At 38.1% G+C, this 72,089-nt stretch overlaps 1 protein-coding gene across 1 annotated transcript; it reads right to left on the minus strand.

Annotated features, from left to right (window-relative positions):
* Window positions 1–4,126: 4,126 nt before the first annotated feature.
* PLPP4 (phospholipid phosphatase 4) lies at window positions 4,127–54,615 on the minus strand. The gene is made up of 6 exons (XM_058189106.1): window positions 54,341–54,615; window positions 13,488–13,596; window positions 8,136–8,226; window positions 5,782–5,845; window positions 4,806–4,930; window positions 4,127–4,194 (listed from the first exon to the last, which is right to left on the minus strand). Exons 1-6 carry the CDS (start codon window positions 54,394–54,396, stop codon window positions 4,127–4,129), a joined length of 513 nt encoding a protein of 170 aa, XP_058045089.1. The 5' UTR covers window positions 54,397–54,615.
* Window positions 54,616–72,089: the final 17,474 nt, after the last annotated feature.

Below are 72,089 nucleotides of genomic sequence, written 5' to 3' on the forward strand. Positions count from 1 at the left end.
AGAAGTTCATCTACTTCCTCTGTTTGGTTGGGTGGCCTATAGTATAGACCTATGGCAATATCGTTTTCACCCTTTTATATTGACCCAAATACATTCAAGATGATTTTCATCATTGTTGTGCTCTATTTCTGTAGAGATGTAGTTATTTCTTATATATAGTGCAACTCCACCTCCTCTTTTATTTGGTCTATTTCTTTTAAATAATTTATATCCCTCTAGCTGTATGTTCCATTTGTCAGTTTCATCCCACCAAGTTTCCGTAATGGCAACAATATCATATCTACCCTCATTTACTTGGATTTCTAATTCACCCTGTTTATTCCTCATACTCTGTGCATTGGTGTATAGACATTTGAGTCCATTTGGATTGATCTTGTGTTTACTGTCTACATAACCTGTGTTGACTGCCCCTACTTTCATGCCACCTGTTGGTTTAGTGCACATGGTATGGCACTCACTGTTAAGTTGTTAATACTTGGAACACACTACCTGACTCTGTGGTCTCTTCCCAAAATCCCCAAAGCTTTAACCAAAAACTATCTACTATTGACCTCAGCCCATTCCTAAGAGGTCTGTAAGGGGCATGCATAAAAGGACAAGCGTGCCTACCGTTCCTGTCCTATTGTTTCCCTCCATTATATCCAATTAATATAGTTATTACATACTTATGCTTATATATATGCTTATATATTGTAGAGTTATTTCATGCTTATGCTTATATATTCTGTTGTGACAAAATAAAAAAAATAAAAAAAATAACAATCCTCATTAATAAAATGGAAGAAGAACACAATTTTTCAAGAAGTTTGGGTGATGTATGTCTGAAAATATCAAAAATAGCTGGACTATAAATCTGTATCAACTGTTCAGCAACTTTTACCCTAAAGAAGCAAGTTTTTTGTTCCTAAAAAATTTTTAGGCAGACATTACTCACTACCTTCTCCAAAAAGTAAAGAAGAGAAGGAAATGGAGGGATTCTATAATCATCTGTATTCAGTTAATAGATGTGTCTCTCAATCAACAAAAAGAAGAAAAAATTAATAATTCTGCCGGGTGAAGATGTATAAGTAAACAATCGAACTATTAATTACCCTATGTTGACAATGTATAATATTTGAGATAACTTAACCAGAAAAAAGGACTAAGGAGTTAAATACTATGCACTGTTTCACGAAAACTATCAAACATATTAGCAAACACCAAGTAGAAAATGCTGCTTCACACTGCAGCTACTTAACTGACAATGAACGCACAAAAGATGTATCCTTTCAATTCCTCTTCTTAAAAGTTTCCTTGACAGTACAAAAAAAAGACAATAGTTACGTATTAGATATTTCCTATGTTCCAACTTGAGAGAACAATAACCAAGCTTAAAACTGCAGCCGGCTGTTTTAACTCATTTAAGAAAATGGATCGTGAATGATAGCAACTTTTATTCTTTTGTAAGACATCTAACTGGATTTTTCTAATGCATTTTCTAAAGCAAGGAAAGGAAAAAACAACAGCAACAATGAACTGTTTTTTTAAAAAAAAATATTGCACAAAGGATATAGTATTCTTTAATTGAGAGGGACGTACAGTCCATGGGTTGCCTTTGGATGCAAAATGTCAAGTACAGTGCAGCTGTGCAGTTTTGAGGAGTCTCACGCTCTTTTAAACTGGCCAGATGATCGACATAATCAGGAATTATGTCAATTTTCCCCTACGGTAAAGTAGATGGCACAACTCCTCTGATTTTGCTAAGTACCTGATCTCATTAACAGCAATGGAAAATCACTGTCGATCTTGAGAAAGTCCAGTAAGAAGAAAGGTCGTTGCTTAAGGTCCATGACGGAGCAATGGGGAGGGAAGGGGAACTACGCTTGCAATGTCTTTCTCCAAATCTCTAGTTTAATGTAAAGAGGATTTGCAAATAGGGCTCCCTAAGATAATGTCACATTGCGCTTTTATACTTTGTCATAATATAATGCAGAGAGTTTATTTCTTCATTTGATTATTTACACACACACACACACACACACACACACACACACATCTCAACTATTGCAAAGCACTGAAAAAGAAATTCTATTGTGTTAATGTCTCATATGTGCATTTAGGATTGCAAAAAGAAGAATCAGACTCAGTTTTACACAACCTTGTAGGATGGTGATTTTTTTCTGTTGTTGTTAATCTGCCAATAGTTTGTTGGTGGGGAAAATCAGAACAAAGTGGACAGTGGCAGAGAAAGACAACTTGTTCTGAGAATTTAAAAGAATTTACCCAGAACCTTTGGTAAATCTGGATAGCAGCCATCTCAATAACAGTGATCCTGTTTTACTTCATTCTGAAAAGTGGATTATTACTCATTTATATGCAATACGCTTAGAAAACTGACTTTTTAAAAAAGCCGTACGGCATCACACATGCAGTACTGATATTCATTTGCATTTGTTTAGTTTATAATTTGTCATATACAGTAAACATAACCTAGGCATTTGCCTACAGCATTATCATGTGTTTGTGTGTGTGTGTTTGTGTGTACTGTACGTGTTTGTGCATAGATACATTCATAAATAGAATAATATACATATATTACTGTAGTTCTTACATATATCTTTTCCCGTCAAGAATAGCAGTGATCACATCTTTGACACATATTTTATGACTTCAGATAAAAACATTTAAATCAATTGAAATTAAACTGCAAGTACTAGACATAATTTTTTCCAATTATTTAATTAAACTCTTCTGTTACCTTAAAAATTATCCTTCAAACGCAGATTCTTTGGAATGGGGAGGAATTCTGGGAAAGTGTGCCCATATAATAAAAATCCTGCACAACCTGGGATACACTGTATTCATTGCAACTGACCAACAATGTTTAGCAACTTAAAAAGACTGAATAGCAAAAATGATACTAAACAAGGACTAGGTAAACATTTCAGCGTTAGAATCATTGCGTCGTATATTGTGCAGGTGTAATTTTTTTTGTTTATAGGCTGCCTGATTTCAAATGACTCAGGGCAACTTCCACTTGAAAATCAAGAAACAACAAATCACTGAGAAACAGCACACAGGATCAAAACAATTATAGGTAGTCCTCAATTACAACCACAATTGAGCCCAAAATTTCTGTTGCTAAGCGAGACATTTGTTAAGTGAGTTCTGCCCCATTTTACAATCTTTCTTGTCAGAGTTTTTAAGTGAATCACGGCAGTTGTTAAGTTAGTAATACAGTTGTTAAATGAATCTGGCTTCCCCATGGATTTTGCTTGTCAGAAAGTCACAGGAGGTGATCACATGACCTGGGACACTGCAACTGTCATAAAGATGAGCCACTAGCCAAGCATCTGAATTTTGATCACATGACCATGGGCATGGTGCAACAGTCATAATTGTGAAAAATGGTCATAAGTCACATTTTTTAGTGCCCTGTAACTTTGAACAGTCACCAAAAGGATTGTTGTAACTCACCTGTACCAATCATCTGAAGGGCTTTCTGATCTAGAAATAGATATAACTAGTACACTAGATGAATACGTGTGAAAGGCCTCTTGACCATGGCTGCTACCTAGTCTTCCAGAAAGGGCTATTATGTCTAATAAGTTCCTCAGAATGCATATCGATGTGTGGCTCCAGCCCCCCCCCCGGCCTGGCCCCCTGCCAGAGAGTGACTCAGAGAGTGAGGGGGAAGGGCCGTCAGGGCTCCCTTCTGCAGGGCCGGCTTTGCTGGCTCAGCTCCAGAAGCCAGAGGCAGGCCAGGTGGAAGAGGCGACGAGGCCTCTGTCTCCTGTATCTCCCCTCGCCCAGGAAATGCTTCCAGACCCAGCTGAGGACAATCAGTCCTAGTTAGATCCGAGGTTTCGTAGACAAGAGAGGCGGGAACAACAGAAGCAGGGGTGGGGCAGGCCTAGAAAGTGCTGAGTCACCAAGCCACACCCCACAGGGTATAAAAGCAGAAGGGGCTGCTATACTGCTTCGTGACGAACAAATCAAACTGCCTAGAGAGAACTTGAGCTGAAGTGCTGTTTATTCCTGACTTCCTGGTTGACACGCTGGCATCAAGAATGATAACAGAAAAACCTTGGCAGACACTTGCTGGGTTGCTGCCAGAGCTGATAGCTGCTGTGGACTCAATTGCCGGCTAACTGAGCCATTTCTCGTGACTCCCAGACTGAGGTGGGGGGACAGAACAATCGGTTTCATCCAACACTTAAAATGGAAAAGATCCCAGCAAGAGAACCAGTTCTGAGTTATTATTTCACAATATTTCTACTTTTCCTCTAAATCAGGGAGTAGATTTGTGGCCAAGCACTGATGCTTTTTCTTTCCTCCTTCAAATATCCCAAGTGTCTTTGACTTTTCTGGATTTAACTCACTTTTAAAAACAGCCACAGAATCATACCCAGCAGAGAGTTAGAAAAGTGTAAGCCAAGGGTGAAATCTACTTACCTTTCCTATCAGTTCGGAAGTGCCCCCTTCTGTGCATGTGCAGAGGGTAAAAAAACAGGTTACTTCCTGGTTAAAACCAGGAAGTAATGACAACTGGTGGGTGGGCGAAGCCTTGCACTGCCATTGCTACCAGTTCTCCAAACTACCCGCCACCATTGCTACCGGTTCAGCCGAACCGGTCCAAACAGGTAGCATTACACCCCTGGTGTAAGCCCTTCCACTCTGTGCCATTGCCCCATCCAGTGCTTCCAACGTTCAGTTTGGTGGCACTCTCTCTGTCTATCTCCTACATGTCTTCTCTTTCTTACATATATCCTCTTGGAAGCAGGAAGAATCACGGCAAAAAAACAACATCTGAAAAAAAAACTTACAGGACGAATGGATGCTGGGAAAACTTTTCCTCCCTTCTGACACAACATTTGCATCACCAGTGCAGTGCATCTCAGAGTTCATTATTCCATCCGGAAAGCAGCGGTAAAAGAAATCGGGACGCGGTCTGCAAGAAACCCCAGGACATTTGATATGGAAAAGCAGTCGTTAATAAAGCCTCCAAGTGATCATTATACTAAGCTGACTGTTTCTGCTGGGGAAGCTCTCTTCCGCTCCCCCCCACCACCACTTTCCACCGAGCAAAAAGTGCTGAAGGAAATTAATTAGTTATTTTCATCCAAAGCATTGTGACCATGAAAGCAGTTAAGAATTCTAACTGCCTAGAGTTAAACCAAGGGGCTTATATGAGAAGACCATTTTCAAAACTTAATTGGCTTTCTCAATCTCGTGGAAAAGACCATACGAGGCACTTTTAAAAGGTGAAGAAAACAGAGGATTCATACTGGTATCACACAATGAACTGATTTCAACCGAGCTGGGTTTATGGGAGCAGGCAATTAAAATTAATTCCTTCCACATTTTCCCATACAAGATTTCATTTCTCCAAGTAAAGCAAAAGGGAAGTTGCTTTAACCTAAACCACTTTTGTGTAATTTCCTGTTCTGCTCCCTATATACAGCGAGAAAATCCTGCGTATGTTTTTTTTTTTCCCCAATTACAATACCCATTAAGGTATTATAGACAGGGCTAGATTGTGTACCTGGGTGCTCCAAAGTGATCTAATCTGAAGCACTGCAAAATATATTCTAGATGTCTAAGCAATCTACAAAGCATTAATTTTACCACATTTTCATTTAATCGCCTATTAATTTCTCCACCTTTATAAGAATATGTACTATGACAGTATGTCTTTTAGGATATTTTGGGTATTCTCTAAAACAAGCTTTTTGTTTGTCATTTTCACCCAGAATCATTATGGCTACCTTGGTGTATATTGAATAGTTACTCAGGACTTACCTCCCCACTATTAATTTAATAGTATTCGTGCAGAGTCCATTTAGAGCAAGAGCCAAGGACACAGCTAAAAGCAAACAAAAAAACATATAAAACCAACAGATATGCTTTAAATTTTGCAATCCAAACTCAGAAATAGGCTGTTACAACATTTTCAGAAAACATAACTGATAATTTGATGAAATACGAAATGTTTCCAGTGGTGTTTTTTTCTATGATCTTTTGTCACAGTGAATTCTTATCTCATGTATTGGGAACCCACACATTCCTCTTCAGGATAAAGATCGTTTCATATTTGATCCCATTATATCAACAACCAATCAATAAACCATTCCTTCCTGCTCAATTTACTGCCAATGAGAAGGGTTATATAAATAGCTAACAAGGGTTGCTATACTCTACTCCAGGTGTGAAATGTAAAATTTGTTACTACCGATTCTGTGGGCATGGCTTTGGGGGGGGAGTAATGTGACTAGGTGCGCATGGCCAACTTTTTTTTTTTTTTTACTTTTAAAAGCATGTTAAAAAGCACTTTTAAGAGCATGTTAAAAGCTCTTCGGCCGGAGAGGTTGTAAAAAAAATACTTTTAAAAGGTTGTGGCGATCAGGCAACTCAGCTGGGATCGCCAGAGGAAAAAAAGCTTTTAAAGGGTTCTGACGATCCCAGCTGAGTTGCCTGATCGCCACAACCTTTTAAAAGCACTTTTTTTTACAACCTCTTTTGGCCAAAGAGCTTGTAGAAAACATGCTTTTAAAGGATTCTGACGATCCCAGCTGAACCACGCAATCATCAGAGGCTTTTTTTTTTTACTTTTAAAAGCATTTTTTTGGTGGAAGAAAAAATGCTTTTAAAAGTTAAAAAAAAATCCCTCTGATGATCATGTGGCCCAGCTGGGGCAGCAGGGATTTTTGCTACTGGTTCTCCCACCACCATCGCTACCGGATCGGGTGATCCGGTCCAAACCAGGAGCATTCACCCCTGCTCTACTCCATATAAACTAGTCCAAGTTTTTCCTCATTTACAATGGAGCTACCAAGATTTGCAGTCTTGCAATGGATTTATCATCTTTGGTGGGGAGGGGCAGGGGGTTATATGCTTTTTAGCTCTCTGTTTAGCAACTTTTTAATTCACTTTTGTGTGCATTGTGTGCCTTCTAGTGAATGTTGACTCCTGGAAACTGCCTGGATTATCTGGACTTTGCAGTTTTCTTAGCAATGTTTTTGGAAGTGGCCAAAGATGGGACCAGAGCTAACAGTCTCCCAGATTCTAGCCAGGTGTCTTAACCCCTACACTAATTCAATTCTCTATGAAGACACAAGGAAATGATTTCATCAGATTTAAAGAGCTGCTGGCTTTTCAAAAAAAACAGTAAGCCTTCCCTTAACAGAAGAAACCTTCAAAACTCTGTGGATTACAGAATATCAATACATAACTAGGAAATACTGCATTACTCAATAATTGCTTCAGATATTTCCAGAGGCTCAGAAAAACTGAAGTTCTTTCATCAATTGTTTTTTAAGACCATCATAAAATTTGTTGAAAATCCAAATAACCATATTTACCTGAAAGGAAGATGGGAGTTCCTCTTCTCAAAAAATAATTACCTTTGAAAGGGGAAACTTGAGTTTTAATCATTAAATAAAGGCAGACACTGTTGAAAGTAAGCGGAAAGTGGAAGCCTGTAGCCATAATAACAAGCTAGTGACTATAAGACTTTTCCTTCTGCCGAAGTGAGACTTGGAACAAAAAAAAATAATGAATGTTTTGAGCCCACTGATTGAAAGGACTTCATGCAGTTTGCCCAGTCAGTAAGGACTTAATCTCTACTTTTTAGAGTAGAGATTAATAAGAGACATTGAATTCTCCTAAACTGTTACAAGATTTCATAATGACAAATAGGATCAGAAGTCCAAAGTATTCTTGCTGGGAGAAAGGTTCCTGAACTCAGTAGAGCCACTTAATTACTACTATCTTTTTCCTTTTCTTCCCTACTATCTTCTTTTTCTTCTTCTTCTTTCCTTTCCCGTCTAGTTAATAGATAACTCAATTTATTTTCTTCCCAAGGGACAGAAGTCTTTAGTTGATTTCTATAGAACATATTGCTTGCATATTACTCTATCAATACATTGTGACAACTTTAGAAGAATCAGTGCAAAACAGAAGACCCTAGTAACTGTAAAAATGAGGGGAGGGAGAACCGAAGTCATAAGAGATTATGATATTGATAATATTTTTCAATTATTTACTAGTAAAGATACTAAAGTTTTGAAAGAAGTTTTTTTTTAATCTCCCACTACTTCTGGAAGAAAACAATTTTCCATCATTTAAAACAGAATTTAATATTATTCTTGGCATACCTAGCAAAGCTTCTTTAATTTCAGTCTTGTCTGTGCGTCGGATTATTTTCACCACAAAAATGACAGCCAGGGGTGTCAGGAATGAAATGGCCTACGACAGACACAACAACATATTAATTACAGATTAACAGAGTTGGAAGGGATCTTGTAGGTCATCTAGTCCAACCCCCCACCCAAGCAGGAGACCCTACACCATTTCTGACAAATGGCAGTCAGAATTGTTACTGCTGTGTCTCTCCATCAGAAATAGTAATTTCCAGTTTGCTTCATTTAGATTGGCTGATCATCCGTTATTAGTGATAACAAAGCTGTATGAACCCAAGAACAAAAAAATTATAATTAATTACTATTATTATGAAAGGAGAGACTAAATTCTGAAACTTAACTGATACAAACAAATTAGAGCTGTAATCTTAACAATGATCAGCTTTCAAAATGAAAACCAAACTCTGAAGAGGAAGCAATACATTACAAAACATCAGGACAAAGATTTTCCAGAAATACTCATGGCTTTAGTATATACTATATATTTTGTACATGAAACATATGCATGCAGAATGTTCTGATCTTTCAGAATCAAACTATTCTGTCCAATCCATTTTCTCCCCTGAAGGATTTATTTTCCAGAAAGTATACTTCACAATTCAATCCCTTCCGATTTTAAAAAGAATTTTACAGACCTTGTATGAGTCTGCAACTCATATGTGTCTCATTTTCCCCTCCTCTATTTTTAAGACTGCTACCCTAAACAAGTCTCTGAATGTTCCTTTAAAATTCACAAAAATGGTCTAGGAGATCCTCAAAGATGTGCTAAAATGCACAGTTGCCCATCTTATCTGAGAGAAATATACTAGAACTTCAATGGTCCAAATTCTCCTACATTCATGATATGGTTGCATGTGTAAGTTCCCTGCTATTTGGCATGAGGGCTCACCTAGCCTTCACGTTCAATAAACCCCAGGAGTCAAATATAGAAAGCTTTTAAAATAGGCAAGCAAGCAAGCAAGAATAACGTTGTGTTATGTTATGCATATGCACCAAGACAAATTCCTTGGGTGTTCCCTTGGTCAATAAAAAAATCATTTCTCCAAACCCTAAGAATTTTGTATGCACCAATTTTCTTGCATATTTACCCTAATAAACTGTACTGTACATATTTTACATAGTTTTTTTCTTCTATATGATCCTACTTTTTTTAAAAAAATAAGAGAAATATATCAAAATAAGAGAATATGTCATATTCCATTGTGGATTTCTCTGCTTTAGTGTACAGATTTGGGATATGCAAGCAGGGGAAGTTTATATAAATTTCAAGCTAAATTTCCCTACCATCTTTAAGAATGAATAATGCTACAAAATATGATTAAGATGAGGGCACATCTAGTGCTTGAACATATACCAACTTTTATTAAGAAAATATTTCAATAAATAGGATTAGGATAAAAATAAATGAATCCACAGAGGTGGGGGAATAGACCGGGATCCAAACAGCCAAGCACTATCTCCCTCAAGGACTAAGAGAATCTCAGTTTCTCATTAAAGGCCACAGAACAGTGGTGGGTTGCTCCCGGTTCTGTCCGGTTCTATACATCTGATTCAGAATCTTGTAGCTCTACATATAAACTTATGTGTAAAAAAACACAGCAAAAAAACATAGGTTTCCAATCAAAAAGTTCACTTCATAAACAGAAGCCATGAAAATGTTTGCCGAAAAATGAAAATATTGAACGAATCCATATCGTTAGCTGTCATACACTAAGGCTTGGCACAAAGTCTTCTGGTTCATATCTGTGGACAGATTTTCTGTCTTAGTGAAGCATTTATAACAAACCAAAACGAAAAATAGTTTTGCAAAACAATCATATGCTGTGTTTTTAACCAAGGCCTCTGGTGGCTCAGACTGCTAAGACAGTCTGTTATTAACACAGCTGCTTGCAATTACTGCAGGTTCAAGTCCCACCAGGCCCAAGGTTGACTCAGCCTTCCATCCTTTATAAGGTAGGTAAAATGAGGACCCAGATTGTTGGGGGCAATAAGTTGACTTTGTATATAATATACAAATGGATGAAGACTATTGCTTGACATAGTGTAAGCCGCCCTGAGTCTTCGGAGAAGGGCGGGATATAAATTCAAATTTTAAAAAAAAGGATTTGTGCTTATTAATTTTTTTTAAATTAAGGTATTATGGTTTCTAATTAAAGTGTTTGCTGAATTGGCCCTACTCCTATTCCAGCTTACAACAGCAACCAGGCAACAGGCTCATTTACAATCGAAAGGTCAGGTAAAATGGAAACATGTGGGGCTTTGTGTGCCATGAAATATGCAGTTCTCCACAAATTCTCCCGCAAGCTTCATAAGCTTCATTAGTGCTGGAATACTGATACCATTCATCATTTCAATTTGCTTGTGCTGCTTTCAAAGAAAGGACTGTCTCAGAGTTGCAGCAGGATCAAGCTATGAATTGCATAGCCAACTTCAAAAGGCCAGTTAGGCTTAATCTGGTTGAACAATACTTATGTTGCAAAAAGGAGTGGGGGGAACAGGCTACAAGGCTTTCCTTTCTTTGGAAAGCCTCCCCCTTTTGCTCTACTAGACATGAACAACATTATCATTCTGGAGTAACTACGTGCAACTTCAGTATTATGCTTCACCTGATTTTGGATATCTACACGTAATATGAAACACAAGGACCCACACAGATAGAGAAGTACAGGCAGATACTGTGTCCACATGTGTCCAATTGAGTCAGTTTTAAAATGTGCCTGTGAACAGTATACCCAATGCACATGTGAATCAATCAATTGATGAATATCAGTGTTTCCTAAATGAATTATATTTATTAAGCTCTGCTCAGTGGGAAGGAAAGTAAAATATATTCCCACTATGTTTCTCATAAGAAAAATGTATTGAAAATGTATATGAACTTTCACAAGTTTTTCTTTATCGTTTGTTTGTTTAACTTTTTTTGTATATTTATTGCAAATGCTCCAAAATTTGCAATAAATACATGGTAAATATAACAGAACTATGAAAAAAGCAAAGCAAAGCAAAGCAAATTTCTAAAAACAGACACTACTGCTGCCAGCTATAATTTATTTATTTATTGTTTATTTATTCATTTAATATATAGATTACCCAAGACTCTCAAAAATTCTGGCTGGCTTAGAATTAAATTAAAAATTAAACGATTAAAAGATTAAAAAAACAAAACAATGGGGAAGGGAAGGGAAGTGGGGAAGGGAAGGAAAGTGGGGGAAAGGAGATGGAGGGGAGGTCCAAGCTGGGAGTCAGGAACTCACACTTATGGAGTAGTATCCTTGTGAGTATAGCTAAAAAGTTTATATTGGCAGTGCCAAGAACAGTGACAGACATATTTTTATAAAATTACTCTTTCAGACAGTGAAAGAATAGAAAATAAACCATTTTTTGATCACCTTTGTTTAACATCTTGATTAGATGTTAAATCAATCTGGACTTGCTTCAAAGTTTTGAGAAATAGTCTAATGAACTCCATGTCCTTGGAGATTCATATTCTCTTCTCAACAGCTATTTCGCTGCTGCTAATGTTGTTGTTGTTATACTTTTGACAATAGACAGACAGACATTCTGACAGTTCAACATGAGGGGAGAAACAATTCATTAAGCACTGTAGTCAAAATACCATGCTTATGAAGTTGTGGCCAGGGTACTACCACCATTACAATTACAATCAGAATAGAGCTGGAAGGAAGTTTTCTAGTCCAGCCTCCTGCTCTGCATTATATTAATGTAAAAAGTAGAGAGGGGGCACTTCCTTTCAACACAACATACAACAAATGTTTGTGTGTACAATTATTTGTCCTAAAAATCGAGAACGTCATGTACTGTCACCCAATTGCCTCTTGAAAAGACACTAAGTCTTGCAAATCCTCCCAAAAAGTCATTTCAGAATTGTTCTTTCTTTGCTATAAGAAAATCCACTGATAAATCACATTTAATAGTTATGCTGAAAAATATTGTCTTTCACTTAGATATGCTTCAGCGTTGACAGCATATTTCATAACAGTCATAGTTTTTTCTGATGAACTGTGGCTGTTTTTTTTTCCTAGTGAATAACTAGACTACCTTGTTAGCAAATGAAAGAAAGCCCAATTTTCCTCCTTTGAAATATGAATAACATGTAGATATCCTACAACGTTTACCTTTTGATTAGTCACCTCTTTAAAAGCAATAGTTTGCCTTCGAATGGAGCACCCAATGTTGCTCTATTCTTCTCGAAAGTGTTTGGGTGAAAATCGCAGGTTTTCAGTGTATACCGAAAGATGAAAAGTCAGGAATCCTTCCCAAATTATTATTTTGTACAATTATAGGATATAAGCACCAAAACTGTCCAGATTTTCTTTCTTTTTTCTTTTCTTTCTTTCTTTCTTTCTTTCCATCTATTTATCCACCCACCCACCCATTCACCCAATTTCAAGGCATTTGTAGCATTATCTACACCCCAGAAATGTAAGAAATATAAAAGGGACCACTTTAAATTAAATGACTTAATGTTTATCATTTTGCTGAGCACAAAAAACAAAAGTCTGCATATCTGTTCAATATATCTACTAAAACAATTAGGCATTCCATATGGACCAACTAAAGAAGTCCTTATACCAACTGATTCTAAACGTAAAGAAGTCCTTATACCAACTGATCCTAAACGTAAAGAAGTCCTTATACTCCTTATTCAGCCAGCCTGACCACTGTGCCAAGGCAGACATAATTGACTTTCCAGTATCATCATTTATCCTGAGTGACTGTAATACTGTTTTGCTATCAGGTCCAAGAAAAGCCAGACAGCATCATGGCATGGATTCCATGAAAAGCCCTCTGGCACAGTTTGCTATGTGATTTATACAAGCTGCCTTGTGAACTGGGAAAAGAACTGAGATTCAGGCTATACCGATCATTAACTGCTGTGCAGGTGCCTTTCTAAGCATATGTGATCGTGATGAGGAGGAAAATATCAGCTATAATAGAAAGTAAAAAAAAATAGAAGTTAGGTAGCAAGCTGTAAGTGGCCTCTAAAACCTCAATTTGATTTAACTCTTTATGAATTCTTTATGAACCATGATACGGCCAGCAATTTATAAAAAGCTAACATAATTGTGATAAGACTGCTTAACTAGCTGTCATCATCTTTCATACCATATGCAAACAAATTATTTTACAGTGTTAAATTTACTACACAGTTAGGAATTGCATTAATGCATCTCCCTGCTTATCAATCTGTTATTTTAAAAACATACTTTTCCACTTTACATTCACTAACAGCCATAAAATGAGTCTCAGTCACCCACTGAATGATCATTAAATTCTAGTACTTACAAACATGAGACGCGTAGGTATGTTGTCAGATTCTACCAGTGGATTTTTATACAGCCAGATCTCTTCTGGCTGAATAATTCTCTGGAATGGGTCCAAAAACTCTGTAAAACTAAACAAACAATAGGAGAAAGTTTTACCATGTATTACAATGAATTTCAAAACACTCAAAAAGCATTTCAAAAAGAGATGTTGTCAAAATTGTCAAAGTTAAACTAAGAAAATTATTAATTTTGCCACATGTAATCAAATAGATGTATAGAAAGGGTCATTTGTTTTCCTTGCTCTCTTTCTCTATTTTGAGGGCCTAGGTGGCTCAGTGGCTAAGACGATGAACAACACACAGGAAAAAGGTTGGCGGTTCGAATCCCTAGTATAGGTCTCCTGCCTGAGCAGGGGGTTGGACTAGATGACCTCCAAGGTCCTTCCAACTCTGTTACTGGTGTGTGTGTGTGTGTGTGTGTGTGTGTGTGTGTGTGTTTGTATCAAATCAATCCAACAAACTGACATGACATCCTTCACCATAATAGAGAGCTTTTATTTACATCACTACTGCCCAAAACCTCATCTTTGAAAGCTGAGTATCAATTAACATTTCAGTATTCTAGAACCAAATTACATGTTGTTGTTGTTTTACAAAGTGAAAGCTAAGCAGTGAATAGGGTCTAGAAGAGCAGTCCCAAACTTCTGGCTCCACGAATCAGCGGCAGCAGGCGGAAGGGATGTTCTGCGCACATGCCTGCTACTTGCGCAAATGGGGTTCTGCATGCTTGCCCATCCCTTGCGTGGGCCGGTTCCCAATGGGCTGTGGACTAGTACCAGCCTGTGGACCAGGAGCTTGAGAATCCCTGGTCCAGAAGATAAGAGCTTTTTCAGTTATAGCTGTTTGAGTATTACATTTGACTACACTTGTAAATGGATCATAAGCTTCCTAACAGACAGGAAGAAACAGGTGAAGCTAGGCAAAAATCACATCTGATAGCGGTACAATTAGCACAGGAGCCTGCCAAGGACTGTGTGCTCTCTCCACTTCTCTTCTCTCTGTACACCAATGAATGCATCTCAAAAGATCCCTCTCTGTACTGAAGTTTGCAGATGATACAACAGTGATTGGTCTCATTCGAGACAATGACAAATCTGCAGACGGGATGCATACATATAACTAGCCTTGTGGTGCAACCGGAACAATCTTGAACTAAACGCACTCAAAACTGTAGAAATAGTGGTAGATTTTAGTAGAAACCCTTTTATACTATCACTTCTTACTGGTGATTCAGTTCTACAGAGGAATTATTGAGTCTGTCATCTGCACCTCTATAACTGTCTGGTTTAGCTCTGTAACCCAAGAAGGCAGACACAGACTTCTACAGATAATTAGAACTGCAGAAAAAACAATTGCTACCAACCTGCCTTTCATTGAGTACCTGTATACTGCATGAGTCAAAAAGAGGGCTGTGAAAATATCTACAGATCCCTCACATCCTGGATATAATTTGTTTCAATTTCTACCCTCAAAACGACACTATACGGCACTGCATACCAGAACGACTAGACACAAGGTTTTTTTAATGCCCTCACTCTGCTAAATAACTAATTCCCACAACACTGTCAAACTATTTACTAAGACTGTATTACTATTATTATTATTCTCATTCTTCCTATTGGAGGGATGTATCTCCTCCCACTTATGACTATAACCATGTTGCTTGTATTTTTATGATTTATATTGTTCTGTTTGTTTCCTAGTATGATTTGATTGTTTATTAGTAGCCTATGACTATCACTAAGTGAGGTATCTTATGATTCTTGATATGTGATTTTTTTTCTTTTTTTCTTTTTATGTACACTGAGAGCATATGCACCAAAGACAAATTCCTTGTGTGTCCAATCACACTTGGCCAATAAAGAATTATATTCTTCTATTATATTATATTCTACATAAAAACAGCAAAACCATAAAAACACAAAGATAGCTATAGCAATAGCAATAGCACTTAGACTTATATACTGCTTCACAGTGCTTTACAGCTGTCTCTAAGCTATATACAGAATCGGATATTTCTTGCAACAATCTGGGTCCTCATTTTACTGACCTCAGAAAGAGGGAAGGTTGAGTCAACCTTGAGTTGCTCAGAATCAAACTGCTGGCAGTTGGGCAAAATTAGACTGTAATACTGCATTATATTCTAGTTCGTCACCACGGCTCAATGTTGTGTAGCATAAAAATTTGGGGGAGAACACTGTGTGTATCTGGTTGTTTTAGAAAGTGTACTTAAATTGTCACTTATGTTCTGAATCTGTTGGGTTCCTATCCTCATTTATAGCAGGTCTGCATTAGGATTTCTGTCTTATTAGAAAATCAGTTTATCTTGCTTTTGCAATTTGTTCCATAAATGCTGCTTCCCATAAGCAAAAGTTTGTTCTGCTAGTATAGCAGAACATGTTTGAATACAGATAGTCCTTGATTTAAAACTGTTTGTTTAGTGAGTGTTCAACACTGAAAAAAGTGACTGATGATTGTTTTTCACTCTTACGACTGCTGCAGCATCCCCATGGTCAGCAGATTAAATTTCGGGCACTGACTCATATTTATGACAGTTACAGTGTCCCAAAATCATGTGATCATCTTTTGCCCAAGCAAAGTCAATGGAGAAACCAGATTCACTGCAGTGATTCACTTAACAACTGTGGGAAGAAATGTCCTAAAATGGGAAAAATTCACTTAAGAAATGTCTCGCTTAGCAACAGAAAGTAGTCATAAGTCAAGGACTACTGTATAAGGTTTTTTTTTAAGAAGCAAGCAAAAGCAGAAAAGCTTTTTTCCCCTTTTTTCTTGGCTGTGGAATTTTGGGAGTTGACATCCACACATCTTAAATGTATGGATTTCACATTCTTAAATGTTTGTTGAGAAACAGTGGTGTAAAGTAAAAGGAAAGATAAAGCAGACACCAAGAGTGAGAAACTATGCAGATCAGGGGTGTCAAACTCGTGGGCCAAATGCATCATGTGCTGGCCACGCCAATCCTCATTTTAGCGAAGGGGGAAAAAGTTGTGATACGTCACGTGATGACGTGTTGTTGCACATTTGACATCCCTGTTCCATCTGAAGGTACAGTATATTGTCATAAGCTAACCTCATATGAAGTTGCAACTGTGGCTTGCAATTGCAAGCTATTTTGATCTATCCCTGTACCAGTGACATCCATGGAAAGAGAAATGCCATTTCAATGCAGTGACCTTCAAACACTGAAGAATCTTTCTGCCTTATGTTCAAAGGCACAGTGTGTTCTTACTGAAGATAGCAGTACTAGCTAAAGGAGCTCAAATGTAGAATAGCCAGCACGCCAGTATTTAACAGTGTGCAATGTAATTGAAGATTGCCAGCATGGGCATATAGGGAAATACTGACAGTTTACCGTCTTTTGTTTTTGCAAAGAGAAACAGAAACATGTTTAGGTACAGATCTGGGCGAAGCATTCAGTTACTAGAAGCACTAATTGGCTCTCAGTTCTCTATGCTCGCTTACAGCCAGAAAGGGCAAACACTAATTGGCAGGCATTTTCCACAAGCTCTAAACTTGCGTATTTTGTGCCTGTAAGTGTCCTGGTGTCCTAACAAAGCAGAAATAGGGGGACAGCCCAGAACAATTTGTTTGTGCTTAAATTTGATTATTGAATTATTTATATTAAATTGAGCAAGTCTGAGATAAGAAAAGGCCGATCATCTGGAAGACCCAGATATATTTGAAATCCAACACCAGGAAGCCAGATATAATGGAATATGTGGGTGACCTTGAGAAAAGAAGGGAAGGGATGCTGCCTAGGAAATGATCAGATAAGAGATGCAGGAGCCACAATGGCTTAACAGTTAGAGAAAGAAACTTAGGAAGGACCCACCCTAATGGATCCCCTAATCTAATGGAACAAGCAGTTAAAAATGATGGCAGGAAATTTGTACTTTCAAATTTGCAAGATACCGTTAATACAACCTTACAAGAAAGTAGAATTAGTTCATTTAGTCATGTTTCCAGGCTGGTTTATCTGGAAGCCTGACATACACACACGCACGCACGCACGCACACACACACACACACACGCACACACACACACACACACACCATAGACAGTACAAAGTGATGCCGGAAATTAAGATTTGGCAATATCTGGAAAGTTCCGATTCCCTACCCTACAAAAACTACCAAGTGCTGTAATTCAACATACTTTCAATTGAACATGTAATGCTAATGCAATGCAACCAAATTCTCACTACTTCTAAAGCCAGGCCAAATGGCATGCTACAGTCTCATTCTCCCACATCTCCCTAACACTATCTCACTACCTCTTTCCTAATGGTGAGAGCAGCTGGGTGGAAAGACTTTCCCTGGACTTTCATTTGCTGATGCTTTCTCTGCTGCATTATAGTATGAACTTTGCTTCTTTTAATCAAATAATTAACCAAGGAGCTTCTCCCAGTGCCTAGAAGTGTCTCCCAGTGCCTAGAAGTGTTTTTCTAGAAGCCTAGAAGCTATAGGTACCTAGATTGGAATGCAGCAGGCTTTAATTCAAACCCCCTGGTTCCGGGGAAATAGCCATCTTTGCTTCTAGATGGGGTTACATTGCCTCAGACACAATTGGACCCACAACTCCTGTTTGAGATGGTAGACATGGCTAAAAGCATCTATGCACAGCTTTGCACCATGTCCAGTTGCACCTATTCCCAGACTGAGAAGCCCTCTCATAGTCATTCATGCCATTGGACTGTTGCAATATACTGTACATGGGGCTGCCCTTGAAGACCCTTAGAAGCTGCAGCTGGTATATAATGCATAAGGCCTTGAAGACTTGGCTCAGTGGGGCAGCTGGGGCCCCAGTATGTCTCCTGATTATATTGATTGCTGTGGGTTTAAAATTTGCATATGTTTTTATTATTTTAATTTAAGCCCCCAGAGTAATGTTTGAGATGGGATGCTATATAAATCTATAAATACATACATATAGATAGATACACACTTTGATTTGACAGTATGATATATTCTTTATTTCAACTGGAAAGGAAGACTTATTCTAGAGCAAATCCTAGCGCAAACCCTCATTCCAATAAATTGCAGACAATCTTTTCCCTTCCACTCAGCCTTGACCAGCCTTGACAGTTTGACAAGCAGTGAATATTTTTCCATTACAGGATGGCATCTTTAATAATGTAGCTGCAATGTAATAAGGCCAAGTTAAGATTATAGATATCAAAAATAACAATACAGTGTCACTAGATTATGTTTCCAATGCTGTAATCAAGCCCTGACAACCTTAGACTTCCTATTAGACTTGTCAGGGATATCTTTTCTTTGCTCTTATAGTTTTGGTGCAGCAAAACATGCCTCTGAGATCCTTTTTTTCTCATCTTTTAAGTACTCGTATACATCCCGTGTGTGTGTGTGTATATATATATATATATATATATATATATATATATATATATATATATATATATATATATATATATATAATTAACAGGTTTTTCCAGACAGAGCTCACAGCTTCGACTGTAAATCGAATTTCTTTCATTTTAGATTCTATAAGCAATTCGCACAATACACAGAATGAACATAGGCCTGGGGTGAATAGATATTTCATGCCATCTGAAGCGTCTTTAAAATTTAGTGTGCAGGTACGACATTTCAAAATATATTAGTCATATTCAAAGATATCAAAGTTCTATATCATGGTGACTACTTGTATTTAAATATATACCTAGGTACATTAGATAACCAAGATCTTGTAAACCAGCTAAATCACACAATATTTCTTGGTTCTCACATGAACTTTCTCAACATTTTTAAGAAAATGTTGGATAACCATCTGACTGAGATGGTATAGGGTTTCCTGCCTGGGCAGGGGGTTGGACTAGAAGGCCTCCAAGGTCCCTTCCAACTCTGATGTTATGTTATGTTATGTTATGTTAAGATGTTGGCAATTTTATATTTTAGGCTTTTATTGTCACATCAAAGTCTACCATGGGTATAAACCCTTTCGGTATAAACCCAAAAAAAGTGCATGCTAGATAGGTTTAAAATATTATCTCCTGAAAATTGAAGATTCAAGAAAAAGAACTTTTTTTTGAGAAATGCAAAACAAGACGTTTTGTTTCTATCCTGGAAGCTTCATCAGTTGTATTGGATGCAGTGGGAAATCCATCCAATACAACTTCTGAAGCTTCTAGGCAGGGGTGTTGTGACTCCAGCCCCCGAACCTGGCCCCATGCCTGAAAGTGACTCCGAGAGTGAGGGGGAAGGGCCGGTAAGGCTTACCTTGGGAGCACCGATTCCAGGAGCCAGAACCAGGCCAGTCAGAGGACGTAATGAGGCGTCATCCCCTGATTCCTCCCTTCCTCAGGCTACGCCTTCAGACCCAGCTGACAATAATAATAATCAAGCTTGGATTGACCTGCGCTTCAGAAGATTAGAGAGGCGGCATCATCAAAGGCTCCTGCCCCACCCCACAGGATATATAAGGAGCTTTGGGACTGCTCTCACTCCACGGAAAGCAAAAGTTTAGCTGAACCGTTTCAAAAAGAGCTGAAAGACTTGCTACGTGAATCATTTGTTTGAACTTTGGCAGGCAGCTGCGATTTCTCTGCCAGGACTGATAAGAGCCGTGAATCCACTGGCTGAAGGCCAGATCGTTAATCCGAAGTGGGGAAGGAGACAGAACATGGGGCGGGATTCAAAACCCGTTGCTTCCAATTTGCTCATGGGTGCATGCATGACGCTTCTGCACATGCACAGAAGGGTCTGGATGGATGAGTGGAGCCTCCAACACTGCTACCAGTTCACCCAAACTGGAGCAAACCGGTAGCAACCCACCACTGCTTCTAGGATAGGAAGAGAAAAGTCTTGTTTTTCTTCAAAAAAAAATATCAGTCCAGTTGCATTTTCAAAATAAAAACCAATGTTGATACAACTGTGATGACTGAGAATCTTTATAGACATTTCTAGAATCCGACTATACCTGAAACCCTAGCAATATTTTCAGAATAGTTATTTTGGGAAAACTGCTGAAAAACTCCTGGAGTGAACTTAATATTTCTGAGTTCCCCAATCAAACACTCAATTTCCTGGAAATGATATTTGAAACATATCCAGCACATAGTTTGGTTCTTAGTAGTTTTGTTGAGCTAAAGCAGGATATGGATATTTTCCTGTCCGTTGCAAATATTAGGAAATTAAAATGAATAAAGCAAGAAATATCCTTAAAAGAGCAGGTAAGCCATTCAGTGTCTCTCAAATATACAAAATACATCATTCAGATTTGATTAATAGCAAGGCAGACACACACACTTTAATATAATATTGACTTGTCATATTTGTGCCCGACAGGACAATTTATATTAGCAGCATAGCATTGCTATTTTTAAAGATAAAACAAATAACAGTGAAAAACATTGTGCAGATCGGTTTTGGCAAAGATACAATGCCGATAGCAACTACACAAAATGAATTGGATCTTTACTGAACATCCATTTAAATTAGAGATATTGAACAATAGCTTGACTATAAACCTATACAAGCCTACTTGGAAGTGACCACTACTGGGCTCACTAGAGTTTCCAATTTGGTTTGTAAGAGGGTAGTATCAATTTAATATCCTATTGTCTGATGTCACTTTGCAACAATATGATAAGGCTCATATTTCAAAGGCTACAGACTGCAGATTAAGAAAGAATCACTGTACAGTTGAAAGATTTCAGCAATCAAACAGAGCATGCTATCAGTTGTTCCTGAAGTATGCATTGGAATTAGCTGAAACCCAATCCTTAAATCAAATTAAACTATTAAACTACTGAAAATATTTACAGACCCCTCACATCCTGGATATAAACTGTTTCATCTCCTACCCTCAAAACAATGCTATAGAGCACTGCACAGCAAAACAACTAGACACAAGAACAGTTTTTTCCCAAACACCATCACTCTGCTAAACAATTTCCTCAACACTATCAAACACTAAATCTGCACTACTATTAATCTTCTCATCATTCCGATCATCCATCTCGTTCCACTTATGACTGTATGACTGTAACTTTGTTGCTTGTATTGACACTGATTGTTTCCTGATTGCTTATTTGTATCCTATGACTATCATTAAGTGTTGTAAGTGTTGTACCTTGATGAAGGTATCTTTTCTTTTATGTACACTGAAGGCGTTTGCACCAAGACAAATTCCTTGTGTGTCAAATCACACTTGACCAATAAAAAATTCTATTCTATTCTATTCTAAAATTCAGCTTCATGTCGGCACATTTGTAAAAGTACTCCCAAATTGTCCAGAACCAAATTTGGCAATCACAATTTTTAATGTGTAAATCAGTAATCCAGAGATCTGCAGAAAGAATAAAATGTATATAACAGATTCTCATCCAGTTTTAGCTTATGGAGAAAAAGTGAGGAGCAGGGAGGAAGAGGAGGAGGATTATAATTAAGCATAAACTCAACAGACTTGGGCTATGTGACACAAGTAAATGATAGTGGTAGCTAGAAGATGGATGGACAGTATCATAAGAATATTATTGGAAGAGCTAATTATAGCTAATTATCAGGGTCCAGTTGAAATGAAGGCCATCTGTCCATAGCAAAGATGAAACTAAACTTTAAGGCATCTAGAGAACAGTTATTTGAGATCTGAAAGGTACGTTAAACTGATCCTTGCTTGACAACGTATCAAAGTCTGTCCCCAAATAATAATAGGCATTTTCCTTTAAATAATAGAAATCGAAAAGAACCTCTCTCCAGGATATGGCACATATTTCTATCAAATTCAGCATACCTCGACCTCTCAAAGCATGCCTGCAAATTTCACCGCATCCTATTAACAAAGTCTTAAATTTGTAATTTCCAGCAACTAAGAAAATATTGGTCTGATCCTTGTTGATGCTTTAGGTCAGAGGTAGACAGTCTGAGTCCCAGGCTCTTTTTTTCCTCCACCTGGAGCTTCTTTGTTTCTAAGTTTCATTGCATTCATGTCCCTGTCTCTTTAGCCTAATGAAGAATTTCTATGCAAGCATATTAACAGAAGCATGTGGCATTTCGGAGATTTAAACATTTTCACCTTCAGGCTTTTTTTTTTTAGTTCATTTATGAATTAGAATAAAGTTACAATTTCAATAGTGATATTTCTTAAACCAACAGTCTCCTTTGTCCAACCTCAATTATGAGCGGCAGTTATGATAGGCCATCATATCTCATGATTTCCCCATCTCTTAAAACTGCAGCCAAGTGATGTTGATTGAGAAATGAGAAGTTCAACAGAGTCATAACATGATTGTGCTGTGCTAGTACCTCTATGATATGAGAGTTCAATGTATGCAAAGCATGGTATTTAAAAACTGTTATTATTTTTTCTTAATATTTTCTTTATTTATTTGTACCCTGCCTTTATTTTTACAAATAACTAGTATAAAAATACAATGCGGAAATAGAGGAGGAAAAGAGAAAGAAATAAAAAAAGTGATATCTTTGTTTTCTTTTGCCACCGTCATTCAACTATTTGCAGATCTTTGTATTTTGTGATTTCCTCTGATTCTTTGTCTTCTCTCCTGCTCTTTCCAGGTACTGCCAATCTAGTAATCTAGGTGTGTATCTGAAGTTTCAAGAAACACTTTTGCATGCTCAAGACTTTACTTTCTAATGGGAATGGAAGCAGAGAGACAGAAGTAGAATGTGGAACAATCACAGAGAGTCTTATGAACAATAGTTTCATTCATACTTGGCAAAATATACAGATTTTTCCTTTGTAAGGATTAATACAATACTTTCCAAATGCACAATTTATTCCAAATAAATAATAAAATATTGCTCAAACTACCTTTTAAGAAACAAATCCTGCAAATATTTGGTTTTAATTATCTTTTCACTGTCATGCATCATAAAACAGAACTATTACAATTATTGTTCCTCCTAAACCTCATCTTGGGCAGCAGAATCTAAGTTTGCAAATATTTTTCATTCCATTTCCAATTTCCTGGGCTAAAGACAACCCAAAACTCACACTAACTTATTTTGTGGTTCTGCATCAGAAGAACACATTCATTACAAAGCACTGAAATAGCCTTTTTGCGCTGTTTGCACTTTGTGCCAAAAATGACAACTCAACTTTAAATGCAATTCTTTAAAAAAAAGAATATTAACCATTCATAAGAATTAGATTTTAAAGGCAAGCTAAGAATGTAGGTATCATATTAAACAAAGGTGTACACAAACCAACCCAAGAAGACTAGAGTGTTCTGAGACAAATTCCAAAGCTATTTAAAGTACAAATGGAGTCTCATTTATTTTCTGCTTGGTTTTTTTTCCCCCGGAATTCAGGATGTATGTATGCCCTACCATCTAAATCTGGGAGTAATGAAAGGGCAGCAACATGTGATTTACTTTTTCATCAATGTGTGTTGTTATTGTCAGAGAAAATGTTCTGCTTCAAGTGCCAGATACCTTGGCTGGCTCTATGTCTTATATACCATATTATGAATATGACAGGATGGAACCATTTGTGTTGGTTGACTCGAGTTAATCAAAAGTTTCCCTTTTGCACGTGCAGAAGCCAAATCAATGTTATCTGAAGACCAGTGCAAGGACAACTTCTCTGTTACATTAGATTAGTATACAAATCTCTGACCTCACAGGAATATTTTTAATTACAAAAAATCTTTAGCAAATAAAACCCTGAACAAGCAGCAGCAAAGGGAGAGAAGTCAAAGGTTTGCCTTTTGGGGACTACCTAGCTGTTGAGACTTATTGCAAGGTATCTTAGGAGCCATTCTGAAGTCAGGCAGAAACTGAATGATTAAAAGGCTAAGATGAGATTTTGTATGGCCATAAGTTGAGTTTACTTTAAGGAGAAAAATCATCTTCAATGTTTTTTACGGAATCCCATCTCAGGGTCTAGACCAGTGCTTCTCAAATTGTGGGGCACGCCCCCCAGGGGGGGCACGAGGCTCCGTAAAGGGGGGCGCGTTTCCTCATCTCCCACCGTAGTCACAGTAAAGCCAAGCGCTACATACGCCTCATCATATTTTCGCGGGGGGCGCGAAAAATGTTTTCTTCTTCCTAGGGGGGCATGACAGAAAATAATTGAGAAGCACTGGTCTAGACCAAACGTCTTCAAACTTGGCAGCTTTAAGACTTGTGGACTTTAACTCCCAGAATTCCAGACATTAAACCACTTGGATGTTGTATTGTCTTTTAAGTTGTTTGATCTCGGCAACCAAAGGAGGTAGAAAATAATAAAACTGCAAATTGGAGTTAAAAACAAACCAGAACGTCAAAATGTGGCAGGAACTAACTGAGATGGTTAAAATGATGCGTGTATCATTTAATCTTGATAGAAAAATGAGAAATTGTGTCAGAACATATTCAATTGGGTAAAGTGGCTAAGAACGAGAAGCAAGAAAACAGCACTGAAGATAAAGACATTGATGATGAAAAATTAAATGGTTACATTGGGAGTGACAATGAAAAAAGAGAAGGGATAGAAGGAAACAATATACAAAAAAGAAGCAAACTAAGGAAAGAAAAGGAAAGGGGAAAAGGCTAGAGGAAAATATTTTTAATGATTACACTGGGATTAACAGTGGCAAAAATAGAGGATGGGATGAAGCAAGAGAGAAAAGAAAATGGGAAAGGATTAGGTCCAAAAAGTTTAATTATTACACTGAGATCAACAGTGGGGAAAAAGAAAAGTGAGAGGAGAAAAGAGAAATAGATCAGATGGGAACTCAGGGCAAACTAAATGAGTAAAGGATTTAAAAGTCAAAGGAAAGATACAGAAGAAAAGATATAACAATTATAAAAAGAAAAAAAGAAAATGAGAGAATGGGATAAAGGGAGGAAAATTTTAAGAGGTGGATTGCTGGATGGACCAAGAGAAAATGGTTAAAAGGAATGGTTAATGGAAAAGAGGAAGGGTAATATGATATATACCTATAGTTATAAGTGAACTATATTATTCTTAATATTCGTGATTGTAATATGAAATATATTGTGTAATACGAATAGTAGAATGGAGAAAAACAAGGGAAAGGAGGAAAGGAAATATGCTATATACTTATAGAATTAAATGAATTGTATTAATATCAATATTGTAAAAATTGAATTATGATATAAATTGTGAAATACAAAAAGAATGGTAGAAGGGTTAATATGATCTTATGTATTTAGAAGGGGTTAAGATATGGAACTTCAAATGAAATTGAAATTGAATAAGATATTAATAGAAATTAAGAAAAAGAAGATGATTAAGAGATTAAGATTTTGTATTTGAAAAAGGTGGTGTGAAAAACAAAACTGAAGAAATATATTGTTTTTGGTAAAATGGTAAAATGATTAATAGGGAAATAAGAAATGATAAATTGGTCCACCATAGAAAATAATTGACATTAAGAGATAAATGTGAAATATAAAGCTATAATAAAAAAAATAGAAATTAAGGATGGAAATGACCATGTTTAAATTAAAGGGTTTCAACAGAAAAAAGGAAATAAGAGGAAACAAATTGATGATAATTTACAAATGTGATGATTTTGAGAAATATAGGATAAGAATGAAATGAAATAAGATTAAGATTGGAGGTTAGGTGGATGGTAATATTGATTAGAAATTAAATATTAAGTAGAGATGAAAAATAAAAAAGTGAATATTATGGCAGAAATTGAAATATATAATTTATATTTGGGAAGTACTTATGTTATAAGCTGTAAATTTTGACTCGGTCAATACTCTATTCAGAAAAAATGTACTGTTTATATTTGTTTAAAAAAATGAAAAATTTTACCAAAAAAATAATAATAATAAGCCTGGCTTAATAGTAGATTAGACTGCCGTCCTTCCTCTCATCAGGCAGTTCTGAACTGGTAGATTAATTAACATACGTCATTGGCTAGCTATTCATTTCATTTTTAGAGAACCAATCGCAGCATTCCAGCTTACCTTCAGCTTTATCACTACACAAAAGGAAAACTGGAATAGCTAAGAACAAGTAGGAAGTCTACTGAAATTCCAAAAATGCTTTCAGTTCTTCTCTAGAAAAAAAATTGATTACCTGTAGTCTTAAATTACTCCTGAGATTCAGTTTGAAGGGGGGAATCAATCAAATCTTAAAACTGAATCAACTTTTCAAAGTTTCATACAGCCCCAATAGCTAATAAAGAACTAATAAAAGTTTTCAGTTAAAAATTTTAATAGATCTAGAATTATGTTTATCAAGTTAGAAAATATAGACCAACCATTATTTAAATCCAATGCTGTGATTATATCTCTTTTCCAATAACAATATGACTCATTTTGTTTCTGTTCTTCTTTGTACATGCACATATAACATAAATATCTAAAGTTTATAAATGAAAGACTACAAGAGCATCATGCAGATTACCCCCTATTTTTCTTTTTAGTAGCTCTCACTACATTTGATGAAAGAGAATCTGATTTTCAAATTTATTTCAGAGAAGATAAATTCTCATAGGCAGAATGTGATATCTATAAATTTATTTAGATGCAAGGTAGTCAAAGTTGTGTGTGAATTTTTTGTTCTTTGTCATGCAATTATCTCTCCCAACAATCTTCAGCCTCTCCACATTTTAGTTAAATCCCACAGGAAGATATAAAACCTGAGCTATTTCTTATTTTATTTTGTTTTTCAGAATGAGAAGTGTGAACAGCTAAGGAAGCTTCAGAGTGGTGGGAAGAGATCTTATAAAAGACAAAAACACCATTAGTAACACCTTCTGCCAGCCCTAACAATCAAACATAAATAATTTTTCCCATGACCTCAAGAATTATTGGATACAGTAGTCCTAACCACCAAATTGTTTTCTTAGTAGTATAAATAGAGGAATGGTCACCCAGTGTTCAGCTACTGTACATAAAAGAATTAAATGTTTCAAATAATTTTATTACACTTTACAAAGCATATACATAAAAAACTAAACATTAACTATCAAAAGAAATGATAAAGATTAAAAAGACTATAGGGATAAAAGGGTAAAAAAGTATAAAGAAAGAGCAAGAAAACACAAATAAATATTAAGAATGTTTTCCAATTTCTTCAAGGATACAAAGAACACTTACACTTGACTCTTAGTTTAAGACTTTAAGAAAATGTCCCTTTTCCTCCTCAATAGAAAAAAGGAAACTTCTACAATGTTATTTCCAACCCTAACTCTAGAAAATTCCATGCCCTTCTGATTTATGTTGTACAGTATAGGCTCATGATGGCGAATCTATGGCACACCTGCCAGAGGTGGCATGCAGCGCCCTGTCTGTAGGCACATGAGCCATCACCCCAGTTCAGCTCCGCCATGCATATACACGCACCTCCCATCGGCCAGCTGGTCTTCGGGTCTTTGCCGCGCATGCGTGGGGTGCATGCTGGAGGCCGCACGTGTATGCGCAGGGGGTAGGGCGCATGCAGGGGGTTGTACACGCATGTGTGGGGATTGGGCCCATGCGGGGGATGCGCACATTTATCAGAGGGTAGGGCACATGTGGGAAGCACACACATATGCGCAGGGGGCAGGGACATGCAGGGAGCATGAGCATTGCATTTTGGGGGTTTGGGCTTTGGACACTCGGTCCAGAAAAGGTTAGCCATCTCTGGTATAAGCAATGTAGATTGATGCTATTAAGCCATCTGCCTTTTTAACTTCTTGTCTGACATTCATGTTTGTCTCCTTGTTTTGTGTTTTTATTCTGGTTTTCCCAGTAACCTGGTTTTGAAGTCTGATGATATTAAATGAATAAAAGCAAGCAATACCTTTGCCACATGCTTTGAATGACTTCCATGCTTTCTCTGATCTGGATGCAAGGATTAACTGGGAGTGCATTGGCTGAAAATTAAACTGGAAATTTACCCACAGAAATTTTCCAAGAAATATAAAAAATAAGATTTTTTTTTTAGATTAAGCAAGCTGTGATTCAATTTGTTTCTATAACAGATGATGATGTAGTTTTTATCTGGCACAGATAGGGCAGATACTCTACTTCCCTAAATTGTTCTCCTAATAAGGGTTGTGTTATGCTTTGGATATAAAAGCAAAAAGGTGTACTGGAATGTGCAGGGGTGTATAGTATGTATCTATCTCATTATTAAACCAAATTTTGTTTTTGTTTTTTTCCAGGAGCTGAAATGCCTCTTTTTACTTTGAATCCAAAGGGTTACACAGCTCTATTCCCTATATTCTTGAAGGTCTATCATAACATAATTTAGTAAATGCTTGTAAATAACAGTTACATGCATATTATTTTGTGGTGAATCTGTCTATTCATCCACAAATAAAGAGTTATGGTGCATTGAGGCGTATATAATGTCAAGAAGTATTTTAAGTTATGGCCACTCTGCATTTTTTATAAATAAAACTAATGCTGCAATTCCTCAAATGGCAATAATTCACCGACTGGTTCGATCAATTGACTTAGAGTATACATAACACATTGCACCAGTCTTTCCAAAATGAAAGCAAAAATGATCTGTTGCTGCCATCAAATTTGCATTATTTCACTTTTGTTAAAATAGCACAATCGTAAAATTCAAACTGGAGTTGGCATGCTATTGCAAACCATATTTTTATGGAATTCTTCCTTTAATATAGAAGGAGGAAGAACTGAATATTATCCATAGTTGAATCCTAAAGCCCTAAAGTAAAATACAAAGAAAATCTGTATTTTCAATTTATTTATGTCATATATGCCAATTCCAAGATTGTACCTCTGGGAAATCATCTAGTACACACAAAAAATGTCATTCATGCCTGAACAGAAGATAAACATGTTATGATATGAACTGAAGTCAGGAAAATAAAAACCTCTTTTAACAAGCATCTTGAGACAATTGAACGGAAAATGAGGTAGAAAATTTCCCCCAATAATTCTCCAAAACAGTACATTCAATTTCAGAAGATGAGTTTTAGCAATAAAGAAGGCGGTATTATTCAAACTTTATAAAATTGTGACTCACTAAATTTAAATTTCAGAAAATGTGGGGCCTGTCCATTGAAATAAACACTGTTGAAATACTGTTGAAATAAACATTGAAATTACATCATTTTCCTATGATGTAATTTTTAATACCTTGAGAATTCAGTTGTACAGTTACAATTACATTTGTGTAGGCAAATCTTCCAAATCATTTCCAGAGCCACATGAGCTCAAATCAGTCATAATTCCGGGGGGAAAAAACAAAGTTACAAAAAGAAACACTGCAAACAAATCCATTCAGGGAAAATTATATTAAAAAAACCTTTCTTTTCCAACAAGAGGATTTTTTTCTATCAGGAAATGGTGAACTGGGATGTACAGGTAGGAAATGAACTTGTCAGGGATAGAAATATGGTCAGATAATGTAGCTCCATGAAAAAGTTAGCTAAGAACTAAATCCAAAAAGGACACATAGAGGAGACTGGAAGAGAAACAAGTCATGCAGAGGAGTATTATAATGTTCAGTTCTATAGCATTAGAATGTTATAGGTGCTATTAAGAAAGCTAAATGAGTGAGGATTGGCAAAGAATGCCAAAAACAGTTCTTTGTGCAATTGTGAAGAAAAAGATAACAGAGCAAACAATGAAGGTGGAGATCATAAAATTCTCCTTTACTTTGAATGAGTTTGTACATGAACAGTTAAATTGCATTATAGGAAAGAACGTGCTGTTAGCTTTATGAGATAATCCTGACAAGAAGCATGGCCAGAGATACTAGCTGTAACTTTATTATAAGTTTACATTAACAGAATCTTGCAAGCCCGAAAGTACACTGCCCCATACATACACACACACATACACAAACACACCTCTACAGTCCAAGAAACTAGGAACTAAGATGATTGCCACATCCCCATGCCTTCTGCAGACTTAGCAGCTGCTTATCTGACTTCTGTCTATTGCTCTTCCTCCTATCTGCTAAGGTTATTCCCACATATCATCACACTTGCTGACAGTTTGGCTGAACTTGTATGCATGATTTCTGAGGAATCCTGGAGCACTGGTGCAATGTCAGATGCTGTTCAGATGCCTTCCCTATCTTAAAAATACATAAAAATGGGGGAACCAGGAAATTATAGTACAGTCAACCCAAAATCCATGCCTAGGAAGTTCTTCAAGAATTCAATCTGTAAGCATCCAGGAAAAAATATGACAATTACCACATACAAGATAGATTTGGCAAGTACTGTACAACTTTTGTCAGATCATCTCATTTTTTGATCCAGTTTTTAAGATTACTGTAGATATAATATAACTATATTTCTCCAAAGTGTTTGACAAAGAATCTTGTGATATTGTAATTACCACCATAGATGAGTATGGTTGGATGGCGTGAAGTAAACTGGATACATGGCTAACTATGGAGTCAATTAACTAGAAGTGGTCTTCTCTGATTTATTACGCTCAAATGAAAGCTCCGCAGCCTTATGACTTAATGTACTCCCTACAATAAATACAAGGTTGGATTATACAGCCTAAATGATCACTTCCAAATTTCAGATTCTATGATTCTATTGCCAGCTCTGCCAAATAGGTCAAATGAAAAGTGTAGCAGATGCTACAAGATAGAATATAATAGAAGATATTACAAGGAAGATGTACTTCTATCCCTTAAATTTTTATTTCTATGCTATCTAGCTGTTGCTGCTCTTTGATTTCTACACATTAAATAAGATTCAGGAAGTACAATGATCCCTCAAAAGAAGGATGTTTAGTTAGAAGGCATGTTAAACCAGCATATAGTTTTTTCCCCCTGCTTTTCTTCCTGCATAGAAGTGTGGTTTTAACAAGCAAGGGAAATAACCTTGCTCAGTGTTGATAACCAGAACTTCAATAATTATCATAAGTTTCTCAAGTCTACACATCCTTAGAAACAAGATCCCAGAACAATTTTAATAAGGTCAGCTAAAAGAACTCAACTGTAATCCGTGTTCTTACCACAGGGATATATTGTATTACTTCTATAAAACAACAAAAAACTTATTACATATGAACTACAGTTTTCAATGAAACTTTAAGAAATTTTAAATTTCCATCAACAGCTACAATGTTAACACTGAAAACCATAGATAGTGCATCAGCTGTTGGAATCACACAGGAAACACAAAGACTTATGTGGAGATGCCATGTAATTGCGGTCTTTCTGTTCTGTGAGAATGAATTTAAAGCAAGGCACCCTTAATATGTTAATCTGATCTCCAATGGAATAGTATAATATTACCTCCCTAACTTAAAGCTTCTCATTGTAGAGCCCATGGAAAGACTATACTTTTGCAAAGTAAGACATAACTTTATACAAGTTGCACAAATATGGCTGGAGCTGTTGATTCGTTGTGGTCTTTGAGTAGAATGTCAGGTGGGAGTTTCTCAAAAATATATGAACTCAGGATAAAAAAAATCAGATGAACCAAGAAAATGCAAGTTAGTTAAAAACATAATCAATTTAACCTAACGTAATTTAACTAAAAAGGGTGGGGGGAAATGAAATGCAAAAGAATTCAAACATTATTTCTTTATATAGGATTTGTTGTTGAATACCTTCAGTTGTTGAAAAAAAATAAGTTTATTCTGTAAACATAATTTACCTGAGGTTCTTGGAACTTTCCTAGTTGTTCATTCCTGCCTGTGGAGGAAAGTCTGGCAGGAAAAATAAAAAACTGATTTGAAGTTATATAATTTTTTATTGGCCAAGTGTGATTGGACACACAAGGAATTTTTCTTGGTGCATATGCTCTCATTGTACATAAAAGAAAAGATACGTTCATCAAGAATTCTAAGGTACAACACTTACTGATAGTCATAGGCTACAAATAAGCAATCAGGAAACAATCAATATCAATATAAATCATAAGGATTACCAGCAACAAAGTTACAGTCATACAGTCCTAAGTGGAAGGAGATGGGCGATGGGAACGATGAGAAGATTAATAGTAGTCCAGATTTAGTAAATAGTTTGACAGTGTTGAGGGAATTTTTTTTTTTTAGCAGAGTGATGGCATTTGGGAAAAACCTGTTCTTGTATCTAGTTGTTCTGGTGTGCAGTGCTCTAGAGCGTCATTTTGAGGATAGGAGTTGAAACAGTTTACGTCCAGGATCCAAGGGGTCTGTAAATATTTTCACAGACCTCTTTTTGATTCATGTAGTATACAGTTCCTCAATGAAACGGAGGTTGGTAGCAATTGTTTTTTCTGCAGTTCTAATTATCCTCTGAAGTCTGTGTCTGTCTTGTTGGGTTTCAGAACCAAACCAGACAGTTATAGCGGTGCAGATGACAGAATCAATAATTCCTCTTTAGAACTGTATCATCAGCTCCTTGGGCAGTTTGCGCTTTCTGAGTTGGCACAGAAAGAACATTTTTTTTTGTTTTGTTTACATTTATACCCCGCCCTTCTCCGAAGACTCAGGGCGGCTTACAGTGTATAAGGCAATTTGATGATGTTTTTGATACAGATAAAATGTTTATATATTTCATAATGCACCCCTTCCATCATGTTAAGAATTATAATGAAGGAACAATATTTTAACATGAGGAATCCTTGGTGCTCTTTGACCTTGCTTATTTTCTTGCAGATGTTTCATTACCCAAACTAGGAAACATCATCCCTGCTAGTGACTGGTGACTTGCAGATGCCTGCAAGAAAACAAGCATGCTCAGAGAGCCCCAAGGACTTCTCATTTCAACCCTGAGCTACAAACATTCTCCAGTACTTTAACATGATTCATAGTTATTCGAGTGATTCAGAGACTAGTTATGCACTAAATGAGGTAGAAGTAATTTCATCCCAAGTCTTTCTTGTTTTTCCTACAATCAGGTTTCCAAATGGCATTTTCCCTATTTTTTTCTACTGCACTTTCTTTCTTATCTGACCCCTTGTTCAATGCGGAGTTTGGTCCTTTCTTTCAGACTGTTTGTTTGGGTTTGTTTTTACAGGCTGTTCTGAACTTTTAGACAAAACCAGCTTTTAGAAAATAATTTTCTCTTCTCTAAATTTCACATTTCATCTTCCTAATCTACCATTTCCATCCCTGATTCCTATTTCTCTCCTCCTGGCTCAGCTCCCTGGCCATTGCAATGCTAACCGCTCTGATTGTTTCAATCAGCACCTCCACTTATAGTTCATTTGAGGTTTCAGAATTAGAAAGAACCATTTAAGGTGTCTAGTCCAAGCCCTTGCTCAGTTCAGGAATCTAATTTAAAGCAATTATGACTATGGCTGACTATGCTTGAACATATCCAGTGGAGGAAATCTCACCATCTGTCTCGATAATTAGTTCATTGTTGAACTGCTCTCGCTGTTAAGAAGATTGTTCTCCCCTCATATTCACTTGCAATCTGCCTTCTTATAGCCTAAACCAGGGGTGTCCAAATTTGGTGTCCAAACTTTAAAACCTGTGGACTTCAAAGCTGGCTGAGGAATTCTGGGAGTTGAAGTCCACAAGTCTTAAAGTTGCCATGTTTGGACACCCCTGGTCTAAACTATCTGTCAGCTTTGGAAGCCATACTAGGCCGGAAGCTTCCGCGCTGCCACTTTTCCATGTGTTGGAAAGTAGGAGGTGGGATTTGGTAGAGGGGACATTAGACATAATAACATTCTTCCTGCCGGTCAAGGTCAGGCCGAGCCTGCATCTGGAGAAGAAATGGCCGGAGTGATGTCTTGAAACGGGACGGTTGGTGATTGGAACATGTGATCGGCAGAGGGGTCAAGGGGGTGGTGATTTTGGAGTTTGCCTTACTGAGGAAAAACCCGGATTCCCAGATTCGGAGTTTCCCCAGTTGTGCCAGTTTACCTATGCTAGTAAAGAACTTTGAAAGATGTTTGCTTCCAAGTCTTTTCTGCAGGAGGGGGTTTTCTGGAACGCTGACACTATCATTCTGTGTTCTGAAATCAAAAATAACCAATGTTGACCTTCTTCTCTGTGACATCTTTGCCATATTCTGCCACTATTGATCTTCACTTCTCAAGTTCACTTCTCATTATAGCCTTCTGAGTTCCTTCACTTTACTGGACTTAGATTTTGATCATTCCCATTAACTTTCTATGATCCTACTCCACTTTATGTTTTTTTCTCCTGAATTTTGGTACTCGGAACAGGACAAGATGGATGCTGGACCAAATCAGAATGAACAAAGCAGAGCTACTCCTTATAATTTGAAAACTATACTTCTAATTCTGGTGATACAGGCCTTCATTTACCAAATTTCCCTCCAGCTAACTCCCATTTAAAAATAACCCTTTCCGTTCTGCTGATCTTCCTCAGTCACGCAATTGGCCCTTTAATGCTGTGCAGCATTCGCCTAGAATGAGCCATAGTAACTGTGAAAGATATCTGTTTATATTCTCTCTGCCAGAAGGCAAAGTGTGGTTCCCTTTGAAGTGGTCACCCTGAGTTTCAGTCATTCCTTTTCTAATTATTTGCTTACTTGCTTGAATGCTGCTCCATAAAGAAAACTAGCATATCACAGAGTTGTTCAAAGGTATATTCAATAATCTGAGACAACCTGAAACTCCGATAATATAATCGTGACCTGCCTTTGTCATAATAAGAACCAGATTAGAAAGATGTCAGAAGCGATAGTAGCTAAAGGCTATTCTCGTTGCCTGACTTAAGGAAACAACCAAGAATTTTACGCATTTAGAGAGAAACTCCATGTGTCAAGCAAAAAAGGGCATCTACACATGTCTGTATAAAGGTATATGTGAACAATTCATGCACATACACCAACATGTGCATTTTATATAACTTACTAGATGCCCCATTCATCTCCAGGAGTGCTTTTATCTATAGGATAACCATCATATTCCAGTAAGACATTTAGAATTGTTGTGGTACCAGAGTTCAGAATTTCATAAATAAATACCTTTCTATAGTAGGAAGAGGAAGTTTATTAGAGCTATAGATGTTCAATAAAGCTCGTTTATTTTGAAAAGTGAATTAAGCTACTTTTCTACACAAACAAAAGGCAATGGGTATCAAATGAGTTATTTAAAAGCAAGCCTGACACAGAAATTAGAACAATTCTTTCCACCTTAATTTAACTTTTGCTTTGCTTGTGCCAAAAGGTATCTTAAAGCTTAAGAAAGTAGCTTCTCGTCTTTTTTAATTAACTAATGTTTGACGAGTGGTATGGGAAAAGCTCAGTAGCCCTGCTAAGGATCATTATTTCAGATGTGAATAAAGTAAACCAAGTGAGTAAAAGAACCAAGAACATTTCCAACTGGGGGGAAAAAACCAGAAAACAAGGGCCCCTTTTCACCTTTAATTATCAGCTTTAAGACTCTTGCAAAAATAGAGGCAAGTGTGATACATAATGCCATTCAATGGTAGAAAGGGAGCAGTAGGTTATGCATTTGAATGACTTCCTAATTATAGGTATAGGATACACTTGGAAGGCACCCACTAGAAATGTGTAAGTCTTGGAAGTACTGACTTCTAACTGCCATCCTGCATACACATAGGTTTGCTTCAATAAAATACAGTCATAACAGGTGATAGCACCTAGATAGGGATTTTTTTAAAAAAAAACTAAGCAAGATTGGGCCAGATTTATATTTAGATCAGAGACCACTGGGAAATCCCAAGGCTGTAAACAAGATTGGAAGTAAAAAGAACTCCCAGAGGAAGTTGGTGAAAAGCCATGTCCATATTCTTTCCAATAAACTGATAGCATCTTTATGCAGTCACCTACATTCATGGCCTTGATAAAATACAATGTTAGAGCATAATAGCCTCCCCACTGTAGCATGTTACTTGCAAGTGAAAGCTCCAACAACCTGAGTTTTCTAATATTCCAAACAGGTCATTCATTCCAAGCCATGATAAATTTAGAACTTTAAAGCTCCTGCAAAAACAAACTCTCTGGCCCATTTCTATTTTCCTGTTTCTATTGTCTTCCGTGGTGGCACAGTGGTTAGAGTGCAGTACTGCAGGCTACTTCTGCTGACTGCCGGCTGCCTACAATTTGGCAGTTCAAATCTCACCAGGCTCAAGGTTGACTCAGGCTTCCATTCTTCCCAGGTTGGTAAAATGAGGACCCAGATTGTTGGGGGCAATATGCTGACTCTGGAAACCACTTAGAGAGGTCTGTAAAGCACTGTAAAGTGGTATATGAGTGCTATTGCTATTGCTATTTGGCTAGGATTGCCTACTGACTTTTGGGAAATTGCTTGAAGACTCAAGCTTACTAAATGGAAACGTTTAAGAAAGATCTTTGAATAAATTTAGCCAGAATTCTTATTTGCAAGGACTCAAACTTTGCATTAAAGCCAGCAAAATCTAATCCTTTGTTTCACAATCTATGAACATAGAGATGAAAGGGAATATGGGATGTAATGGCAAAGATATGGCACACATGCCAGAGGTGGCACACAGAGCCTTCTCTGTAGGCACGCATGCCGTCATCAGCTGCTCTTCTGGTTTTCAGCATGCCAGCTGGTCTTTGCATGTGCCAGAGCACCAGACACACGAAGACCAGCTGGTCAGTGAGCCGTTTTCAAAAACTTGAAAAAAAAACACTGTTTCCAGTTGGTCTTCGAGTTTCTGGCACTCTGGCACACGCAAAGACCAGCTCGCCAGCATGCACCGGAAACCCAAAGACCAGGTGGCCGGCACGCGCATGTGCACCAGCCGGCTGGTCTTTGAGCGTCTGGGGCTCTGGTGCACCCGCATGCACCCTCATGCACACACGTGTTCCAGTTCGGGCACTCAGTGCCAAAAAGGTTCGCCATCACTGGAATATGCCATCTTGTATATTAACAGCTGGACAAATACCAGAATATCCTCTTACTTGCATGTAATATATGAGAGGAATCATATATATTAAAGAGTAATCAGTCTAATAATTATTTTACCACAGCAATTAGCAGTATCTAACTAACCTTGGCCAACCTTGAAAAAATTGAGTGGACCAATTAGTGCTTGGATAGGAAACTACAGAAAAAATACCAGGGTACCATAAAAGCAGGAAGAACTCAGTCCCCAGACTCAACTTACGTCATCTCCCTCTTCAAGAAATACAATAAACTAACATGCTATGAGAGGTAGCTAAAATCTTACTCCAATGAATAATATTTTAGAAGTTGTAATATATTATTGACATAAACTTTAACACACATCCGTTGATTACACTTGTAATCCTAAATATACTTACCAGAACATCAACAAATCCTACTATATCTATTTAGACATCCCATTGCTAACTCTCTATGATTACAGAATTGTACATTAAATACCATTTAAAGCACTATCTTACTTCTAAGCAAACATATATACAGTCATGCTGTTTTATAACAACTGTTCTACATCCTTATTTGTTACCAAAATAGAATGAAAATGCTGAGAAGCATTAGAAAGGTCTAATCTATATTCTTTCTTCTGAGGATTAATTTGAAGCAGCTGGTTTTCTCCTTAATGGAATTAAATGAAAATCATAATGTTTTTACTAGTTCAAATTACGAAAAGCCCCAAAGGTGATTAATTAAAATACACTGATGGAAAGGCAAATACAAAGCTTTGGTCTTACTGTTTATAAGCATTTAGTAAGATCTAAAAGGATCTTAAAATTCTTAGAATTATCCAGAAAATTGGTTTCATCTTCAAAGATAATATAATAGAGCCGAGCAAATTTGCAGTGACCTTAATTGTAAATATAGAATATTTGAAGATTATGACTGGATATACACCAACTAAATTTTTTAAAAACCATCAAATCAAATGATATCCAGAAAGCATAGAAATATTTTCTGATGATGAGTGCCTTCTTTCATGATCTTGCCTTATTATCTTTCCCTTGTGTTTTCCTTGTCAGTACTGTATATTTATTTCTGTCTATAGATCTACTTCCACTGAAACATTTTTCATTCCCTGAGTCGTATCTTTCATTGCATATGTAGGATTTTTGATAGGACAGGAAGGGAACAATTTCTGACAAAGCTGTTATTGTATTCTGAAATTTATACATTTCAATGCATGGGGTTGAATACAGAAGGGAAGCTATTAAATGAAAAACTTTTTTCAGGTCTCAAGCAATATTTTTCCAGGTTCAACATATGTGCTTCCTTCTATTATTAAATATCTCAAGATGGATAATATAAAAACAAACACTCTGGTGACAGTGCCAAAAACTGCCACAGAGCTCATACAGATTTATTTATCTTGGAAAAAAAAGGCACGGATGTTATTTGCCAAATCATTACAATTTATTACATAGTCTTGTCATATCAATACCCTTTGATGGTTACTAAGGATGGATAAGAAAAAGCACCAGCAGTACTAAATGATGACAACAATAATGAAGATGACTACCACTGCTGATGACCTACTCAGACGATACAAATACAAATAACAATATATTAGCAGGAATTATGTTGACTTTAAAAGGCAAACGGAATAGCCTCAGCAACAAGACATGAAGTAGGTCAATCTAATAAAAATTTCCATTCGAAAAACTTAGGATCAGCAAAGTTGCCTATATGTAATCTTATCTATATTTAGAAGAACTATATTGTGAAATTATTGGAAGACCCACAATAAAACACTAATATTACACGTAAATCAGATGAGGCACTGTCACATTTTGGGGTAGAAGCAGGGATTGTACTTTTTATAACTGAGCCAAAGGAAGCAGATGAAAGAAAAGACTTTTATACCATTAGAATTATAAAAGTAAGATATAATTATAATCCTCATGTATATAACATGCCACCCATAGTAGATACGTTTAGACTGCAGAAAGATAGAAAAAATAATTCTTAACTTACAGAAGGCACAAAAAAGTTTTATAGAAAAAATATTCAATAATAGTTATAATAATAAATAATAATATCTCAACAAATTACAGCTATAACACTTCCTAGATAAACGCCACAGATATTAGCAAGATATTGCTTCTAAGGCACAATCCAATTATCTCTAAAGACATTTCTACTATAAATTATTTCACAGTCAGGGGTGATCTCAAGCCATAGCACAACAGCCCTGAAAAAGTCTTTATTTTAATTCTAATCAACCACATGAGGTAACTTTAACTAATAGCAAATGCCACTTTAATCAACACCATGATCCAGACAAGATAGCAGTAGCTCGTATCAGCATAATTTTTTAAAAGATTTGAGATATCTGTCTCAGACTATCCCATAATAAATAAGGATCTCACTTCCAGAACTTATTTTCATTATTGGCGAGTGAGAGGAATGCTGGGTGTCTTTTAGGCTGCCAGAGAATGATTGCCATTGAGAGAAGTGAAAGGTTTGAGAAGGCTTCAACTTTATTGCAAGGGCTTGAAGCTGATGCTACTGCTACTGTTCATCTCCTTTATTATGGGCCGGTTTAGCTCACGCTGGTAAAGCCTGTTATTAAGAACACAGTAGCCTGCAATTACTGCAGGTTCGAGCCCGGCCCAAGGTTGACTCAGCCTTCCATCCTTTATAAGGTAGGTAAAATGAGGACCCAGATTGTTGGGGGGGCAATAAGTTGACTTTGTAAAAATATACAAAATAGAATGAGACTATTGCCTTATACACTGTAAGCCGCCCTGAGTCTTCGGAGAAGGGCGGGGTATAAATGTAAACAAACAAACAAACAAAATTATTCTGCCATCTCTGGAGGCAGAGACTGCCCCATCTGCAACCTTCATCCAGTGTACTAACCAGCTACGGTACGTCTTCTAGGAGTTGCTTTCATCATATGGAGGGAACGCTGTTCTTGTACTTCTATTACCTCTCTTTTATTCTTAGCACCCAAGGGAAAGCCACTATTTTCTCTAGAAGGCACAGCATGAGAATGAAAGGAAATATTTCCCTACGGGACAAGAAGAAACTTTTAAGTCCTTTCAATTGGAAGGATTGGTATTAGTTCTTTCCTCTCAGATTTCACCTGTTGTGATCAAGAAATAAAATTAAATACATTTTCACTTTATTTTGCTTGGCCACTGGTGTGCTTCCATTATTTTTATCTAGCGGTTCCCACAGGAAGGCAAACAGTCTGAGAAATTCCTGTATTATATGCAGAATACAATCAAATACTTAGCTGGAACTCTGCAAACGTGGATCTGGTGGCTTGCGCCTGACATTTACATACAAATTGAAACTATAACATTATATGTTCAAAGCCATATTGATATGAAACTTTTACTTGCTTGACTCATTCACAGAATTTGACATGGACCCAAATGTTAAATCTTGACATTTCTACCATCTTTTTCATCTTTTTTTCTTTCAGAAATATATTCCACACACATACATGGAAGAAAAGCAAGTTGAATGATGAATTTTCATTGGTAATGCTAGAAAATTCCATGTATGTTTTAAGTTTGCTGTTAAGAGCTACTTTGGTATATTGGTTAAGATGCTAGCCTAAAACCAGGGGCCATGAATTCCAGTCCCTTCTTAGGCAGCTGGGTGACTTTGGACTAGTCCATCCCCCCCACCTCTCTCTCAGTCCAACTCATCTCACTGGTTGTTGTTGTTGTTGTAAGAAAGTAGAAGGAGGAATGAGTATTAGGTATGTTCACTGCCTTGAATTGCATATAAAAAGGGAAAGATAAAAATCTAAAAAAAATCATTGGAAAATAAATAAATATAAAAACCAGGTTCAGTAAAGGTGAACTATATGCAGTAATTGATAATTTATTTAATTGATAATTTATCTGTATGAATAATTCTTCTATAGTGCTTACTTATGCTCAGAAAAATATTCACCTGTGCTCATAAACACATGCTTTGAAAAGCTAGTAAAAGTCCAATGTTTTGGCCTTTGGGTTATTTATATATTTGGAGAGGAAGTCAAAGAGTAAATCCTGGTCCAGGGCAAACTTGAATTGTGTTGGGACAGTAATTATGTGAATTTTTATCCCAACATCTCTAAAGGGAGCAAGGCATTGAGGAACTTTATATCAAGTCCCTGGCTTTTCTCTTCAAATAAGTTGGCATCAGCACTATCACCATGGACAGCTCCCGTCTTTCGTTGTGCAAAACAGAGAAGTTAAAGAATATCTTCCTAAAAAATAGCCCACTGGTGAATAATAAATTTGAGTTAGAATAGAATAGAACAGAATAGAATTATTTATTGGCCAAGTGTGATTGGACACACAAGGAATTTGTCTTAGTGCATACGCTCTCGGTGTACATAAAAGAAAAGATATATTTGTCAAGAATCATAAGGTACAACACTTAATGATAGTCATAGGGAAACATCAATATAAATCTTAAGGATACTAGAGTTGTTAACAGAAAATGTGACCAAGGTTCTGTGTATGAAAGAGACAGTTTGTTCCCCACAAGGGAAATGTGTAATGATGATTCAATTCCCATCAGAGATGGGAATTATGAAAGAGTTCATTTTTCTACCTACATCTTATTATTTATTTATTAGATTTTTTTATCTTGCCTTTACTACTTTATAAGTAACTCAAGTCAGCAAACATACCTAATACACTTTTCTCTTATTTTCCCTATAACAACCACCAGCCACAACAGTTAGGTTGGTCCAAAGTCGCCCCATTCGTCATGCATTGCAAACAATTAATAAAGGTCTCCTATACTGTGTGACTGAAATGTCAGAATCTAAAAGTGTTTTACGGGAAAAAATGGCAATCATTCCAAATCCTTAAAATCAGTAAAGGTGTAATATATTAGATAGATCAAGAATCCCATTTTTTCTTTCTTCTTATATCAATATTCTAACAAGAATAAAGTTCTCCATTATAGATGCATATCCACCCTTAGAATTTATTGAACATGGGAAATTGTAATATTGTAATTACAATATTTCCCATGTTCAATAAACAATAATTTAATGGTTTATTAACAATTCAACAACTCAATTAATTAAATTTAATTCAATAATTGTAATAAAATATATCTATGGACTATAAATGCAGAAAACAAATAGCTTTTAAATTCTATACTTATATTATATATATATTATATTATAACATGTCATATTATATTAAAATGTGATTATATCACATTATATCATATTGCATTACATTATGCTATATGTTACATTATATCATATGATATTATATTGAAGAAATAGTATAATACATTGCATAATAGCTATGTTATTAGCAACTATGTTGGAGTTTATCACCATAGCTAATGATTCACAGGAATAGACAGGGTTTTTACCAATAACAAACTAACAAGGTAGCTCACAATTATATTCCACACAGAGAAGCCCACTGATTTGGCAACTGAAACATAAACACAGCTTCAAAGACATAGCTAATAGTTACCTGTTTTTGTTTGTGTGTTTTTCATTCATATTCAAGGGATCCTAGATTAAAAATGAAGAATGCAGGAACTGTAACAGGAAAACCCAGAATAAAATTGTAGTGGAAACAAATGAATAAAATACCATGAAACATATAAAATGTGTGTGTGTGTGCGTGTAAACATATACATATACACACACACAAATACATACATGCACACACATATTATAAAAATTGGAGTATCATATCTATTATGTTACATATTGCCTTTGGCAATAGAACAATATATCTGAGAATATAGCAGGTCTTACTTAAACGATCTAAACCATATCACTTAGCTATGACCTTCAAAAACCATATTTTTCTTTACTACTGTACTATATCTGCTACCCCAGATGACTATTGCTGCCATTTGATAGATATGGTCCTGCTTCCTAAAGATCTCTGAAAGTCAGCTATAATCCCATCATGTTGAGAAGATGTTCCAATATCTGAAGTCTTGAAAAAGTAATTAGAATTGTGGCCCAGGGACTAGTTCATTGTTATAGCTACTTTTTTTTTCAAATCAAGCAGCTGATACATGATAATACTTAAAAGAAAATGTGGAAGAAACAGAATTATCATAGAAATGTCTTTCTTAGTCACTTGTCTTTTTTTATCTGTGCAAGCAAATGAGATGAAGACATCCTAGAAATTCACAGGCTCATATGAAATGCAATTTGCAATTTTGCTATGAGATGGCCACAACAGCAACTCAACAGAACAGCAAGTGATTTACTCCTTTAAAAATCAAAAGAGTGGTGAAAACAATTAAGAATAGATGCTGCTTGGGATTCCCACTGAGAATGTATTGGCTGGAACTAATTCCTAAAAGTGATTTATAGCCATGATGCTGACTCCTATTATTCCTGGAATGTTCACTGTAGGACATCTTTTGTGTACTTTTTGATAGCTCTGCCTTCAGCTCCTATCTTCTCACTTCTAATCTAATTACTTTTGGTATTTTGCATTTTTCCTTGTTGTCAGGCTATTGTTCTTTGCCAGCATCTTTAAACTGGGATAATTTGGCTGAAACTAATGAATGAGCTTCCATAAGTGATGACATAACAGGAAAGCAGAACCAATTGCAGTACTTTTTGGTAACTGTCTAAATCCTTTAATCATCTTTCTAGCAGACATTTAAAGAGAAAGAAAAGAAATGAGGCACAGGAAATCGCAATGAGAGGTATCATAGTTTGGTCTACCATTATTGGTGTTCATTCACCCTTTGCAAAATCATCTACCATTTATATGCCTTAGTCAGTCAGGAGAAGTAATTCATAATATCTGAATTCAGTAGCTGAAGGCTCTTAATAGAAAACTCACCACTGAGTGTACAAAATCTGCCTATATACTGTAAGTTCCTACATATGTATAAATCCCATTTTGTCGTTTCATGCCTGTGTAAAATACATAGAATATACTTTTGAAATGCATAAAATCCATAAATTAGGTTAGCATAAAATCCTCTTGGAATTTAACAGAAATTTCCCTGTAACAGATATTTCTCCCTTGTTAGTTCATTAAACTGAATTAGAGTATTTGCATTTCTATAGATCTTCAAGCATTTATGTTTGGTCAGCTATAAAAATTGATGTTTATTATAACAAGAATGAACCTAGCCAACAGTCAAATTGCAAGAAGGGCACTAGATGCCTTCAGTTAACTATAATTTAATATTATGCCTGAAACAAAAACTATGATTAATATTACCCATGTTATGTTAAATCAAGTGAGCTTCATACTCCATAACTTAATGTTGTCTTATTGGCCTATTTCTACAAAAGTAGTGTTAAGATTAATCAATTAGTTGAATTCCGACAAAACATGCAATACATGAAAAAGTGAAGCATAATTCCTTCTCACAACATGTGAAGTCAAGCCCTGTTCATCTAGCTTCACTCATCTTACAATAGATCATAGTAATGAAATCCAACCACTGTATCTTTATCTTTCCGAGTATGGAAAGATGCATTAACTCATTAAACACCTTTCCATATTCACACAGATAAATTCACAGTTCGTAGTTCAATAGAAATTCTCACAGTAGGCTATGAGTCGTTTTCTTCTCATTGCAGTTAGCACAAGAAAAGTATTACTTGCCAATGTTAAGTGCCCCTGAAACTATATCTAACAAGTACAGTTCTTTCTCTGTTTGACTGGTTTAGCCTCACACATCAGCTCATAACCAGGGGTGTGTATTATCTAATTGCCATTAAAATCATGCAGCCTGAACCTAGCAATGTGTTGTTTCTATAATGAGGGCACCCAAGTATGAATTCTGGCACTGTTTTGCACTTTATTAGCCTCACCAAATTACAGGAGGGAATTTTTATGGATCAACTCAGTAATTGGCCTAACAAAAATATGACACGTTTATGAAGCATTATGCCTTTTTCATTAAAGCTTGATGCAGCTTGCTTTCAATCCATCAGCAATAATACAAATCAATATGAGCTTTTTAAAGTAGTAAATAAGATGGGATGCTATCACTTTATCAGTATTATATTTTGCTTTCCATTGGATATAAATGTGCTGGAACTCCTAACCCCTAGAACAAGATGGAGTTATTAGGAATAATGTTTCAATTAGTCCATGAGAATGCAAAGTTCCACTTTTTTTCAAATAAATGAAAGGCTAAGACACAGGTGTCAAACTCGATCAACTCATGTGACATATTGTGATGTAGCATGATGTTTTTTGCCTTTGCAGAGACGGGAGGGGCGTGGCCTACACGTGCCACATCCAGTCCGTGGGCCACCAGTTTGACAGCCCTGGGTTAAGGGAAAGGTATTATAACTCTGTTTCTTTATGATGGCAAAATAGTAGAGGTATATGGAGTTTTTATTTTAATTGTCTATAACGTTTAATATAATTGAACAGTCAACTACAAGATAGAAAAATGTCGTGCTTTGTGTGCAATAACTCCCAATTACTGTGTCTGGCTTTTTCTCAATTGGGAAAAATTTCCTGTCTTCTATCAACAGAACTCCCATGTCACTGAATTTGTCTCTGCCCGTAAGATCAAGTGTCCGTGCCCATAAGATCAAATCCCCAGCCAAATGTTGGTGGGAAGCTTCTGCAGGCAATAATAATAAAGATAGACCTTCAAGTTGATTTAATAAAAGCTAGATTTCTATTTACAAGGCTCAGTGTCGGCCGTCCCAACTTGGTCAATTAGAAAAGGTTGGTAGTGCTATATCAAATCCTGTTCCTGTCAAAGAGTGGTGTTCCTCAAGGTAGTGTTCTTGGACCAACTCTCTTTATAGTATACATAAATGATCTTTGTGATTATATCTCAAGTGACTGTGTTCTCTTTGCTGATGATGTCAAACTTTTTAACACCACTGACAATACATCTACAATTCAAAAAGACCTCGATCATTTAACCGCTTGATCTAAAATTTGGCAATTACGAATCTCAACCAGCAAATGCTCAGTCCTACATATTGGAAGAAAGAACCCAATCACTAAGTACATGCTTGATGGACATTACCTCACTGATGACCCCCACCCAGTCAAAGACCTTGGAGTTTTTATATCTAACGATCTAAGTGCCAAAGCTAAAAAGGCTCTAAAAGTTGTTAACTTAATTCTACGTAGCTTCTTTTCCAAAAACACCACGCTATTGACCAGAGCATATAAAACTTTTGCTAGGCCAATTCTTGATTACTGCTCGCCTGTCTGGAACCCATACCATATATCCGATATCAATACAGTTGAGCGTGTCCAAAGGTATTTTATGAGAAGAGTTCTTCACTCCTCCGAAACCAATAAAATACCTTATTCCACCAGACTTGATATCCTGGGTCTAGAAAACTTGGAACTTCGTCGCCTTCGACAGGACCTGGGTTTAGCTTATAGAATCATCCGTTGTAATGTCCTTCCTGTCAATGACTACTTCAGTTTCAACTATAATAACACAAGAGCTACCAACAGATTTAAACTTAATGTCAACCGCACCAGTTTAGATTGCAGAAAACACGATTTCTGTAACAGAATTATCTATGTTTGGAATGCATTACCTGACTTTGTGGTCTCTTCTCATAACCCCAAAAGTTTTATTAAAAATCTATCCACTGTTGACCTCACCACATTTCTAAGAGGACTCTAAGGGGCATGCATAAGAGCACAAACGTGCCTACCGTTCCTGTCCTATTGTTTCTTCCCCTATATATATACATGCTTATACTACCTTGTTTCTCCCCATATATATAATCTTATATAATATATATAATCTTATATAATCTTTTGTGTTTTGCTTGTTATCCTTGTGTATGTTGTTATGACAAAATAAAATAAATAAAATAAAATAAAATAAATAAATAAAATAAAAGAAAGACTCTCAATGCCAGGATTTGCAAAAGTATACTTTACTAACGGGAAGTGGTTACAATGTAACAAAGCCAGATTTAAACTTTCATATCCAAAGCATCTGGTTAACTTTTCCCTTCCCGCCCCCCTTTCCCTTTCCTTTGATTATCTCTACTATCCAATTACATTCAAACGAATTTTTCTGGTAACAGTCTCTGGCTTGGTGGGCTGGATAGTGTTGCATTCCGTGGCGTGACCTTGAATCGGCTGGCGGCTCTCACGGGACAGCACGATGAGTAGTTTTGATTCCCCTTATGCTAACTCCCTCTTTATCCCATCCTGCAGCTCCAACCTCCTGTTGCATATGGCAGAGTGTCATTTGGTGATGCATGGGTGGCGCAGCAGCATGGCAGTCCTGACACTCAAGTTTACTAAAAAGCAAATATATCTGTTTGCAGGTAACCTTCCCAAAGCTGGTTTTTTTCTCAAGCAGATGCAAAACTTGCAGTCTCACTTTCATCGAGCATCCCAGATGCTTCTCCAATTTGCAGCCAACCATATAAGAGCAATATAACCTACCAACTTCAGGGCTCATTGAACAATTAACTTACAGCCATCCAAAGCCAATCAACAAGTATCTTCAGTTAGACAATTAAGAGGCATAGCTATCAATGCTGATCAAAAGCAATAGAATAACTTTCTACTAAAGATAACTTTCTATTAAGCTTTCCTATTGCATAGCAGACTGATTAATTTTATATTGAGATTTATATCAAGGATATATAATCACCATCTTCCCTTCCAGCTTAAGAAATAGAGTGGAACAAGCAATTATGGCTATGTCTCATTACACCCATGTTACACCTTTGCTTTGTGAAAGGCACTGGTTCCAGTAGGCTTCCCAGTACAATTCAAAGTGGTGATGATTACCTATAAAGCCCTTCTTAGCATGGGGCCAGGTTATGTGAGAGATCAATCCTCTCCAACTGTCTCTACTCAACCCACCACATTTGGCAGAAAGGGCACATTCAACAATGTCAATTGGTAGGACCAGGAACAATGACTTTTCGGTTTCAACCCTTGCCTCTTAGAATAATATTCCTCCAAAGATTAGATTATTCTCAATCTTGCTGGCCATTTGTAAAGCTTCGGTCTGTGTTTTCTTCTAAGCATCAGAATCAAGCCCATGACTTGATGTATTTGCTGTTGACTGGTTTATTCTTAGTGTGCCATTATATTTAATTTTTACAGGTTTTCTTTACAGTACCCTAAATTGTATTAAGTTTTTATTGCATTGGCCATTCAGAATTTGTTATATGGGATGGATGGCTCTATAAAGTAAGTAAATAAATAAATGTTTTCTATTCTCTATTATGTGAACTGAAAACTCAGAAATATATCCATATATCTGGAACAGCACATAGTTTCTGGCCACCTATCAGGTGCATACCACCAGATCAACACATAGAGTTCAATTAATTACTTAGGCTCATGCCTATTTCACAGGAATCTTCCTAGACTAGCAGTTTGCACCAGAGTCAGACAAGGTTCAATAATATTCAAGGGGATAATATTCAAGATAATCATGTAATTTCCCCACTTGACTTTTCTCCTGGTTCAGCCAGTCTCTCTCCGACACCATCCCAAATAAAGTAGTAATTATTCTGATGATCTAACTGAATAACATGTTCAGAGGTATAAACATTATTGATTCTCCTAAACTTCTCAGAAGCATATGAGATATGAACCAGGGGTGAAATGCTACCAGTTTGCTCTGGTTTGGCTAAACCGGTAGTGATAAAACTAACTGTTCGGGCGAACCAGTAGTAAAAAAAAGCTACCGGTTCAGGCAAACTAGTAGTTAGCTACCGGTTCAGTTGAACCATCAGTTTAAAAAGTTCCTGGTTTGGGTAAACTGGTAGCTTAAAAACTGGTAGCTTATTTCTGACGATCAGCTGTGCAGCAAGGTTTATGTTGTGTCTGCGGGCCCCGAGCTGGGCTTCCTGGCAGAGAGTGACTCGGTGAGTGAGGGGGAAGAGCCGACAGGGCTTCTGCTCTCTGCAGAAACTTCCTCTCTGGCTCCGCTCCAGATTCCAGAGGCAGGCCAGGTAGAGGAGGAGGAGCTGACATGGCCTCTTTCCCCTGACCCCTCCTTCCCCCTGACAATGCCCCAAGAGCCAGCTGAGGAGGATCAATCGTGGCTAGATGCAAGGCAGCGATGCCGAGTGAAGCGTGCACAGCAAAAGAAAGGAAGGGGCCGGCCCAGGGAGTGCTGAGTCACGGAGCCACACCCTACAGGGTATAAAAGTGGGTGGAGCTCCTTTGGGCTCCATGATGGACAAAAACTGACTTTTGGAAACTTCAGCTGCTTTATTGTGAGGCTCAGGAATTGGCTTTTCGGACTTCCGTTTACTTCTGAACTCTGGGTTGCTCCAGCAACAGACCGCAGTAGCATTGCAGAGATAAGGAGGACTTGGCAGGCAATCGCAGATTCGTTGCCAGAGCTGATATCTGTAGCAAGAATAAATTGCTGGCAAATACAGTCAGCTCGTGTGTCTTCTGGGAGGTGGTTGAGGGGGGCAGAACAGTTTAGCTAAATTGCGAGCCGTGGCTGATCCCCCCTCGCTTCTACTTACCTTCCCAAGCCTCTTTTTAGTGCATACTGCATATGCGCGCAGAGAGCATGTGTTTGGTGTGCACTGCGCATGCACATGCAGCATGCGTTTGGCGCACAGTGCGGCCAGCAAACCGGTTTGGATTTTACCACTGATATGAACCTTATGTCAGGTTCCAAGACATCAGCTAGCTATGTTGTTTTGGCTGAAGCCTCTATCCTCCTCAGCTCTCCCCCTTCAGCTCCAAACTGTGTCAAACTGAATTCATGTCAGAGTACCCAAGGATACAAACAATCCCACACCCCAATCAAATTCAGGCTGGACACCTTAAGTATCCTATCTTGAGTGAATGAAGACTTCTTTTGACTTCTTTTGCTATGTTTGTGGGTCTGTGGAACTCCAACTTGCTCCCTTGCTGGTCCTGGGTTCGTCTCTCTTTCCATTGTGCCATTTTTATCAACTACTTTTAAAAGGGGAGAATTTTAGATTGTGTTTTGGGCAGCTTTAAGCAAAACTTAATTTTTACACATCAGTGCAAATGATTGGATTCAGAATTAAGTGTGAAACAGGCTTTTGGATCAATCTGTATTTCCCATGTATCAATAATGTACGAAAGATCCTTGATCTTATAGATCATCTCTGTTGCAAGGGGTGCCATTTTTCAAATTCAACTGCCCATCAACTAAGACTGCCCTAACTACCACCAAGCAGATTTTGCCACCGTCTGCACCCAGAAACTGCAGTTAGTGAAAAATGTAGAGGCTGAATCATTTGCAGATGCTAAGCATTAAATCACTGGTGTAAAGTCAATATTTAGACCCTTTTATGCCTCTTTACTTGAACTGTATTGATGGCTGGTTTCATTTTGGTTAAGTTCGATGTACTATTGTAAACAGTTATTGTAAAGCTATATTCTTGCATGGGATCTGGCTATCTGAAAGGCTGCATCGTTCCCCATATTGCTTCCCACATTCCAGGCTTCATTTGATTCCCTTGGTTCATGAAACTAGGTATGCAGCAACAAGTTCTAGTACTTTGAGGGCTTCACCCATCTTGTGGAAAGTTCTGTCAAAAGATATTTTGTCAGGACCTGAAAGTTGATTGCAGGCAGATTGCCTGAACGGAGTACGGTGACTTTTCCTTTAACATGGGGAAATCATGTAGATCTTTTCCATTACTGATATCCTCCATATCCAGGGCCGATAACTATCTGCAAAATAAACACTGCAAACAAATAGACCAAACTGGATTGGCATCACAGCCATGGCAAAAATATAAGTTCTAGTGAATAAAGAATAAGAACAAGAGTCTGGGGAAGTGAACATCCAAAGTACTATTCAGTGAATGCTTTTGCTTTATTTTCATCATTTAATCTAAAATAAAGTTGTGTGAAATGTTCTTTGCCGTGGGTACTTGGATGAGGCATTTCTCATACAACCTGGTTCAGACATAATCCTGGATACACTGACTGGTGATTCTCTAGTTTGAGACTCATGCAACATACAGTGCTGCCTGAGACAACAATAAAATAACATCAATTACAAATAGCATATATAGAAATCAACTCAAATGATAATTGATAATCTTTCAAAGCTAGAGATGATAATCTTTCAAAGCTAGACTGTGTCCTCCACTCATCTGGGGATTAAAAGATAGCTCAATGGATAAACAAAGATCACAAAAAAACATTCCAGTTCTGTCTTCCAAAAGCTTACTGCTATTCTATGATCCCTTAAGTGGCCATCTCATCTTCATAATGTTAGCAGGGCAGTGAATTCTTGTCAGACTTCCGCAGTTCTATTCATGTTGATGCTATTTTCAAGGCATTAAGAGATTTTCTTTGATCAATTTTCAAGGAATGGAAAACCCTAAAAAGGAAAGCTAATTGCCTTTATCCTCTCTTATCTCAGGACTGATTCAGCTACAAAATAGCATCAGCATCAACATGTGTTCAAGGAAAAAAATTCTATCCATGGAAAGAATAGAAATAACAAACAGGCACTGGGAAAGTATAAATGCTTAGTACAAGAGTTAACCTGCACTAATCTTATCCAAAATGTTACTAAGAAATGTGTGAAGTTATTATCAGCACTTTTAGGAAGCAAAGGCTGAGACTAAGACACTAATAAATATTAGGGCGAAGAATCACTTGGAATTATTGGAGTAAGCTCATGCAAAATACATCCATAAACCCAATGACATTTCTTTTAAGTACTTTTAAGATAACCAGATATTGTGGGCTATACAAAAATAATCCTGTAATTTTAATTTTCTTTTATGAATACATGTCCTTCAAACCTCACACTGCAGATCTCAGCTGAAAGGAAAATCCCAAATATGATTACACTTTCTGCACTGCATATCCATGTCAGGTATGTTCTCCATAGGAAATAACTACTAAACCTTGATCTACAATAGTCTGCATCCAAATTAAAAGCCTCCCCATCTGTGGAAGTACTACACCCCAATGTCTACAAGGATGGCTACTGGTCTCCAAGTCTCTGGAAAGTGTGAATGGCTGACCTAGAAAAAGACTGTTTGTCCCATTAAAAAAAAAAGCATGGGGAAGGGAAAATGAGGAGGGAGACATCTTAAAATATTTAGCCATATCATTTTATCTCCAGGCAGATGACTTTTTTCTTCTGTGAGTAAAATGAAGACTGTCCATTCATCAAAGAAGTAACCAGTTGTGGTTATGTTATGTAACACGTTCAAGAAGAAAGAGAAAACAAGCACCACTAGACCTTCCATTTTACAGGCTTGAATTGTTGAGGGGAGAGGAGGGGAAGGGAGGGATGGGGAAGGGAAAAAGGGAGGAAGAAAAAAGGGGGGAAAGGAACAGGAAAGGAAATGGAGAAAAGCTTCAGCAACAGTTTTCCACTATTTGACGATACAGCATGCATGCATTTATAAAAGCCAAACACCGAGAAGAAATTACCTCCCATAAATACAAGTTCTTTTACAGTTATAAAAACATAATTCTTAACATGAAGACTTGCAGCTAATTAAAAAGCAGCAGTGGTTACAGGGAGATTGTATGCAGCAGAAGGACAATGTTCCCCCCCCCACTTTCATCACCCCCCAGCCATTTTTTCCCTCCTCCCCTTTGTCAGTTTCCAGAAAAAGGCAGGAGAAACCATTCAAGAGAATCCTGGCACAGCCGAGGAGAGAAAGAAGCCGATATGCCAAGTCCCCCTGCAGCATCACTTCCACTCCTAAATTCAGATTTCCTTGAGGTCATTCTGTGAGTCAGACAGAAGCTTTCCTGCTTCTTCACTTTCCCTTCTCCCCACTTGTGAACTTCGAAAGAGTCATGAGATCCAAGTAGGGCTCCCAGAAGCAATCGATATGTAGCCCCTCTTCGGAAGTGCAGGGAAAGTCCATACACATTGAACTTGACAGTACTTCTCATCGCATTTTGCAGTAACCTCCCAGAATCTGTGACAAGAGGAGAAGGCTGAAGAACCCTGAAGCAGACACAGAGCTGAGGGACACATAAGGCTTAGACAGCAGATGCTGAGGTCTCTGGAATGGCAGCGTGCCAGATGGCCAACTGCTTGGCTTTATCCATTAAGAGAAGGCAGTGGAAAACACTGTCCATAGACCAGTGTTAAAATAAGTTCACTACCTGGAAGGAAGGGAAGATTGGAAATACGCTATATTTCACCCCAGGCAACAAAGTGCTTGGGCTTGCCCTGACAAGTACACTCACAGTGGGCAACAATAACTCTGCAATCCCAGGCATGAGGTTTGTTTTGGAGAGGCATGCAGAACGATTTTTCTGGACTGTATTTAACCAGGAATACTAAAACCTTTCTAGAAGATACAGAATTACCTGTATTCTGTATCTGTTAGGATGCTGGATTTTGTAGTCCAATGCATCCTGAGACTACTAGTTTGGGGGAAGAAAAACTTAAGACACAACATTGCACAGGGAACCACCTTTGCTTGTATAAGCATTACTGGGAAAGCTTGCTATTTTAAAAGGAAAATACACAAAAGGCATTTCCAGTGTTTCTTTCTGCACCCCACCTCCACATTTTTCCAGATGTAAAAAACTGCATTACCCTCTGCTGAGTGCCTGCTATCCAACTTTGGCAACCTGGGTAGAGTTGCAATCCTAAACGTTTAGATGCTCCTTCAGACAGCTTCAGGTCAGAGATAAAGCTCACCAGTACAAAGCAGCATTCACTTGTGCCAGGGCTCTAGCGATAGCTAAGGCTACATTCTAAACGAGATGAATTCCTCTGAGCATGTGCAGAATCCCTGAACACGTCCATCACCAATCCGATAGGGAGGAAAACAAGAGGCGAAGGTTTTCAAGAGGATAAGTTCTGAGGTTTTGAACGCCTCCCTTTAAAAGCTTCCTTCTCATCTTAAAACACCCTAACATCTAACCCGGTGCACAGGTGGGGTTTCTTGAGGTAGCAGTCCCTATTCCCGTCTCCCTCCCCTCCGGGTTGCCGCTTTGCTCAATTTTCTTCCCGGCTCCAACTCACCCTCTCCTCCCACCTTTGCAACCCAAATCTGGGGGGTTTCTGCAACTGATCCAGAAAGCGAGCGCACAGGTGGGCCGTGGGCACCTCGAGCCTGGCGGCCAACAGGAGGCGGGGAAAAAGAAGAAGAAGAAAGAAAGACCAAAGTTGCTTCCAACACTTACACGAAGACGCCGAAAAGCAGGACTCGAATCCCGATCTCGATAGCTAGATCCCGCATGGTTTAATAATCCAAGACGAGCGGGCAGGATCAGGCGGGGGAGGGGGGCTGGAGCGGAGCGGCTGGCGGTGGCTTCACAGCTTCCCCGGGAATCCCACGTACCCTGGCAGAGCCGGGGGGGCGTCGGGAAGAAGAAGTGCCGCTGCCTGGCCCCGGAGCCGCTCTTCTGGAGAGCCGCCTTCCCCCCTCCCGCCCGAGTGCCGCCGCGCTGCGCCCAGAGCCAGCGCCTCCGCCTCCATTCATTCCCAAGGCCGGCAAGAGCCGGGATGATTCAGGCCATAGCCTGCGCTCCTCCGAACTGCGGACAGGACTGAAGGCGCCGAGAGAAGCGCCCGATTGCGCTCGACGGAGCGGAGCCGATCTCTTCGCCGCGCCACTCGGGGCGCCTGCTCGCCTGCTCGCTCGATTGGTTGGTTGGCTGGTTGGTTGGCTGGCTGGCTGGTTGACAGGCTGACGGGCGGGTCGACCCCTCCGGGGCTTCCCTGCTCGGGTGGCCAGAGGACGGAGAGCGGAGGCGGAGACTCCCGTGGCTTTCTAGCGCAAACTGGGCTGAGGGGATCCTGGGGGATTTCTATGCCCCGCCCCGTCTGAGAGACTGACTATCTGTTGCCTGTGCTGTACTTAAAAACTCTTTTAACTCCGGCACGTTTCGCTCTTACGACGGCTGTCCCTGCTGGTTGTCTTCCATATCTCCTTTCTTTTTTTTTTCTTTTTTTTTTTACAAAAAAGCCAGAATCAATTTTCAGAAACAACAACCGGGGCTGGCAAGAGTTTTTGTCTTGGTTGCGGTTGGGATGATGGTGTTGATGTTGTTATTGTTGTTTAATCTCCAAAAGCTACAATGGCAACGCTAAACCTGCTCACCTGGACGCCACCCATTTATATGTCGGGGTGGGGGGAGGGTACCTGTCTATTGAGATAAAAACAAAGGCGTCGCTGCCTTCCAGTCTGTGGAAAGGAGGCTTGTCTCCATAACAGCCCGTTCAAAGGCAAAGAGAGCAGGTGGAGCGGTGTTTCTTATGAATCTGGTACTGCTAAGTAGGGACGGGGTGAAAATTTGAGAACTTCTAAGGCTTCCCGTAGTGTTTTCCCAACGCGCTTTAGTAACCCTATGTTCTGACCTGTATAAAAATGTTGGTTTTTATTTAAAAAGGGGGGGGGAGAACTACTATATTTTTAAAAATCTCAAAACTGTATTTAATATTTAATATCTATATTATATTTATATTATAAATATAAAGTGATGTGGTGGTTCAGTGGCCAAGATCGACCAAGCTTGTTGATTGAAAGATTGGCAGTTCAGCAGTTCGAATCCCTAGTGCCGTAACAGGCTGTGCTCCCGTTACTTGTCCTAGCTTCTGCCAACCTAGCAGTTCGAAAGCACGTAAAAGATGTGAGTAGAAAAATAGGGGCCACCTTTGATGGGAAGGTAACAGCATTCTGTGCCTTTGGCGTTAGTCATGTCAGCCACATGACCATGGAGACGTCTTTGGACAGCGCTGGGTCTTCGGTTTTGAAACGGAGATGAGCACCTCCCCCTAGAGTCAGGGACAACTAGCACATATATACAAGGGGAACCTTTACCTTTTTATTTATATTATATTTAACATTTTGTTTCCACAACAAAATTTTAATACCATTTTGGTCACCCGAAACCTCTGAGATTTTGAGTGATGCACAACATTTTCTACATGGAATTCATCTGAGCCTGGGTCCACATCCCATTTATTAAAACATAATTTTAGCGTTGGGTTAAATATATTACTTAGGTTGCACATGGGGCGGGGGCTGCTTTTGTTTGTTTGCCTTCTTGACAAGAGATAAGAAACAAGAGAAATAGAAACATTCTCTTTCCAAAACAGTTCTAATCAACCTACTGGCTGAATTGTCTTAATTTTGATAGAGCACTTTATCACCGCTAAACCCCTTCATATTGTGTTTACTTAAAGCTTGAGATGCTTGCAATTGCTACTCATGCTTTAAAATTACAATTTTAAAGGAAATTGTAATGTAAGAAAGCAATCTTAAATATCACATTGTTTAAGATGAAAGGATTGCTTGCTCTCATGTTCACTAATGGCATTGATGGTCAAGCTCTGTGCAACGGTTTGCCTTGGTCCCTGTTGAATATATATTTGATTCATCTGTAAAAGACATAAAGCTCCCTACAGATTCTATCTGTTATATTGCTTGTCCAAGCAGAAACCTGAGGGATTTCTTTATGCCACATTGTGACATACAGCACTGCATGAATTAATCATATAAATATAAAAATCAGACTAAAGAGACCTCAAGCTGGTGACTTTGGGCCTTTATCCATCAGACATATAGTAATTAATTGTCAAAATGGAAAATGAAGATTGAAAATGAAGTCTAACAAATACTTGTAATAAGTAAGGTGTTATTGAATCGGGAACAAAACCTGCACTTCATTTCATTCAAGAAATGGATTTTATGCAGACATCAATTAATCTTTTTATTATAAGATTAATATATAATAAAATATATATTAACATTTATAAATATATCTTACAAAATAATAAATAAATTTTATTGTTTGTTCCAAAATCAGTCCAGTGCAAAAATAACCAAGCAAAATCCAAAAAGTAACATTAACAGTTTAACAGCTTAATTCATGGTATCCTTCTGCTAACAAGGCTGGATAGGACATATTTTTATGGCTAATTTTTATCAATTAACACACACACGACATTATGCCAAGGTTGCTTTTATAGGCTTATGCACATGCAGTCATGACTGACAAACAAGAGAGAAATGCAAATTAAGGAAAGAGAATTCATAAGAAGCCACCTGTTAAATCAGTATGCTATTAATTGAACTGGTCTAGTACTTGTGTCATAGACTGGCCAAATAAATGCATTCTAGAAGCTTACATATATGTAACATACATATACATAACCTTTTGCCACTGTCACTTCCTAGCAGCTGATATGTAAAGCCTGTTGCATCTGATTCCCTGCAAATTCTGTTTATTCAACTCTAGAATTAATTTTTGAAATTCTCTTGCTTTGACTGGAGATAAGGATCTTTAGTCATTTAAAGGTCCACAGGCTTTTGGGCAAGATAAATCTATGAGACAATGAAGAGAAGCTCACATGGAATCAGAAAATAGCACTGAAACCTATCAGAAGCGTTCTGGTTCGGGTCTAATTTTATCCTGTATTTCTGACATGGAAAAGGAGATAACATTAAACTTCACTGGTGTACAATCTTCTAAAAATCCCAGATAAAAGTAAACATGATAGGCTAGTCAACTGAAAATCCTGATATAACCTAAATGTTGTCTAGTTGGAGAATTATTTTCTATTCCAATTTCTTCATGTAGGAAGCTTTATGTAAAATTCAAAGGACGAGACTTTAAACTTGTGTCAAAAGTCCAGGAATATCTATCTTAAATCATACTGAATATGACTTGCATCACAAGAGACAAGTGGGCAATCAAGTAGTTATATATATTGCAGTGGTTTAAAGACAATTTTCTCTATTAAAGCAGTGAAATCAGTGGAAATGGGGAATACAAGAAAGAAACAAAATAATATTAGAACAGTCGAAATAACTGAAATAGACATGAACATAAGCCTTGGATTTCTGTGGGAGGTATGACAAATTGTAGAGGAGCAGATGGCTGTGGCAAACACCAAGGATCCAGGTTCTTCCAAACTGCTTTGGATAAGGAGAGAATAGGGGATTGTCCACTCTATGCTCCAGTCGGCTGTTCCCCACAAGGATACTGCAGGACAGTGGTGTTCTGCAGCTTTTGAATGCCAGGAAATGATGGGATTAGCCATAACACTTGCAACCACAACAGAGACTTTTAAACTAAGTTTGCAGACCTCATTTTCTAATCACTTTTAGAAATTGTTCATTAACTAACTGCTAAACTATTAAGACATTTTTGGCTGACAAGTTTGAAAAAGCAAGGTGACTATCCCTTTAATACTAAATGAAAGCAAGCTTTAATTATAAGCTTAAGAATTTAAGGAATCTAAAGTAAACAGGAAAAAGAAATAGGATCTTGATCTTGTCAAGTTATATATAAACGAAGGGTCCAAATAAAATTGGAATATTGAAACCTTTACAATGAGATGTTAATATTAATTATAAAATAGTCACAGCGTATTGTGGGAAATAGATCCTGTTCCTGGTTTTTACAAGACACTACATAAATTATTTCATCATTTCAAAAACTGGACAGTAGGGGGACTAAAGATTTTAGGCAGGAGAAGATATGCAAGATGGTTATGACAATAAATATAATAAAAAAGATTTTTTAAGAATGGAATCAGAAAATAGTAGCCAAATCTCAACAATGTCAACAATTATGTCTGGTTATATGGACAGACTATGAGCAAAAGATATGATATGATTAAAGAAATGTCAGATATAGAACAAATGTTATCTGACAAATTTAAAATGGTATCAAAAGTGGATGTAAAACCAGTAGGCCAACAGAGTGATTTAGAAAAGGATATTTTACTGGATAGACAAAAGAAACTGGATGAGGTTTTAAAATTTCAAAAGGAAATATAAATGACAAACCAAGAGAGTGACATGGATATTTTTTTCCATTAGACTTACAAAACAGGCTGGTTAAAATATTGAAAATTGTCCCGTGCAATGGAACGAAGAAGAAATGCAATCAAATCTACAACAATATTTGGAGAAACCAAATATTAAGGCTGTTAGAAGTAAAAAGAAGGGCTATAAGTTGGTTCATTTGACCAAGCTTAAAATAAGGCATATTGTTACTTCTGGCTATTCTTTCTGGACTTTCTGCAGACACTAGAGCTGAAAATATGACATTTTATGGATTTGTTTCTAGATAAGAGATGGAGTACTGGATAAAGAGATGAATGTAACAAGAAGAGTTACTAAATTTGTATGTGATGATGGTTGGAAGTCACTTCTTTATTTTTTATTTTTTTATTTCATTTTGTCACAACAGTATACACAAACATCGACATAAAAAAAACAACACATCATAAAAGAAATATATATATATATATATATATATGTAGGTCTTTGGTATATATATATGTAAGAGTATGCAACAGCTATGTTAATTTGATATAAGGAACGGTAGGCACTTTTGTGCTTTTATGCACGCCCCTTCCCTATCTTCATTATATTCCTACCTTTTTCTTTTTGCTTTTCTTTTCCTTTTTCCTTTTTCCTCTTATTTTTTCGTTAACTTTAGTTTGTGTTGCATTTTACTATTAAAATTTTTCATAAAAATATAGATGGATGAGAGAGGAAGAGGGAGAGAAAGAAAGGGACAGCGGAATAGTCCTTTATTTCCTGTTCAATTAGGATTAACACATATTCAGAGTTCATCGTAGAGACGATATCTGAGGAATGATAATCTGTGCATTCTGCTTGAATTTATTATTCATTTAATTTTTGGATTTATATTTTACCTTGTCATTCAATAGGATTTCCTTCGTCATTACTAAGGAGTAGTGCTAGAACCAGCATTCCCACAAATATTCTCTTCTTTGCCTTTTCAAAAAAGGAACAAATAACCTGTAAACAAATAACTTAATTTTCATCAGTTGTGCCATTGTATTTTTTTTTTTTTAAAAAAGATACACACGAGTAGTGATGGTGAACTCCATCTGTTCAGGATTCTCAGGATGAGCTCAATTTATCAAGTGCTTTAAGAGCACTATTGTGTTTTTCGAAGAGCAAAACTTCGTCACACTGTTGGACACTTATAGAAGGGTACATAGAATCATGTGTATTATCCTTAGTAAGATTTTAAAACTCCATTTCGAAGGGAGGCATGCATATTTTCAAAATAAAAACAAGATAGGAAAACGTAGGGTCAGGTTGTTGACATCTAAACAATTAAAACACTTCATTTGCAGTGTGATCCTATAGAGACAATCAAAGCACCAGTTAATTTTCCTCCCAGAAAAGTAGATGGGATCAGTTTTAATCTTTATAATCCCACTAGAAACATGAAGGAGCTATCCAAACACTTCAGTCCCAAAATAAATGTTATAATAAGAAGATTGATAATATCTTTTTTTTTTAGTAAAAAAAATTTATTTCCATTTTCCAACAACCTATTCAATATACAGTCTCTTATTCAACATTAGTCATTAACTTTCATTTGTTACTTATTCGGACCTGCCCAGCTACCACTTCCTTCCTTAACAAACCTTTTCTCCTCCCTTCTCTACTTTCTTCTACTTTCTTCATCCTTCCTCTCCTTCGCTTTTCTACATCCTTTCCTCCTTCCCTACTCTTCCACCCTTTCTAACCCTCTCTCTTTCCCCTTTCTTCTTCCTCTCCTTTCCCCCTTTTCTACCTCTCTCTTTCCTACCTACTTTCTTCCTTCACTCTCCTCTCCTTTCCATTCCTTCTGAAATGGCAGCTGAGCAGCCCGATTTCATTTCAAATTATTTCTATTTCTTAATTACATATCTTCAATCATTCCTTTACATTGATCCTTCATCTCCCCTCTCCCCTTCCCTCCTCCCCTCCCACCCCCAAGACTTCCCAGAACAAAGTACAGGGTATAAGATTAACAATCATAAATTAAAATACAACATAAGTCATAATCCATAGTCACTCCTCTCTCTAAGACCTTAACTCCCCTTCCAGAAACAAAAAAGTACATTCTTCTTCCAGTCCATTATATATCAGTCCATTACACTCCTAAAATCTTCAGAATCTTCCAATTAAATTAGCATTTCCAGTTCATCAATAAAATACATAGTTTTTAATATCCAATCTTCATCAATTAACACCAAATATATATCAATCCATTCCACTCCTGAAGTCTTCAGAATCTTATAGTTTTTAATATCCAATCTTCATCGATCAAGACCAAGACGATATTCCATCTTCCATATCCATATTGATCATATCTTTATGCTCTAACTGCTCTTATATATGGCTAATAAAGACTTAGAGAAAGGGAGAAGACAGGAACATATGAAATATGAGCTGTTTATAAAATAAAATGCAACGCTAATGTTAATTATTATGGAGCTGGAAATATATAGGTAAAGAAGAAGATGGCTGAAATGTTTTTGTTTAAACATACAATCTTAGTTCGAAGGTATTTTATCTGGTCTTTGCAGGCTAAATATCCTATGTGATACAGTATTATTATTTTTTTATAGTAAAAGCCAATTGCCTGATTTCTCTCTCCTTGGGGCAATAGATGTAAATCAAAATGTCAGACGTAATGTGTGTGTTGTCATTCTCATATTGCAATTAAATATAACAGAGGAGATTTCAAAGAAATAGCTGCCAGTTCTCTTTAGTCAAATATTCCCTTTGATGATATGGGGGAATCTCAGAATTATAAATAGGTTGTTTACTTTTGCTTGTGTTTCCAAGTTCCCAGCATCAGCAAGATTCTGCATTGCATACCTTATTTTTTGTAATTTGCATTTTCAAACATAATCAACCTACAATATCAGTAGGCTTCATCCAGAGCAGGACTGAGCCAGAGTCTATTATCCCACCTAGCAGAATAAACAAGAGTCATAAGTGATTTTCCATTACCATTGACTGACACCACTATAGTTTGTATGCAGGCCATCATTGCATCTCAGAAAGTCTTCATGCTACTATGTTTGATTGAAATAGTCCATTCTCCATTAGATGCCCTATTCCCAAACTTTTGCTGCAAACAGTGCATGCTCAGACTCCATTCATGTGAATAGAATAGAATAGAATAGAATAGAATAGAATAGAATAGAATAGAATAGAATAGAATAGAATAGAATAGAATAGAATATTTATTGGCCAAGTGTGATTGGACACACAAGGAATATGCAATTTGGTGCATATACTCTCAGTGTACATAAAAGAAAAGATGACTTCATCAAGAATCATAAGGTGCAACACTTAATGATAGTCATAGGCTACAAATAAGCAATCAGGAAACAATATCAGTCTTCCATCCTTCCGAGGTCAATAAAATGAGGACCCAGATCGTTGGGTCCTGACTCTGTAAACTGCTTAGAGAGGCTGTAAAGCATTGTGAAGTGGTATATAAGTGTAAGTGCTATTGCTATTGCTCTCTATAAGTATAGATATATAGGACAAAGGTGCATTTATGCTATTTTTGGGACAGATTAACAATAACACCACTACCATGCCAATCTTGCTTTGCAGTTTAATCTTGAGATGGCTTCATTTCTTGACTCAATCTCCTGTCTGTTGTAACTCTGAAGTTATTAAGTATCCACTTTACTAGAGGACAATGCTGCAGGGCAAATGTACCATAATTTGAAATGACATCATGTACATTACCATCCTTCATTAAGTCTAACGTTACTAAAGTTCAGCACTGCCTTCCAGTCCTCAGATTATAAAAGGAGAGATGAGGAGCTTTGGCTCTTATCTTTTCCCCCCTCTAGTTTTGCGTGATTAAAAATTAACAACTAGAAAAGCATCATTAATAAAAGTTGAAGAAAACTATCAAAACTAAATATTTTTTTAAAAAATACAATACATTGAGAAGAGAGCATGTGTATTTTTTTTCATTTTAGTGATCAATGTTATTAAATTTCAAAGAGGTAAAATACACAACAGATAAAAAATTAGCAGGAGAGAGAATGCAAAGAGAAAAAGTTTAAATAGTGACAAGAAAAAAAATTATGGGGAAAAATTCACTTCCAATTTTCTTCAGTATACATACGAATTAAAATAACCTCTTATTCTGAATTATAACAAAACACAGAAACATCATATAAAAATACAAATTAAACAGTCAAAACAGCATTAGAATTATATAACAAAATATTTTTGATTATAAATTTAAATATAAAAATATGTCTAATATGTCTAATGACAGTAAAATACACAATAATTTTATAATCATAACAGAATCATCAAACCCTAATTTTATCATTCTCAAACAAGGTCCAAAAATGGTCTCCAAGTAGAAACAAAGCTAGACAGACTTTTATCTTTCACCAAAGGAGTCAATTTTGCCATCCCTGGTGGTTCCATTAATTTCAGAACCCACTCTTCAATTGTGAGAATTGGTGTGTCTGTCTATTTCTGTGCATAGAAAAGTTTTTCAAGCATTGTCATGTATAGAAAAAAGATCCCATCTTTTCTTTCGATCTGCTTATCCATGATACCTATAACAAAGTTTTAGTCAGTTCTCTTTTACATCAATGTTTAATATTTTCTGAATCAAACAACATATCTGATTTATACGTTTTGGCAGTCTTATATGTCCATCAAAGATGATAAAAGATGTTTCCACACTGATTACATTTTCAACATTCATTTTATATTCCCTTATACCTTTTTGACAATGACTCAGGAGGTAAATACATTATCATTGTGACACATCATTTTATAAGAAAATATATTTTAAATTATAGTTCAATGAAAATTTCAAAATCTACTGTACATATTTTCCCATTGATCAAGCATAATATTTTATCCAAAGTTTTTGTCCATTTAATTATATACTCTTTGACATTTTCATCCTCCTGGTTCATTTTTGACAACAATTTATATACCTTGGCAATAATTGTTGGATTCGGGCAATAACGAGACAGGAGACCGGATGAGTGACAACAGCTCTTTAGTTTATAGTGAACCCAGCAAAGAACGTCCGACAAAACCCCTCTTTATATACAGTTTTCTCCGGTGCATTAACCAATCAGGAACGTGCAAGTTCCCGCCTAAATTTCCCTCCAAAACTCTTAAAGATACATTACACTCCTCCCCTCCCAGAACGCATTGTAACCATATTTACATAACATTAACATATTATTTCTCTACGTAGTCACGCAGGTAGGCTGGGCGTTTCCTAACTCGCTCAGACCTGCGCACTTCATTCTTGCGCAGTGAGTCGAGCTGTCCGGAGGGACTGTGAGTTCCTCCAAGCTCCTCCTCTGGGCTATCCAGCCCTGGATTATTTGCAGAGTTATCCCTGCAGTCCTCCTGAGGGCCCGGTTGGCGTCGCTGGACTTCGTCGAACTCAGATAAGTCCCTCGTTTGCCCCGGGTTTGAGTCAGCTGTGAATTCAAACATTGGATAGTCAGGGCCTGGCTGATTTTTGTCTCTGTTACTTGCTAGTCTTTTGCGTATTTGATCTATGTGGCGTCTCCATACCCGGCCATCCTCCATATCCACAATATATGATTTCGGACCAGTTACCCTGTAATCGTTCCTTTTAACCAGGTTGGGCCTTCGCTATAGTTGTGTGCCCACACCTGGTCCCCGACTGTCATTTCCCTCGTTTTCCTTGTGTTCCCTTGTACCCGTCTGGGGTGTATGTGGGTTTAGTCGGTCTAGTTGGCACCTGAGTTTCCGTCCATTAATAGTTCCGCTGGCTACGGCCAGTTGCTACACAGGGGTTCTGTGTTGGACTGCAAGGAAAGTGTCTATCTTTAATTGCCAGTCGCCCGGCCTTATTCTAGAGGCGCCTCTTTGGCGCTCGAGCAACGTTCTGCAAGTCCGTTCGTCGCCGGGTGGAAAGGCGCCGAGAGGACATGTCTGATGCCCTCCTCCGCTAGGTACCCCTCAAACTGTGTTGCCGTGAATTGCGGGCCGTTATCGGATACCAGGGTGTCGGGCAACCCATGGGTGACGAATAGGTGTCTCAGGACTGAGATAACGCCTTCTGCCGTTGTGGATTTCATTAGGATAATCTCTAACCATTTCGAAAAGGCATCGACCACGATTAAAAAGGTTTGCCCATGAAATGGCCCAGCAAAATCTATGTGAATCCTAGACCATGGCCCCTGTGGTTTCTCCCATTTCCTGATAGGGGCCGTGGGGGGTAGTGGCTTCGACTCTTGACAGGGTTGACATCTCCCTATCTCGTCACTAATTTCATTGTCCATCCTGGGCCACCACACATAGTTCCTTGCTAGACTCTTCATCCGAACTATACCCGGGTGGCCCACATGCAACAGTTCTAGTACCTTTTTCCGTAATTTTTCCGGAATAACCACCCTATCCCCCCATAACAGACACCCCTTGAACAGATAATTCTTCCGTTTCTTCAAAGTCCCTGAAACACTCGCCCGCGCAGCGGCCATCCCTCAACACCCATCCAATCACAGTCCTTATGGTAATGTCCTTGTAAGACGCCCTTGCCACTTCCTTGGAAGTGACAGAGCCAGCGTCCCAAGAGTCAATCAGTAGGACGGGTATCCCTGGGGCTGGATCTTCAATAGTCTCTGGTAACGGGCATCTGCTCAAAGCGTCCGCATGCCCCATCTCCTTTCCCGGGCGGTGGATCAGCTTGTAAGAGTATGCCGCCAGGAAAATAGTCCATCGAGTTAGTCTGGGTGACAGTGCCACGGGCGTGGGCGATCGCCCGCTAACAGGCCCAACAGGGTCTGTGGTCCGTTACAATTTCAAAGTCTCGGCCGAATACATATTCGTGAAATTTTTCACCCTGAGACTATAGCCAAAGCCTCCCTATCCAGCTGGCTGTAGTTCCTTTCAGCCAAGCCATTGTTCGGGAGTAATATGCTATAGGGGCTTCTGTTCCATTCGGTAACCTATGGCTGAGCACAGCCCCCACCCCGTAGGGGGATGCATCGCAGACCAGGACTAATGGCAACGTGCCGTTGTATTGGATGAGGAGGCTATCACTAGACAATAGGTTCTTTACCCCTTCAAATGCCCTATTTTCCACTTTCCCCCATGACCACGCGGCATTCTTAGCCAGTAGCTTATGCAGCGGTTCGGCTATTGTCGCCTTGTTCTTGAGAAACACTGCATAGAAGTTGACCAGACCCAAAAACGCCTGCAACTCCGTTTTATTTTTAGGGGCTGGGGCCTTCCTGATGGCCCTCACCTTGCTCTCCGTGGGGTGAATCCCTTCCCTATCTATTCTGTAGCCCAGGAATTCTACGGATCCGACCCCGATTTGGCATTTGTTTAGCTTAACTTTAAGCCCGGCAGACCGGAAAATGCCCAAAACTTTCCTCAGTCGTACCCTTAGTTCCACTAGATTTTCGGCTGATACCAAAACATCGTCAAAATACGGTACCACCCTGGGTAGATCCTGCAATAGTCGCTCCATTAGATTCTGGAACAGCCCTGGGGCTACACTCACCCCGAATTGGAGCCGGGTGCATTTGAATGCGCCGCGGTGTGTGACAATGGTTTGCGCTTCGGCTGTGCTGCTATCTACTGGTAATTGCTGATAGGCTTGAGCCAAGTCTAGTTTGGCGAAAACTTGCCCTTGTCCCAACGAGTGCAGTAAGTGTTGCACTACTGGGACGGGGTATGCACTCTTCTGCAATGCTTTGTTTAACGTTGCCTTGTAGTCAGCACAAATCCGGACTGACCCGTCCGGTTTGACTGGGGTGACTATAGGTGTTTCCCATTTTGCGTGATCAACGGGCACTAGTATTCCCTGGTTTACTAGTTTGTCCAGTTCCGGGTCAATCTTGGGCTTTAGGGCGAATGGAACCCTCCTAGCCTTCAACCTGATGGGGGCAACCTGGGGTCTAAATTGAAGGAAATAGGGTCCCTCGTACTTGCCCAAGCCATCTTCAAAACGTCCTCGAACTCCTTCAGCAGTTCACTCTTGAGGTCGATTTCGCTACGGAACACCCGGTCACTCCCATGCCCAAAGCCGGAACCAGTCAAGTCCAAGCAAACTTGGTAAGGTTCCGTCGACTATGGTGATTGGCAGGGTTTTCTTGAACTGTCCATACTTGACTTGGACTGTCGTTCCCCCTCGCACAGGAATTCGGTTTCCTTGGTAGTCTTGAACTCGTATATGCTGGGACTGTAACCTGCGCTTCGCGATGGCTGGCAAGTCCCTCTTGAGGGTGTCCCATGACATCATTGTGATAGATGAGCGGTGTCCACCTCCATCTTGCAAGGTACCCCTTGACGTGTACCTTTGTAAAATCTTTTTCTCTAGCAGCGTCGATGCTAGGGCTACTCTTGCTGAAGTCTGGTTTAACCCGCGCCCTTTTGAATGGACCAATCCGGGCGCTTTGCGGTTCCAGCTCTGATTGGTCGGTTTGAATTTTGGCAGGAAGGTTGGGGGCTCGACAGGCCTGCGCTATGTGACCCTTCTTTTCGCACCGCCGACACGTTGCGTCCTTGAATTTGCATTGTTGTCGTTGGTGTTGGCCCCCGCAGCTCATACATTCACTCCGGTCCTCTTTCCCCGGCTTCTGGGTGTGGAAAGCCTCTTCCTCTTCGTCACCTTCCGACTCGGCCTGGACTTCCTCGTTGTGGACCGGAGTTGCTTTTGCTCCGGCTCCTGGCGCCGTCGGCTTTTGCAAAGTTTCTGCCGCCTTGGTCGACATCTCATGAGCCCTAGCCTCGTCCAGCGCTAGGGCCAGGGTTAGGTTGCTCTTGGACAGCAGCCGGCGTTGTAATCGAATGTCTCTTACCCCGCAAATGAGTTGTTCGAGTAAGGAGTCCTCCAAATCTCGGTACTCACAGTGATTTGCGGCTTTTCTTAGTGCTGCCATGTACACACTTATCGACTCGCCTTCTCGCTGTACCCTCTGCCTCAACTCGAACCGTTGCACGAACTTTGAGGGTACTGGGGCGTAATGCGCTCGAAGTGCCGTTTGCAGCGTCTGCCACGGTACCGACTGTACCGGCGTTGGCTCTGATAGCGACTCTGCGGTGTCGAAGACCTCTGGACCGCAATGGCTCAGGAAGTATGCCCGCTTCCTGTTGTCCGAAACTCCTTGTAGTTCGTTTGCTTCGAGGAAACACTCGAAACGAGCCATGTATGACCCCCATTTCTCCTTTGCTGGGTCGAATGGCGGTGGCGGCGTGTAGCTGGACATCGCTACTCTCCGTCCTTGAAACTGGCTGGGTTCGCGCCTTTTTTCCCGATCTCACTGCCTACATCCCACCTTTGTCGCCAGTGTTAGATTCGGGCAATAACGAGACAGGAGACCGGATGAGTGACAACAGCTCTTTAGTTTATAGTGAACCCAGCAAAGAACGTCCGGCAAAACCCCTCTTTATATACAGTTTTCTCCGGTGCATTAACCAATCAGGAACGTGCAAGTTCCCGCCTAAATTTCCCTCCAAAACTCTTAAAGATACATTACAATAATGTTCATCATTAATACATAAATTCCTTTCAAAATCTGTTTCTTCATCTGCAAAACCATTTTTTTATCCAGTTAACACTTTTTGCTAATTGTGAATAGCCAAACCATTACCCTCTATTTCCAACTATTTTCTTGTTTTCAAGCTAGGTTCTCCTTCAGTAAAGATCACCATAAATCAACCAGGTTTGTCTAACTATCATTTCTCTTCTTGCCAAGAGAAGCAAAATTCTTAAAAACATACACTCAATTTTGCTGGCTAATAGCCATTATAAACAAAATTGAAATTGACATATTTATCTCCAAACAAAAAGTGTACAGATGAAAATAATCTATTGGGAGTAATATTAATATGATGAACAATTATTTGAGTAAATTTATCTGAATTTATCCATTATACAGTTTTTCAGAATTCTTTGCTAGTATATTAACTTTTTAGCCAAAGCTGTTTCTCATGTCTTTAATCCCATTCAGCCAATGAAAGTTGTAGCAATAGCACTTAGACTTATATACTGCTTCACAGTGCTTTACAGCCTTCTCTAAGTCGTTTACAGAGTCAGCATATTTCCCCTGACAATCTGGGGTCCTTATTTTACCCACCTCTGATGGATGGATGGAAGGCTGAGTCAACCTTGAGTCAGTCAGGATCAAAGGAATCAAACTCCTGGAAATGTGATCAAAGCTGAAATATTGCAATCTAACCACTGTGCTACCACCTCATTGTACTTTGATTTTTCCAAGTTTCTTATAATTATGAAAAAGCTGACCACCTCCCTCCTAGTTTCACCACAAAAAGCACCCTGTGAGATGAAAAACAAAGTGATTGGCCCAAAGTCAAAGAGCTGGCTTTCATGGCCTAAGGCAGGCCTAAGGCCTAAGGCAGGACTTGAATTCTCTCACTTTTCACTTTTCACCCTGGGGTGAAAAGCCACTAGACCAAACTGACTCTCCTTTTTGTGGCACTACCTTAGCTGGGTTTTTTTTTAAATAACAGAATATAAATTGACACTTTTGGCAGGGCAACTAATTCTAAGCATGAACAAGCTTCATAAGACGGCTACCAGCTTTCAGAAATAGGCTCTGTAACCTATCCAGGGGTGAAATGCTACTGGTTCGCACCGGTTCAGGCAAACCAGTAGTTTAAAAAAGCTACTAGTTTGGGTGAACCGGTAGTTAAAAAAAGGTACCGGTTCATCTGAATCGGTATTACTAATGATCAGCTGTGCTGCACGATTTAGATTCACTAGAAAGCAGGATATCCTAAATTGTGCAACATAGTTGTCCCCCCCTTGCTGTTCTGCTTACCTTCTTAAACATCCTTTTTCCATGCGCAGCATGCATTTGGCGTGCAGTGCGTATCCATGTGCAGTGGGCGTTTTGCACGCACTGCACATGAGTGCGCATAACATGCATTTGGCACACACCACGTATGCGCTGGCAGTAAACTGGTGGCAAACCGCAGAGGATTTCACCACTGAACCTAACTAGTGATCTCCTTTCGTTTGCAGCCTTGATTGCAGGTTCCTGTTTCTGCATGAAATCATATAATCAATGAAATGGATAAAATGTCCTTTCTTATGCCTTTTCTGGGAGTCAAATGATACAACAGAAGATACTTTGACCTGCCTTTTGACTCATAGTCTAGCATACCATAACTGAAAAAATCCTATGCAAGAGAAATGATTTCAAAAGGCTCTCAGTAAGAATGTTCACTTAGAAGCAGTTTATATGTCATGACTAAATTTATCTCATTTTTAATATTCAAGGCCATTTGCATTGTTGTTGTTGTTTTATAAATGTTGATGATCATTGCTGACAAATGATGCGCTTCATACTTCTGTATGCAAATGCCGAATGAGTCTGGTAGGGGATGAGAATCCATTCTTTAATAATGCTTCCTGTGCATAAAAACATGTAAGTGTAAGGTCATCTCGGGAAAAACAGTTCACAGCCCTCTGGCTCCTGAAGCAATTGGAGCAAAGACTAGAAGGCATGACTTCTTAATAGCCACATTAGTTCTCTGAAATAATCTCCCAGTTGGAATCAGACAGGTCCCTCTATTGATTGCCTTCAAGTAGATGTTGAAAATAGAGTTATTTCCTGAAAGCTGAGAAATTGCCAGCTATTTATGATCAATATGAATTTGGATTGTTATACTTTCAGATTATAGTATAGTTAATACTGTGACATGCATGTTTGGAAGCATCCTACATCATGCAAATAAGTTTTGTGAGATTTTATGTGTGTGTATAAGAAAGAAAGACTAGGGGGTTTGTGTGTGTGTGTCTGTCTGTCTGTCTGTCTGTCTGTCTGTGTGTCTGTGTGTAACAAGAAAGCAAGATAATAAATAAATATTACTGGGTAGAATACAGCACAGGTGTAATGTTATTTATGCTTACATTTGGCAGTAAAAGAGGCAAAAATTGGTAACAGCTGTGGCAATTTGGGTATTATCCTACGGGTAGTCCTTGACTTACAACTGGTTCTTTAACAGCTATTCACAGTTATGATGGTTTGGAATGGTTGTTTTACAACCTATAAAGCATTTCTGGCCATCATTAAAATTGCGCCAATCTTCCAAATCACATAAATGCATTTCCAGGGCTTGGCAACTGTTCACATTTTCAAATGGTTGACAGGGCCTTTTGATCATTTGAAATCTTCTCTGCCAGCTTCCCCAGAAAGTCAGTGGGGAAGTCAACAGGGAAAGTGGCAAGTGGAGGGCACGTTGATTTTGAGTTCTATTCCTTCAGCACACCAAGAGACTCCCTCTCCTCTCCATGCTGGAGGCATACACCTCAAATCTGGCAAATACACTAGCACCATTGTTCTGAGCTCTTCAAAATGATGGCGTTCCCTAGCATTTCAGTTTCTGCCTCTGTGGAGTGGGAAATGTTAGCAAACACCATTCTTCTCACAATCATTCTCCCCAATGGGGCAGGAAAAGGACCCAGGACTCCTGTATTGAGGGAGGCTGAGGCCTTCTCCCCACTCCACCAACAACTGGGAGGTTTGGACCTTCTCTCTGGCACTCTGCTTAAAGACCACAACTGGCAAAGCCAGAATTGTGGTCATTGAGCAAGGAGCACATAGCATCTCTTTTAATAACCATAGTACCCCACTGCCAAGATTCCAGGCCCAATTGTGGTTGTAAATAGAGGACTAATTATATGAAAACTTTTGGCAAGCTACAGGTAAATGGGCCACATGCACCTAATATTTATCTACCAATATCCCTAACTTGGTATCTTGTAGTTATATTGGATTGCAATTTCTGTAATTACTGTTTTGGGGGAAATAGTAATAACCATTTGAAACATAAAGAATATTTTCTATCATGATCTGACCATGACATTGTGCCCATTTTGTTGGTCACCAGTTTGTTTCTGAAAAGCTCGCTTGGCTATTTTATCTCCATTATTTAGGAAACAGACATTAACACTTCACATCAAGAAAACAAAATTTCCTTTGTGATACATATTATGCTGCTGAACTATAGTCACTCCTTGTTTTTATAATTCTTATTTATCTATCCAGAGGATTGTAAATTGATTTTTCAAAACTAAGTGAAGTTTGATGTGCTGATTATGCTTATTGGCTATTTCATTTGAACACATCTTCAAGGACAAAAGAGGG

Source organism: Ahaetulla prasina, chromosome 6 (assembly GCF_028640845.1).
Source record: "Ahaetulla prasina isolate Xishuangbanna chromosome 6, ASM2864084v1, whole genome shotgun sequence".
Taxonomy (NCBI): domain Eukaryota; kingdom Metazoa; phylum Chordata; class Lepidosauria; order Squamata; family Colubridae; genus Ahaetulla; species Ahaetulla prasina.

What these genes read in the sequence shown, in the direction of transcription:
- PLPP4 (XM_058189106.1), bottom strand. Translation starts at nt 54,396, where the DNA reads ATGCGGGATCTAGCTATCGAGATCGGGATTCGAGTCCTGCTTTTCGGC. An exon ending in CTGCTTTTCGGCGTCTTCGT is followed by an intron (nt 13,597 to 54,340) that starts GTAAGTGTTGGA and finishes TTGTTTGTTTAG; the next exon opens with TTTTACAGAGTTTTTGGACC. An exon ending in ATTAAATTAATAGTGGGGAG is followed by an intron (nt 4,931 to 5,781) that starts GTAAGTCCTGAG and finishes GGTTTCTTGCAG; the next exon opens with ACCGCGTCCCGATTTCTTTT.